Here is a 71,411-nt window from a genome sequence, read left to right on the forward strand (position 1 = left end):
TGATCAACCTTTTAAGAGGAGAAAGGAATGTTTTGTAAGACATAAATGGCAGACATGGATAGGGAGAAGCAGACAAAATATGCTGGAGGCCCCATGGCAACACATTGGAGACACAGCGTGTGTTCATTAGAAGAAAATGGCTCAAGATGTCTGTGTCCATGGGCCCTCAGTAAGCCAGGAAGCTGGGGAAGACTTTCAGACTTAGACCCAGGACGTAGAAATGAGAGGAACAAGTCTTTTCTTTCTTTTTTTTTTTTTTTTGATTTTCGAGACAGGGTTTCTCCGTAGCTTTTGGTTCCTGTCCTGGACTAGCTCTTGTAGACCAGGCTGCCTCGAACTCACAGAGATCCGCCTGCCTCTGCCTCCCGAGTACTGGGATTAAAGGCGTGCGCCACCACCGCCCGGCGAGAGGAACAAGTCTTTAACTGGTTTCTAGGGATAGCACTTAAAACACTAAGCACACCGTGACGTCGACAGCAGCTTTCACTGCCTCCCTGATTCATAGACCAGACTCCTGTGTTTGAAGCACTTCAGCTTGGATTTCTCAGAGTGGGCTCTTCAGAGTCACTGTCATGTGTGTATGAGTGTCCCTCAGTGGCGGAGTTTTCATAGGTCTATGTTCAATCCACAGAGCTACCAGAAAGAAAAAAAACCTGATATTTGCATATTCTGGGTTATTTGGGTATCACTGAGTAACTACCTCATGGGTTCAGTGTTGGCAATGTCTTTGTGTTTAGGTAATTTGGGGGTGAGTATTTGAATTGTCACAGGCTAAAGGAAGAGAAAATTGAGGTGATCTCCTTATAAACAAGTAGAGGCCAAATAAAGCAAGTATATAGAAAACTTCCCTTGTCACAAACACCAAAACATGGACCTGAAAAATTATCACATAGCCTGTGGAGTGTAAGTATGCTAAATTCAGATGGGCCATCTTAAGAAAAACAAAATATCTAAACATGGACTCAGAGACAACTCAGTCAGTGCAGTGCTTGGCGTGCAAGCGTGAGGACCTGTGTTCAAGCCACAGAACCCAGGTAAAAGCCACGCATGGTGGTGCACACTTGTAATCCCACTGTGGGAGAGCAGAGACAGGCAGATCCCTAAACCAGGCTGGCCAGTCATCCTACAGCAAGCACCAGGTCCTAGTGAGAGACCCTGTCTCAAAAACAAGGTGGATGGTGTCCGAGGAACAGCATCTAAGACTGATCTCTGACCACACATACAGGCACACACGTGTGCATATATGCAGTGTACCCACACACCTATGTACACCCTAATACACATACATACACACACATTCACAACTGCACGTGTACATACGTCAAAAAGAAAAAGAACATATAGGAGTCTGTTACTTTGCGGTCATTCAAAAATGAAAGCCTGGCCAGCAATGACTTTTTTGAGTCTTGGGAGTCACTTGCACTCTTAATAATTGAGGATTTCAAAGAACTTTGTGTATATGGCTTACACCTGTCAGTATTTGTAGTGGCATTTCAATTGTTTTTTGATTTTCGAGACAGGGTTTCTCCGTAGCTTTTGGTTCCTGTCCTGGAATTAGCTATTGTAGACCAGGCTGGCCTCGAACTCACAGAGATCCGCCTGCCTCTGCCTCCCGAGTGCTGGGATTAAAGGCGTGTGCCACCACCGCCCGGCTCAATTGTATTTTAATAAATACAGACTGCCTGAAGATCTGAGAGTAAAACAGTCCCACTGGTCAGCCTTACAGGCCAGATTATGGTAACACACACCTTTAATCCCAGTAACATGCACCCTTAGTCAAAGTAGCCACACTAGTTGCCATAGAAATCAGGCGGTGCATGCCTTTAATCCCAGTGGTGCACGCCTTTAATCCCAGCCCTAGAGAGGATTTAAAGTGGGCGGAAACAGCGCTCAAACACACAGTCCATTCTGAGATTCCTGGAGGCAGGATCGCCATTTCAGACTGAGATTGAGGTAAGAACCAGCGGCTAGTTGTTTTGCTTTTCAGATCTTCAGGTCAAACCCCAGTTTCTGACTCTGAGATTTTATTCATCATGCTTCAAGTATTTACATATTAGAAATTAAAACTAAGAGTCTAGAGATGTGGCTGAGCTGATAGATGCTCGCCTGGCATGCCTAATACCACGGGTTCTTCCAGTACCAAATGAACCAGGTGTAGTCGAACACCCTTGCAGTCCCAGCACTTGGGAGGAGGAAGGGGTGGTCATGAATACAAGGTCATCCTTGACTATATTTTAGGTTAAGGCCAGCCTGGGATATATGAGACCCTGTCTCAAAAACACATGTGAAAAAAATGAAAGCAAAAGAAATTGTAAAGAAATGGAAGGGAAAGAATTTAAAATGAGGCAAAGGCATTAACTAATTTGTTTTCAGATATTAATAATAAGTCATTGTTAACATAAATGATATTTGGAAGAAAATATTCTTTCCAAAAAGAAAATTTTAGTGAGAAGAGTAGAATTATTTTGTACTTTTTACAAAGCTCATATTCAGATGAACAGAAAGTATCTGCGTTTTTGTATCTGAATATATTTACATGTTACTTTTGTTGACGTATATGAAGAAAATATGACCTCACGCTTATATGGAACTAGAAAAGAGAAACATGTTTAGTAGACCTTTCAGGTCATTGTGGCTGTTCTTTGATGTCATACCATGATTCAGCAAATGGTACTTCCTTCAATGCAAGCAGCATCTGCAACCATTGAATGTCTCGTGTTCAGTTACACCTAAACCCACAAGTTCATCTCCCATTTTGACTGTACATGTTTACAACTATTAGCATGTGTGTGTTTGTGTGCGTGCACATACCACAGAACAAGAATAGAAGTCAGAAGACTTGCAGCTCAGAGCTTACCAGATGGCCCAGTGGATACAGCTGCTTGCTGTCAGAGATGACAACCCGATTTTGATCTACTGAACCCACATGGTGGAAGGGGAGAACGACCTCTGAGTGTGGTCCTGTAACCTCCACAATGCACTGCGGCATGGCTCTCCTTGCCACTCACAAAACAAATAAACAAATGAACAAATAAGATATGTCCAAAGTGTCCAATTCTGTTCATACGTCAGCTGTAGAGCTGCTGTTTTCAAGACATCTGTCACACTTGAGTCTGCTGTAGACGTGTTTAACATATACTTCTCATTTTTTTTTTTTTTTTGGTTTTTCAAGACAGGGTTTCTCTGTGGCTTTGGAGCCTGTCCTGGAACTAGCTCTTGTAGACCAGGCTGGTCTCGAACTCACAGAGATCTGCCTGCCTCTGCCTCCCGAGTGCTGGGATTAAAGGCATGCGCCACCACCGCCCGGCCTATACGTCTCATTTTATAGAAGTGAATATTTGGAAAGGACTTTCTTAAGTGAGACAGTCCCTTCTCACCCCCCACCTCCTAGTACTATCATGAAGAACACAGTTACTGCTTATTCCATTTGCTGGCACTGCTGTCTTGATTTGTGAAAAGTGACATCAATTTCAGTTTGTACTTCCTTTGAGTCACCAAGATAAATGTCAACATGTGAAAGGGCCAACGATTTATTATTATGATGACAATGATGATTATAGTTGCAAAAACACAGATTCCTTGAATGTTTTCTGTGACCCTCGAGGGTCTAGATCAAGTTCCATAAGATTGCACTGGGTCCTAAGTGTTCTGAAGTGACCTTACAATTTATTATATTTACCCCAGTGGTTGAGAGCACTTGGCTGCTCTGGCAGAGGACTGGGTCCCCAACATCCACAAGCTGGCTCACAAACACCTGTAACTCCAGTTTTAGGGGATCTGATGTCCTCTTCTGGCCTCTGCAGGCACTACATACACATGGTACACAGGCATACAGGCAGACACACACACAAATGCACAATAACAATAAATGAATCTTTTTAAAAAAATCAACTTTAGTAAAGTTACATTTTAATCTTATAGAGTTTAGTCTAGTAAAAGTGCAATTTGCTTTTGCCTAACAGAAAAGAAGAGTCCAAAGGTTATAATTTATTGCTCTGTAAGGAAGGTTAACAAGTTTCAAATCTAACCTAGCAACTGAACACGCACATGATGCACAGACATACATGCAGGCAAAGCACTAATATTATAAACGTATAAAATAAAAATAAATATTTAACCTAGAAACTACCTCTTAATGTTTCTTTTTGAAATTATTTATAAATGTTAGCTTCTCACTCTTTAAACCAGTCTCAACAGTTTCCTGTTTTAGACACAAATTAATGAATGAATGTAATAATATCATGGTTTATGTTCATTCTTTGTTACTGTGAGTCATGATTTTGCCTTATTTTGAAACTGTCCCTTAGCAACCTGAAGTTTTGCCATCAACATGGTTACCACAGTCAAGTGGCTAGCAACAACTCAGCTTCAGTGAAGCATCTTTAAACTAATGCCTTTAATTTAAACTGTTTTGGATTTGTGGCTCCATGTGCTTAAAGGAACATACCATATGAACTGCTAGGTTTACTAGATTAATTTTATTTGAATGCCAGTTAGGTATACATCAACATGGAACTCTGTATAAATGCCTATAATGACTGGATTTAATTGTCAGCTTGATGAGATTTAGGATCAAACTATAATGTGGGAGACCTTCTGTTTTGTGTTGATGTCATTGGTTAATAAAGAGACTGCCTTGGCCCTTTGGTAGGGCAAAAAATTAGGTAGGCGGAGTAAACAGAATGCTGGGAGAAAGAAAGCATAGTTGGTCAGTCGCCGTGATTCTCCGACCTGAGACAGACATGCTGAATCTTTCCCAGTAAGACACCACTTTGTGATACTATACAGATTATTAAAAATGGGTTAATCAAGATGTGAGAATTAGCCATTAAGAGGCTGGAACTATTGGGCCAGGCAGTGTTTAAAAGAATACAGTTTGTGTGTTGTTATTTCGGGGCATAAGCTAGCCAGGTGGCTGGGAGCTGGGTGGTAGGAACGCAGCCCGCTGCTCATTTCAACAAAACTAGGAGATGCGCCTCTGGGTTCTGTGAGGGTGTTTCCAGAGAAGGTTAACTGAAAGGAAGACTTATCCTCTGCGTTGGGAGACACCTTCCCAACAGCCTAGATTTAGGAAAGGTGTCCAAGGGGAAAGCCATGCCTCCTGCCCACCTTACCACTTCCTGGGAATGGAAGTCCATGCTGTGGCCGCTTCCATTCTCCATGGACCCAGACTCCAGTTCCTCTGGCCCTTCTGCCAGCAGCTTTCCAGGGAGAATCCAGGCCTTCAGTGCTGGACTGACCCTGTTGAGGCATCAGGTTCTCTGCTTTTCTAGAATGAAGATGGCCATTGTTCCATTACCTAGGCCCTAGCATGTCAGTCAACCCTAATAAATCTCCTTCTATATTCCATTGTGTGTGTGTACATTCTATTGGTTCTATTCCTCTAACGAACCTTGCCTAATTAACAATTAATAACATCTTGTTACAACATTTTAAAAACTGTTTAGTAGCACACAGAGAGCCACAAAAACAAAATAATACATCCCTGAGTCTCTGGTACTGTGGAAATTTCCAAATCCAAGAAGACAGTGTGAGCACTCTAGTGATAGCTGGCACTAGAGCAAATTCACGAGGCCACAGACTCCCATGATGCCTTTGTCGTTAGCAGACAACTCAGCAGAAGTACACGAACACTCATTGAGAAAGCCTTAGTGCCTCTAGACCAGAAATCCCACTTCTCGGAGCCGCTTGACAAGTAGTACGTCTGCCTACCTTGGAGGACCCTCCTGGAAAATGGGGTAAGACTGTGCAGCTGCTTTTGGGCATTTCGTGCCTCCATTCTTTCCCCTTTCAGGACTTGTCTTATCTCTCCAATCATGTTCTCTTGGCTCATGCTGAGACAAACTCCTACACTTTTCCTTAGTTTAAATTAATTATTAATCTCAAACTATTTAATCACGCTCTAAATCTGTTGCCTTAAATTGGGATAATGATAATCTCTACCTCATAAAAGCTGTTGAGTGATAACAATGCTTCCAAAGTGCCTGACAATAGAAGACCACAGCAAAGCATTGCTCTTAGCGCTAAATAAACGCCTGTTAACATTAGTCTAATTGATGTATTTATTTTCTTAGTGTTTCAATGTGTGTGTCCTTTGTGTGCAAGTGTGTGCATGTACATATGGAGACAGAGACCAACACTGAACACTGGGTATCTTCCCTGATCATCCACCTTCTGTTTTGAGGCAAGGTCTTCTTCTTTTTTTTTTTTTTTTTTTTTGCTTGTTTGTTTTTGTTTTTCAAGGCAGGGTTTCTCTGTACAGCTCTGGCTGTTCTAAACACACTCTGTAGACCAGGCTGGCCTGCAACTCTAAGAGATCTGCCTGCCTCTGACTCTGTCTGCCTCCTGAGTCCTGGGGATTGAAGCAAGGTCTTTGACTGGATTTCTAGCTCATGGATTAGACTAGATTGGCTGCCAATGAGCCCAGCCTCTTGTCTCCACCTCCCCAGTGCTGAGATGACCGGTGCATGTTGCTACACCCAGCTTTTAAAATATCTTTATTTTATTTTTTTTAAAAGATTGATTTTATGCTGGATAGTGGTGGTGCATGTCTTTGATCTCAGCATTTGAGAGGAAGAGCTAGGTGAGTTCTGTGAGTTCGAGGCCAGCCTGGTCTATAAAGTGAATTCCAGGACAGCTGGGACTGTTACGCAGAGAAACCCTGTCTTGAAAACAAAACAAAAATAGATTAATTTTTATTCATTTTAAATTATGCGTTTATGTGGGGGAGGGTGCAAAATTGTGTGCAGTGCCTTCACAGTCCAGAAGGGGGTGTTTGGAACTTGAGTTAAAGATGGTTGTGAGCTGCACCATGTGGGTGCTGGGAATTGAACTCTGACCCTCTGGAAGGGTAGTGTACTCTCTTAACTGCTGAGCCATCTCTCTAAATCTTTTTTTTTTAATTTATTTATTTATTATGTATACAATATTCTGTCCGTGTGTATGTCTACAGCCCAGAAGAGGGCACCAGACCTCATTCCAGATGGTTGTGAGCCACCATGTGGTTGCTGGGAATTGAACTCAGGACCTTTGGAAGAGCAGGCAATGCTCTTAACCACTGAGCCATCTCTCCAGCCCCTCTAAATCTTTTTTTAATGTGACTGTTCAAACTTAACACCCAGGTTTTCATGCTTGTATAGCAAGTGCCTCATCACCTAACCTATCTCCCCAGCCCTCGCTGTGACCTACATGATAACTAAGAGAAAGTCAAATCATACTTTACGAGGTTGCTAGGCAGGGCGGTGGTGACACACGCCTTTAATCCCAGCACTTGGGAGGCAGAGGCAGGCTAATCTCTGAGTTTGAGGCCAGCCTGGTCTACAGAGTGATACAGAGTGAGTTCCAGGACAACCATGGCTACATGGAGAAATCCTGTCTCAAAAAAAAAAAAAAGCAAAAAGAGGGTGCTATAGTGTATGTCTTCCACATCCTTTAAAGGCTCATATGGCGAAGGTGTGGTCTCTTTGGCAGTTTGGGTGGGATATCCCCTATAGGTCTGGCATTTATTCTTTGTCCCCAGTTATGGCACTCTCTTGGGGAGGTTTAGGAGGTGTGGCCTTGTTGGAGGAAGTAGTCACTGGAGGTGGGCTTTGAGAGTGTCCAGTCTCCTGCCATTTCACCTTGGCTCTCTCTTCTTCCTGCTATAGTATAGATCTTCAATGTCCCTCGAAGGCTCCAAGTGTAAGGTCTCCATGTCTGCTGCCTGCTGCCGGGAATCCCTGCCAATCAATCCAGGGCTGGACTGGGATAAGGACAGCAAAAAGCCTAGAATACAAAATTAAACCTGTGTCTCTCCCTGCACCCTCCCCTTTTCAGGAGTGTCTACTGTTGTAGCTGAGTCTTAAGCTTTCTGAAATTCTTGCCATAAGGGCCTCTTGACATCTGCATTTTAAAACTTAGTAAGAAAAAAAATACTTAGTAAGTGAAGCTGGAGGAGTTAAACCTTTGGCCATCCACTGGGAGAGGATGCTGTTTGGGAGGTATTGCTATCACTAGGCTGACTTCTGTAGGCTTGCAGTTGGGACCATTTCCCAACATCCTCTTCACCTAAGAGCCTGAAGTGATGCTAGGGATAAGCACTTTCCCTTTCCATGATGGAAAGAGCTGCTGAATGAATAGAGTTTAGACTGCAGAGTAGAAGTCAATGCCTGCTGAATGAATAGAGTTTAGACTGCAGAGTAGAAGTCAACGCCTGCTGAATGAATAGAGTTTAGACTGCAGAGTAGAAGTCAACGCCTGCTGAATGAATAGAGTTTAGACTGCAGAGTAGAAGTCAACGCCTGCTGAATGAATAGAGTTTAGACTGCAGAGTAGAAGTCAACGCCTTAGACGAGGTCAGATGTGTTCGCTGTAGTGTGATGGGAGACAGACCACCAAGCCCTTAGAATGGGAGACAGTAGGGGCATTTTCCTTGGGAATCCCTGTGGACAACTAACTTACAGGCTCAAAGTCCTTTCAAGGAAACAACTGATGTCTTTTGGGGTGATCTTTCTGAAGACTGGACATAAAATATAGAAAAGGGAGTGAGTGCCCCTACTACCCACCCCACTGCAGCCTTCTTCAGGATGGGAGGTTCAGCAGAGAAATTATTAGAATTTTCTAAAAATGTTACAGGCACTTGATAAAACCTATAAGAAGACGATAAAGATTAAATGGGCTCCTAAGCCATTCATTTCCCTCTCTCCCCTCCCTTTCCTGTAAGGCAGGGTTAGACTGCTTAAAACAGAGAGTTGAAACACATTGTGCCCTGTTCTATACCCCTGCCTCCCACCCCGCAAGTATACAGTGAGTTGGTGGCTACCCTACAAGTCCCTGGAATTTGGCTGTGCCTTGCACCTGACCTTGAATCTGGAGTCTGCGCAGCTGTGGGGAAGTATTGATGTATAAGCAATTCAGTCTGCGGTGCTTTGTTAGGGCAGCCCAAGATGATGAATACAAACACGCATGGCCACATCTAGCGCCTACAACTTAGACAACTTCCAGAGACCCAACTAGTCTGTTCTGAGCTCATTAATCTCACCTCTGTGTCTCTTTAATCTTCACTGTCAAGTAAGCAGGTGGTGATCACTTTTATTATTTTCAAAGATCGTCCAGACAAACCATTCTTGGGATTGCAGAGTGACGGAACACTGAATTCCAGAACTGGGCGAGGTAATAGGAGCCACCTAACCTTTCTAGGCATTTGGATCCCCACCCATCAAAGAAGGATTGTACACTGTCCTACTTCCCAGCCTGTCTCTCAGGGTCTAAAATCTGCACATAACTCCGGAGTGTGATCCTCAGAAGGTGGAAGGAAGAAAGGGCCAAACTTCCAAGGCTACATCTGTCACGCAGGTGACACCGCGAAGTGATGTAGGGAAAGAGGAAGAAAGGATGTTCTGGGCAAGGAAAACCAATGGCAGAATGGAACTAAAGGGACCCACAGTTTGCTTTCCAGGCTGTGAGATGAAATATGAATGGAGGAGAGTTGGGGTGACTCACATACATCATGGAGATGGATGGAGTCGTTACCGTCGGTATTCAGTGCCATTGTTTCTTGTAAAGATGCCGCCACCTCCACCTACTCGGTGAATTAAAGTATAGCCATTACTGAGAAGATGGGTTTTAATGAGGAGATGGGGGGAGTGGTGAGGCTCAGGTGTACATAGAACTCAGCTATGAGGTTCTGGGAAGTCCTTAGGACACGTGTTAGATACAACAGTCAAAGCACTGCCTTGCTTTCTTCACTCTTTCTCCTCTCCATACTGAGTCATTGAAGGAGAATAATGGGCAGAGTGTACTGGCCAATCTCTATCCAGGAGCCTTCACTTTCATTCCCAAGACACACTCCTGTCTTCCCAATAAGCCCTCTGTTGAGGTTGAGTGGGGGGTGGGGGAGAAGACAAGGAGAAGACCTTTGGGTAACAAAATCTGATTGGATAGTTTACAGGCCCCTCTGACTTTAACCAATGAGTTTAATGGGGCCATCCAAGCTTGTTATCAGCATGCTTTGGACCAGAGATTTAAATCTGAAAACTTGGGTATTCTCTCCCAGCACAGCATCTACATGCCATGTTAGGGAAAGGCATGTTGAAAGCGCTGGAGAGGGCTTAGGGAGTAAAGTGCTTGCTCTTCAAACCTAAGGACCCGAGTTCAGATCCCCAGCACCCACATAAAAAGCTGGGTGTGGTGGTGTGCCTGTGACGCCAGGACCAGAGAGGCAGAGACAGGGGGATTCCTAGGACTTGTTAGCTGGCCAGTCTAGTCAGTGAGCTCCAGGTTCAGTGAGAGACCCTGCCTCAAAAGATAAGGTAAAGAGTGATAGAGGAGGGAACCCACATGCCTCTGCATGCACTCACACATGTACACATGTGCACACAGCATACATATCACATGTACACGCACATGCACACACAAACAGGAAAGGAAGGGAAAAATAGTCCAGATAGATTCTTGGGTAAGAGAATCCGCTTTAACAGAAAGAGGAAAGGGATAGATATGCCCCTTGGAGGCACGAGGCCATGAAGCAGATTGTTCTGGACCCTGTTGACTCTTGTGCCGGGAGCTATTTGGTTTGACCGACTGCCAAATCCTAAAGTTCACAAGACAGTCACAGCGTGGAAAGAAGCCAGCATTCCTGGGGTAAGATTCCCAGAATTCCCAATTTATTGTAAGCTTCTCACCCCCAAGGTCAGCCCCTCTCCAGTGTGGTTTTAGAAACAGTGTATCCCCCACACAGAGACACCAAAGAATGTTATGGGTATTTGGATGGTAGAAGTAGCACCAATGTCGGCCACCCACAGACAAGACATGAATATGTAAACTTCCCCCAAAATGCCTCCCCAGCCATATCTGAGGCTCATGGGATGGAGTGGCTCACTCACAAGATAGCTGTACACTTAGGGCTGTCTGAAAATGCCCAAGAGCTGGCATTTCCCCCTTTAAAAATGTGTCATTCCCGTTGGTATAAACCTCACTTAATAACTCATAGTTTACCTCTTTGAAACTTTCTCCTCTTTGGTTTTTAAGAAACCCAATCCAGCTCCCTTTTTCTACTGCCATCACCCCAATCAAGTGACCTTCATGAATCCTCTGTGTACCCACTAAAGCATTGGTTCTCAGCTTTCCTAACGCTGTGACCCTTTAATACAGTTCCTCATGTTGTGGGGACCCCAACCATAGCATTATTTCATTGCTACTTCATAACTGTAATTTTACTACTGGTATAAATTGTAATGTAAATGTCTGATATACAGGGTATCTGATATGTGCCCCCTGTGAAAGGATCACTCAACCCCAAAGGGGTCACGACCCACAGGCTGAGAAGCACAGCACTGGAGCCTCCTACTGCCCTCCCCACAGCTTCCTCATGTGGTCACCAGAAAGATTGTCTAATGCACAAATCTGTGTGTGTGTCACCACGTTCTTGCTGAATATTTTCCACTCTGAGGCTGAAGCCCAAGCCTACCTCCCAGTGAGTCTGACTGTGATCCTTCCCCTCCTCTGCCCCTCTGGCAGTCACATTCACACACACCCAGCTCCCCCACCCGTTTTCTGATCCTTCTCATGATCACAGTTCACAGAGCGCCTCCTTGGGGAAAGTTCTCACCGGAACCCCCAATCTAGGGCAGGTCTCTTTGTTTAAAACTGTCACTAATGGTGTCTCCCACACCACCCTTCCAGTGAGCCTTTATCTTCACGTGTAATTAAACATGTGCGAGTGTGTTTATCTGATAAGTACCCACCCTTCTTACTGGTCACTAGGCTCCCTAAGAGCAGGGTGGTGGTGTCACAGATGAATCCTTCCGGTCTACCAGATGCCTGGCTCTCAAAAAGAAAAGAAAAAATGCCTGAGCATTTATTGAATGCCCTTCAGAGAGGTATAACTGGAGTGAGAAACGTAGAATGAGAATCCAAGCTTTGTTGTTGTTGTTGTTGTTGTTGTTTGGTTTTGTTTTTTGAGACAGGGTTTCTCTGTGAAGCTTTGGAACCTGGCCTGGAACTCGCATTGTAGATCAGGATGGCCTCAAACTCACAGAGATCCACCTGCCTCTGCATCCTGAGTGCTGGGAATAAATGCGTGTACCACCACTGCCCACCCAAGGGTAGGCCAGGCTGACCCTGAACTCATGATCCTCCTGCCTCTGCCTTCTTCAGCAAATCCTCTTGGTGTGTGCCACCACAACTGGCAAAGCTTTTGTTTTTTAACTGTCAACATAATTGAGAAACTAAGGTCAAGTGTTCCCGCTAATTCATGACAGAATTACTCATAAAACCCAACACATAGGTTGAGTAGAGGTGGCACATGCCTTTAATCCCAGCGTTCAGGAAGCAGAGGCAGGTGGATCTCTGTGAATTCAAGGCCAGCCTGATCTACAGAGCGAATTCAAGGACAGGCTCCAAAACTACAGAAAAATCCTGTCTTGAACAAACAAACAACAACAATAAAAACCTCAACACATAACTAGGCACAATGGCACACCCTGTAAGCCCAGCGCTCAGGAGCTTAACACAGAAAGATTTTGAATTTGAAGCTAGCCTGAGCTTCATTGGGAGATCCTGTCTCAAAAGTAATCCGAGCCAAATAAACAAAAACAAACAAACAAAATCTTAACATGTAACGCATGAGATGATGTGTACCAAAAAGTCCAGGTAATAGGGAAACATGAAAGAATCCAGAGGGGAAGTCCTAACAGATTATCAACATCACAGAGAAAGGGAGAGCATGTTTGGAACCTAGAGTGTGTGGCCAAAGGATGGAGAGGTGAGATAGAAGGGGGGGAAGGTTAGATTTGAACTGTCAACCTGCCTCAACCTAGACTCATCTGGGAAGAGAGCCTCAACTGAGGGATCGTCTAGAGCAGGGTGGCCTGTGGACTTGTCTGTGGGAGTTGTCTTGGATCCACTGGGTCCTTTCTTCTCTTGGCTGTAGATGTCACATGACTGTTTAAGCTCCTGCCCCAACTTTCCCCAGATGGCGAGCTATAACCTGGAACAGCGAGTCACATAAACCCTTCACCAGCTTTTTGTCAGGATGTTTTATCCCATCAACAGAAATAAAACTGGGGGACAGCAAGCAGTGATGTTCTTTGCAACACCAGGGCCACATGCTGCCCCAAGAACAGCTTTGTAGTATGGCCTGTCAGAGGGGCAAATGTGCATAATTAAAGGGGATCCAGGAGGCACCGTTCCTATAGATCAGTCACCCAGGACGGCACCATTTCTATGGATCAGTCACCCGGGATGGTACTGTTTCTATGGATCAGTCACCCAGGATGGCACCATTTCTATAGATCAGTCACCCAGGACGGCACCGTTTCTATGGATCAGTCACCCGGGATGGTACCATTTCTATGGATCAGTCACCCAGGATGGTACCATTTTTATGGACTAGTCACCCAGGATGGTACCATTTCTATGGAGCAGTAGCCCAGGATGGCACTGTTTCTACGGAGCAGTTACCCAGGTTGGCACCATTTCTATGCATCAATCATAACAGATGACTCGGGAGGGAGACTGGGAGTAAGGAGATTGACCAGAGTCTGTCAGACAAAAGTGTATGGCATCTCCCAAGAAGAGCAGAAAGTCGGAGTGCTGGAAGTTTCCAGACCCCATTGTTTGGAGGCAGGTTAGCAGCCACTCTCTGATGGTTGGTGGCTCACCATGTCCACCATGATCACAAAAATCATCTACACTCCTATGCTCCAGGTTCTGTTTCCTGGACAGCTCTAATCATAAGGGCTTATCTGTAGCCATTCATGCAGTGAGGGGGAGAGAGAGAGAGAGAGAGAGAGAGAGAGAGAGAGAGAGAGAGAGAGAGGAAATATGGATTACCATATCTGGTTGAAGAATGGCCTCAAAGTGTCCTCGTCTTAGTCCACCTGGGACATGTGAATATGTTATTAGTTTGAGGGACAAAACAAATTTTGCATGTGTGACCAAAATAAGAATCTTTTTTTATTATAAACTGATTGGTCCATTAGCTCAGACTTCTTATTAATTCTTACAGCTTATATTAGCCTATTATACTTGTCTATGTTAGCCACATGTCTCCATACCTTATTCAGCAAGGCAGTCACATCTTGCTTCTTCTGTGGCTGGGTCATGACTGTGGACTGCATCCTCTTCCCAGAATTCTCCTATTCTCATTGCCCCACCTCTACTTCCTGCCTGGCTACTAGCCAATCAGCATTTATTTAAAATATAATTGCCAGAATACAGACCATTGTCCCACAGTACTTCCCCTCTTTAAAAACAACAACAACAAAAAAAACAAGAACTCTGAATCTAATATCCTTTGTTTAGTTTTTCTCCTGATCATTATTCATAACAGCTTGTAATCAACATTCTAAACAAAGTCTTGGAATCTGGCAGGTGTAAAAGATCTCAGTAGCCTTGCTCTTTAGGCCGACAGCCCTGTACCCAGAGTTCCCTGAGGAAGTGAAGCTTCAGCCTGTGGAAACCTGGGTGGTCACAGTTCTTTCTTCAGGGTCTCCTTCTCCTCCCATCTCAAATTCCTACTGGAATTTCCTGGAATCAACTTCCAGATACGCAACCTCTGCTGGGATTCTTCCATCCCCAGCCAAAACACAAGGTGGCTGGAAGTATGGCTTGGTAAGACCAGATCAGGCCAGATTTCCCAGACCAGGAGACAACAGGGGAGCGGAGGCCAGCCAGCCTGGTCCTTCTAGCAAACCAGGAAACTTGATTTCTCACTCCCTGTGGTAGTGAGGGTCCAGGAGCACTAAATGTCACCCACTAAACTCTTTAGAGCAATGGTTCTCAACCTGTGGGTAGTGGGATCCATTTGAGGTCACATAGCAAATGTTTACATTATGATTCATAACAGTAGCAAAATTACAGTTATGGAGTTCCAACAAAAATAATTTTATGACTGGGGGTCAGCACAGCATGAGGACCTGTATTAAAGGGTCGCAGCATTAGGAAGGTTGAGAACAACTGTTCTAGAGACTGGCACTAATCTATACTCATGTTGATTAATCTATTAGTTTCTTATTGTCACTGTTACTGATTACCATAAACCTAATACCTCCAAAAATAACATTTATTCATTTTCACAGCGCCTGAGAAGTCAGAAGTCTGAAACTAGTCCTTCTGATCCAAGATCAAAATGTACAGTCCAAACTCAGGACTGCATTCCTCCTGAGAACTCTGAGGGAGAATGCGTGTCCTTGCTATTTCTGGATTCTAGAAGCTGCCCTCAACCCTGCCTCCTGTGGTGGTTTCCACTGTTAACGGGGTCTAAAATCACCTAGGATACAAACTTTGAGAAGACAAGTGTTTGAGAAGACAATTTCCCTAACCAATCAAAGGCTGCTTCTCTGGCCTGTGGTTTCCATTCTAACTGCCATATATTCCTCACCGTGCCTTCTTCCTTTGACAAGTTTTAAAGGCAATAAATTGGGCTGCGGAGATGACTCTGTCAATAAAGGCATTTGCCCACCAGCCTGACAGCCTGAATTTGAGCCCTAGGACCTAAATGGTGTAAGGAGAGAACTGATTCCTGGGTTGTATTCTTACTGCCACACGATGCCAAGGCATGCATGTCCCACACCCTCATAGTAAATCTATCAATAAATGTAATAAAGGCTATATTTGTGTATGCCAAAGGTTGTTTGGATCAAGAAAAACTTATCAGCTTCAAGATCCCTAATCCTTTCCCTAGTCACGTGTTACCGACCACTTCATAATCACCACTAAAGCCTGGTTATCACTGCCTGAGCATTCTGGAAAACATTCAAATCACTGAGAGTGCCAATTACAAAAGTCTAGAAAGCAAGATGCTATCAGTAGTCAGTGCTGGATTACAGGCTGGGTAACTCACTAGCAGAGGAGATTGAGAGATGTTTCCAGTCCCAAAGATCCAACTCAGACACCCTTAGAGGCTGTTCCCTAGCTAGGAATTCTGGAGATGTGGCTCACTCCCCAGCTGGTGGCAGGCTTGTCTAGCACGCACAAAGCCCCTGCACAACACAACACCAGTCACGGTGGTGCTAGCACTGGGAAGCCACAGGCAGAAGTACCAGAAGTTCAAGGTCATTTTTGGTTATGTGCTGAGTTTTGGTCAAGCTGGGAGGTACAAGACCACAGAGCAAAATAAAAAGGAAAGAAGAAAGGAAAGAAAAGAAAGAAGAGGGATGGGGAAAGAGAGGAAAGGAACAGAAGGGAAGGGAAGGTGTTGAGAGCCTGCTGAGTGAGAAGCACTGTGCTGAGTGATGTGAGGCACAGGAGAGGCCTGAGAAACTTATAGAAAAAACTTTCCTTCTCCCAACCAACCCAACAACTTCTTCTTCTTCTTCTTCTTCTTCTTCTTCTTCTTCTTCTTCTTCTTCTTCTTCTTCTTCTTCTTCTTCTTCTTCTTCTTCTTCTTCTTCTTCTTCTTCCTCTTCCTTCTCCTCCTCCTCCTCCTCCTCCTCCTCCTCCTCCTCCTCCTCCTCCTCCTCCTCCTCCTCCCCCTCCTCCCCCTCCTCCTCCTTCTTCTTTTTTAGAGACAGGGTTTCTCTTAGTAACCTCTCTGGCTGTCCTGGAACTCACTCATAGACTAGGCTGGCCTCGACCTCACAGAGATCCCCCTGCCTCTGCCTCCAGGAGTGCTGGGATTAAAGGCACATGCCACCACTATCCCAACTTCTATCCCAGGAGACTATCCCAACTTCTAAAATTAGTGCTTTTGTTTATTTGTTTTATTGCAGGCAACAGGGGGTGGGGATGGGGACCATTCTCTGTCAATGTTCTGAGTTACGCAGGACAAAGAAAGAGGATCACTCCAGGATGAAATATGACCTTGCAGGCAGCAAGGAGGCTCAGCTTCAATGCACTGAACCCCAAGCAGCTGTGCAAAGGTGCATTTATTGATTGTTACACAAAAGTGGGTTTGGGGGTAAAATCAGTTCCTCATACCAAGTCCCTGATCAAACCTCTGTTTCGTGAAGGAAAACATCACATCCCTGCAATCTTTGTCCTTCTTGTGCACTGTTTGCAGCACCCAAAAATGCAAGACATTCCAGGTGTACCCGGACTGTTAGGCTGTGCAGCTCCTTCAGGAAAACTGCTCTGTAGAGAAGAGAAAACAATCACTGTTTTCTACAATGGGTTCTTTAAGGTCTAAGTCCCTCCAGCAAACAACTATTGCAATCTACGTTTACTCTAGATACAGTGCAAAACAACTAACTCATTCTGCTGTGTATCCTAGACACAATGCTTCTACTAGATTTCCACTACACTTTAGTGTTATCTTCATAACGACCTTGAGCCCTTTGCTGGGACAGTTAGAATATTGTGTCATATGACTGAAAGTGGCTTCAGAGTGTGTGTTAGCTTTCAAGCATAGTCTACGATTCAGAAGGGACATGATTAGCCTGGAGTGACCCACCTTGGTGGGGGAGCTGAGCCTGAAACCCTTGCCCCTGGCTCCTACCATCTGCTTTCTTTACACTTTACACTGTTAATAGAAAGATTTACTTAGAGTGGGTTAATTAGGGGCTGGGTTCTAAGGTTACTTACCAGGCACTTGTAAATTGAATTCTACCAGCTGCCTCTCACCCTCTCCCTTGCAGCTGGTGACCTTTGCTCCCTGAGCCCCCAGATGCTCTACTGACCACTGAATCGAAGCCCTATGGGAAAATCCATGAGAATGCTTATTCCTGGTCTGTCTCCAGACCTACTGACTCAGAACCCATGGCTGGGGCTTGAGCTAAGGAAACTGCATTAAGCACAAGCCCTCTGTGTATTTCAGCTCACACCAAAGTTGGAGAGTCAGCTACTAAAGCAGAGAGTCCGCAACAGGTCTGGTACTGTTCACAACATCTGCTGCCTCTAGCTTCCTGCCTCACGGCCAGCAGCCAGGGCCACTCCCTGCCAAGAAAACCCTTGTTGACAGATGCTCTGCACTTCCAGGCCTCCAGGCTCTCACCTGGTTTGTCTTTCTTGGACTAGCTTTGTAGGGTGGATTTCTGTAACCCTTCTAACTCCCTTCTGAAATGCCCCTTCTCTCTGTCACTCCTTAAGTCCGCCTCCAGACAGACTCAGCTGCCGGCTCCTCCGCACAGGTCATTGCTAATAGTCTCCATTACAGTGCTAAGCATATTAAGGAAGTCCTAAGTCTGGACATTTGTCCCGGCCTGCTAGGAGTGCACGTTGCTCAGTTCATGCTAGAAAAGCATGCCCTTCCTTCCCCTGGAGTCAGTCCATGGCTTGGCAAATAGGACCTTGGCAAGATTGCAACCACTTGAGCAAGGTATACAGCCTGCTCAGCCATGCTCAGAGCCTCTCCCCCTGCAGACTAGGAGCCTCCTGCTGGCTTTGCGAATGAATGATAGGCAGAGTGGCTCCCCCCAGGGGTAGCATATCAAATGCTACTATAAAGAAGGTCCTTGGAGCAGTAGAGACAACATTAAGGTTCATTCACTCTCCATGGACTTTGGCTTTTCAGCATCTACATGTTGAAATTTACAATTGTAATGGATTAAATAAATATGGGCTACTTCATACTTTGGTGTGTGTGTGTGTGTGTGCGTGTGTGTGTATGTTGTATGTATGTATGTGCTCATATGCCACCATACCATACCGTAATACCTGGCTTTCTCCGTTTTGAGACAGGATCTCTACTGAACCTGGAGCTCACAGTTTGGGCTAAGCTGGCTGGCCATTGAACTCCCCAGATGTATCTGTTTTCACCTCCCCAGCATTGGAGCTGCAGGTGCATCCTGCCATGCCCAGCTTTTTATGTGAGTGATGGGGATCTGAACTCAGGTCCTCACGCTTGTCTGGCAAACACTTTGTGGACTGAGCCATAGCTCCAGCTCCACTCTTTGTTTTTGACTCCAAACAGAACTCATTTCCATTCTCGCAGGAAGTAAATATGTCTGAGCCTATAAGAGAAATGGCCTGACTGAAAGACCGTCCATTACCCTGCTCACACATCAGCGAAATCATGACATCCTTCAGGGCTCAGCAGAGATACAGCAGCTACAGAGACATTGCAGAATCTCTTGTTCTACAGGGAGAGGATCTAGAGCTTCGAGAGGTCACCAGGGTTCAGCTCAGTTTAAAGAGTTTCAAGGCTCCCACGGCGGCAGAGGGGCTGCATTCACGGTACTTGATTAAATTCTTTTGAAAGGTCATTATGACACTTCAAGAAAAGATTACATACTAACTTTCTGCCTGTTTCCACCCCAGAGCAGAATAGGCTGGCTCCTCAGGTGACTGGAGCTCAATTCCTAGTTGGCTACACAGGGACGAAACAAATAACGGAGAGGTTGACAGAGAGAAATGTGCGGAGGAAAACAACCTGTTTGAGCTTGTTTAACTGGAGGACTGGTTCCTGTGTGGCAGCAAAGGAACCAAAGAATGCCAGTGCTTGGCAAACTTTTTTCTTTTCTTTTGTCTTGCTTTTTATTTTGTTTTGTCTTGAAACAGAATCTTGCTATGTAGCTGTGCTGGTACTTTTTTTTTCCTACTAGCACAAGCATGGACATGTGGGAAGAGGGAACCTCAGTTGAAGGATTAGATCCAAGTCTGTGGGAGGCATTTTCTTGATTGATGGTTTATGTGGGAGGACTCAGCCCACTGTGAATGGTGCCACCCCTGGGCAGGTAGTTCTGGATGGTACAAGAAAGCAAGTCATAGGGAGAAAGTCAGTAAGTCGTATTTCTCTATGGTCTGTACTTTAGTGCCTGCCTCCAGATCAGTGCCTTGAGTTTCTGCCTTGCCTTCCCTCAGTGATGCACTTTGACCTGTGAGCCAAATAAACCCTTTCCTCCCCGAGTTGCTTTCAGCCAATGCTTTTATCATACAGCAACAGAAACTAGGACAGTAACCCAGGCTGGCATTGAATTTGGAATATTCCTGCCTTAGCCTCCCAAGTGCTAGGATTATACAATATGCCACTTAGCATCTCGTTGTTGCTGTTGTTTATTTAAATCTTTTATTTTTTTTACTGTTTATATATGTGTGCTGATTGTGGGTTTATGCATGTAAGTGTAATTTCCATGGAGACCAGAAGGGGCGCCAGATTCCTGGAAGTGGAGTTACAGGAAGTTGTCCAGTGTCTGGTATGGGTACTGGGAACTGACCTTGGAGTCTCTTTGAGAGCAGTTATACAGTGTTGTGGGAGAATGCTCTTGTACACTGTAAAGATTTATCACTCATATTGATTTAATAAAATGCTGATTGGCCAATAGCCAGGCAGGAAGTATAGGCAGGGCTACCAGACTAAGAGAATCCTGGGAACAGGAAGGACTGAGATGCAGTCACCAGCCAGATGCAGAGGAAACAAGATGAGAACGCCTTATTGATAAAAGGTACCAAGCCAAGTGACAAAGCATAGACAAGGATTAATTTAAGTTGTAAGAGCTAGTTAACAATAATCCTGAGCTAATAGGCCAAACAGTTTATAATTTATATAAGCCTCTATATGTTTCTTTGGGACTGAATGGCTGTAGGACAGAGTGGGACAGACACTTCCATCTACAAACAGCACTCAACCTGAGGCACAAATTCACACAAAAAAGAACCATTTACCTGAGTTTTTTAGTTACCAGCACAGGCCAGAGCTGGACTCTAACCTAGCCACCTGGGTTCAGGAGAAAAACTAGCATTCCCAGCTCCCATCCATCCCAGTTTAACTTCCATGTAAAGATGGAAAATACACAGAGAATCTAGATGCTGTATGTAATTGTGTTGTCTTTGAATTTTTTGACTGTTGAGGAATGAGCAACAGCTGCTAAAAGACATTTGATTATAAATGCTGCTGGATTAATCCAACCTATATATTTTGAAAATGCCTTGACTTCAAAATTTAAGTCAAAAGATATGTAACCTTGGAGAAGAAGTTTTGCTTTTGTTTCTACAGGATGTGAGAGGCTGTGAATTCATTCTGGGTTAAGAAAAGTAAGATTTGATTAAGGAAGATCCCCTGAAAAATCTCCAATATGAATGGATGGTTCAGATGATCCAATATTTTTAGAGCACCTCTGGTTGCAGTTTCCCCTGAGTTCTACATCCAGAACAGATTCAAGACTGCTGACTGAGATAATCCAGCCTCACAGAATACTCCAGGCAGGACTTGACCATAATCCTAAATTTTCTTTGGGTCTCCATAAGATTATCAACATCCCCAATCAGCAGTAAATAACTAGAAAACTATAACCACATTCCCAAAAAATGAATTATGGATATCTGTCTTTGTTTAGTGTGTTGGTTACAAGTTGTTATGGATGGGGCTGGAGAGATGGCTCAGTGATTAAGAGCATTGCCTGCTCTTCCAAAGGTCCTGAGTTCAGTTTCCAGCAACCACATGGTGGCTCACAACCATCTGTAATGAGGTCTGGTGCCCTCTTATGGCTTGCAGGCATACATGTAAACAGAATATTGTATACAGAATAAATAAATAAATAAATATTTTTAAAAGTTTTTTAAAAACAAGTTGTTATGGATAATGGTCAGAAAAAAGTTAAGCAAAGGAAATTAAACTCAATGTTCTTGTTTTTTTTTTTAAATATTTATTTACTTATTATGTATACAATATTCTGTCTGTATGTCTGCAGACCAGAAGAGGGCACCAGACCTCATTCCAGATGGTTGTGAGCCACCATGTGGTTGCTGGGAATTGAACTCAGGACCTTTGGAAGAGCAGGCAATGCTCTTAACCACTGAGCCATCTCTCCAGCCCAATGTTCTTGTTTTGAAAAGAAAAAAGGGGGGATATAGATATGATATAATAAAAAGGTTGATTATTGGATCTACTCTGAAAAGAAAAAGAGGGAGAATATAGATATAATTTTGTTTAGAAAACAAGAAAGGGAGGATATAGATATGACAAGATAAAATGGTAGGTTATTGACTCTACTTTTAAAAACCAACTACTAGTTTTAAATGTTTTAGACTGGATTGGTCTTTTGTATATTGTATTCAAATTTTGAATAATGATACAACTTTGAGATTAATTTTGTTAGAACATACTGTACATATATTTCTACTCTTGTTCAAGGTATTGTACCTATATAACTCATTTTAACAATATAATACAAATTTCTAGTCTTTGAAAGTTATTATTACCAACTGTTTAGGATAATAAGGAAATGCAGGTTAGTAATTAGTCACCTATTATAATGGAACTCATAGTCACATTAAGTATGTTTTCAAGGTGAAACAAAGATATATTTTAGACAGCCAGTTCATCTCCAAACACTTTCAGAGATCTATGTAATATAATATAGTATTTAACATGTTTTAATAACATAGGCTCATTTTTATGACAATGAGACATGTCTGGCAGCACTAATATATCTCAGAGAAGATAACTGGTATTGAAGAAACTATACATGGAATTTTTGTGTGGCAAAAGTAAGCTGCTGAGCTAGAAAACACCCTTTCCTTGACTGCTGGCAGTATAATGTCCTAATTGGACAAGCAGGGCACAAAAGAAAATAACTGATGGGGCTGGGGAGATGGCTCAGAGGCTAAGAGCCCCTCCTGCTCTTCCAGAGGTCCTGAGTTCAATTCCCAGCAACCACATGGTGGCTCACAACTATCTGTTATGGGGTCTGGTGCCTTCTTCTGGCCTGCAGGCATACACATAGACAGAATATTGTATACATAATAAATAAATATTTTAAAAAAAGAAAATAACTGACAACATTGTCAAGACAGGGAGGGAAGCCCTTCATAATATCCGGCTTCACAGAAAGATCTGTGGGATATGCTACGCCTGTAGGCTGAAGATTGATGCCCCAACATTGCAGAGGAACTTTGGGTGACTGTCCAGGAGGCCAGCTGTTTCTGTCATTATTCACATTTTTGTAAGTTGCCTGCTTGCACTTCCTGCTTGCTCAGTTAACATTTCCTTCTTGTGTTTCTGAAGCAGTTGACGATGAGATAGCCATAGTTATAGTTTACCAGACACAAAAAGCAAGGTATGATAGAAAGCAAATAAATTAGGTGCAAGCGGACTCACCAAGATAGGATAGATATGGAGTATTTTTTCTAAATTTATCAAGTGCAAATGATCTAGACATTATTGAACTATTTATTGCCTGTCTATATTGAATATAGCCATTGTACCTACTGTATGTGTTCTTATACTAGTTATAGCCTTTCCTTTTTTTATTTTAGACAAAAAGGGGAAACGTACTGATTCTTTCTTTCTTTTTTTTTTTTTTTTTTTGAGACAGGATTTCTTTGTGTAGCCTTAGCTGTCCTGGAACTAGTTCTGTAGATCAGGCTTGCCTCAAATTTACAGAGATTCACTTGCCTCTGTCTCCTGAGTGCTGGATTTTAAAATGTGCACCATAGCCAAGCTGAACAGGCCTATCACCACCAGAATAACTCAGATCAGTCTTTTAAACTATACTTTGCACCCTTCTGTTGTGGGATATTTTGGTCACACTCTGACACTCCCAAGACTGACAATAAAGTTTACTGTAAATCAGAGGGTGGAGCTAGCTATTAGCTGACCAAAATTAGCCAAAGAGGTTTTGGAAGACCAAGAAAATACAGAGAGACACAGGATGTAATAGAAAGGAATTTAGAAAGATTCTTAGCCCTTTCGGGTGGAGGAAGGGGAGAACTGTTTCTCTGATCAGGTTCTTACCCCATATCTGACTCCTGAGTTTTTATTGATAAATAATAACTGTACAATTGCTTCACCTGGTGCCCAATGTGGGGCAAGGGATCATGAGGCAGCTGTTCATCTCTGGCTTTGCAGCTGTTGGAGTCACTGCCACGGCTGGCTTTCCCTCCCTTCCTCCGGGTCCTCTGTGAGAGTCTGGGTTTTTCTCATTGCAGTATCTCAGTAGTAGCCACCAACTGCTGTCCGTCCACAGGCCCCAGTGCCACAGGTGGCTGGGCCCCAAATGCTGCCAGAATTAGCCACCCACCCCAGCTGGCTCTGCCCTTCAGGCAGCTCTGAGCCCTTGCTTCCCACCACGTGGGCTTCTTCTGCATGTCCCCATGTCTCTAAGCTGCCGACTGCTTGCTCCCTCTCCCCATAGGTTGCAGGCTTCCCCTGGACCCTTTCCGCAGGTCATTGCCATGCCAGGTTGGCTGCCTCAACACTGCTTCCACTGCTGCTGCCTCTGCCGCACACTCTCAGATCCCAGCTACATGTGAGCAGTGGCAGTATTCCCCGCCAGGCCATGCACTGCCCACATTCTCTGCCCAGCCATGCAGCACAGTTACATCTAGCCTCACACTCCACTGTTATCATCAGCAGATCTGGTGAGATGTCTGGGAATTCTGAAAAGAAGACTTGGTTTTTTAAAAAAAAGAGTTTTTACCCACGTTAAAAATGAGGAACAATATTAGGATGCAGGGAGTTAGGTCTCTGTATGGTTCCACAATGGATGGTTTGAAAATGGAAAAATTAAATGAAGGGATAATAGACTTAGCTGGGATTGACATAGTGTCCATTATAACCACTATTGGTTTGGTAATTCGTGTGTTATCCTTTAAAAGTGGTTTGACATCTGTGCCAAATATGAAAAATTGACTGAGAAGATATAAGCCTTAGAAATACCTAATAATGAAACTAAGATAAATACTCACACAGAGACAGAGGAGTTTAGCGCAGAACCTACCTTACTATTGCATTATGAAACTGAAGAGGAGTGGCCCAACCTTAATTTATTCAGTTACCATTCAGAAATGACCACTAGATGATATACGCCCCCAAGGTTATACAGGAATTGACTGGGACCCTGTAGAAATAATAGATTTGAAGAAATTTGAAGAAGCAGTGGTTTCATATGGCATTCATTCACCTTTTGTGAAGCAGATGTTAAATTCATGGGCAATTCAGAACAGCTTTATTCCATAAGACTGGAAAGATTTAGTTATAGCAATATTAGAAGCTGGTCCTCAGTTACAATGGAAAACATGGTGGAGGGAGGAAGGTAAGGTCATAGAACAATGAGGTGGGGCTAGAGGTGTGTAAATTTCCCAGGATTAGCTTCTTGGTGAAGGTCAGAATGCTGACTTACAAAGACAGCTTAGATTTGATGGTCACACCTTGTCCCTATGCCGTATAACAGCTTTGAATGCTTGGGACAGGGTTGTAAAACCAGGAAGGAGGACTAAATCATTAATAAAATTATACAAGGCTCAAAAAAAGTCTTCACTGGTTTGTTTTTTTTTTTTTACAAAGATTAACTTCAACTGTAAATAGAATGATATCAGATCCCGAAATTAGTTCCAGGGAATCTGGCCCCCTTTCTTCTAACTAGGCACACACATGATACACATAAATACATATAGATAAAGTACTCGTACATATGAGGTAAAATAAAATTAGTATTTAAAGTATAAAAGAAGCTGGGTAGCTCACACCTTAATCCCAGCACTTGGGAGGCAGAGGCAGGTAGATCTCTGTGAGTTTGAGACCAACCTGATCTACAGAGCTAGTTCCAAGACAGATTCCAAAGCTACAGAGAAACCCTGTTTCAATAAAGAAAAAAATTTAAATATAAAAGAAATAGGCAGAGGACCCAGCTGTGATGGTGCACACCTGTAGTCTCAGCACTTGTGATGCCAATGCAAGAGGATCAGGAGTTTGAGGATGAACTGGGGTACTTAGCAAATTCCAGGCCAGCCTGAGCTGTATAACATGACCCCATCTCAATAAACAAACAAATAAATAAAGCTACAAACAAACAAAACAAAACAAAGCCAAGGGGGCTGGAGAGATGACTCAGTGACTAAAACTACTTGCTGTCCTTTCCAGAAGATCCAGGTTTCGTTCCCACATCAAGAAGAGCACAATTACCTGTAACTCCAGTTTTGGGGATTTGAGGCCCCCTTCTGGCCCCCATGGCACTGCATGAATACACCTATATACACTTAGGTACAGACATGCACATAGAATAAAATAGTTTTTAACAAAATAAGAGAAGATTTGAGTGGGCGTTACTCCAAAAAAGATGTATGTGCTACTTCAATATCCAGAAAGTTGAATCCATAATGGTTCTCATTTTCTTTTCTTTTCTTTTTTTCTTTTTTCTTTCTTTCTTTCTTTCTTTCTTTCTTTCTTTCTTTCTTTCTTTCTTTCTTTTTTTTTTTTGAGACAGGGTGTTTCTCTGTGTACCCTGACTGTCCTGGAACATGCTCTGTAGACCAGGCTAGTCTTGAACTCAGAGTTCCACCTGCCTCTGCCTCTCAAGTGCTGGGATTAAAGGCATGCACCACTGCCATGCATTCTTTTGTAATTCTATTGACCACCAGTGCAATAAGAATTAGACATGAGTAACCACTAAATATATTTTTGCATTGACCCACTTAGAAAAAGTAACCTTTGTTTTACTATATAGTTTTATTTACTGTGTAAACTGTATTGCTATACATAAAGTATGGCTTCATTTTAAAAAAAAAAAGAGCACTCATAGTTAAGGAAAAGATGTATAAATAGCATAACAGCATCAGATCCCAGAGGAAGTGCAAAGCAGAACCTCAGTGAAATCCAGTTCCTACCTCCTGGGGTGGCTGTCAAGAGAAGGCCAATGATGGCAGCTACACGGAGGAATTGAAACTGTTACACAATGCTGGTGGGCAGGAGAAATGCTGCCCTTTGGAGCACAATTAAATACAAGGAAATAACTCTGCAATTCCACTTCCAAGAGAAATTATAGACATTTAGACAAGAAATGTAGCCGTTTCGTGTGTAGTGGTTGAAACCAGAAGAATCCAGTCCGCTGGTAAGTGCATAAGTGAACTGTGTTACAGCTGTACCTGCAGTACTACTGCCTGGTGAAAAGCAGCAAGCTGTGCTCACGTTGGCAGCACACTAAAATTGGAACAATGCAAAGATTAGCTTGGCTCCTGTGCAAGGATGACACTCAAATCTGTGAAGTAGTCCATATTTTTTTAAATTGTACTGATATATTTAACATACACACAGAGAGATACCTAAAATGTAGACATTCATGTAAATGTAACTACAGTTGCAGAATGCAAACATTTTGGAAAGAGCATTGATTGTGTCATAGCTCATTCATTTGCAGTGGATCTTTGTTCCTTTTCCCTCAAGTTTGGAAATGGATATGCTAAGTTGGGGCTTTGCTTGAATTCTGTACTGGGTCCTCAAACGAACTGATGTGAATGTAGCTTTTGACCCTGTGTGAAGGAGCAGTCACACCCCCAAAACAGAATAGAAAAAAATATCTAGAACAATTTCAAGTTTTATCTTTTTGTATATGAACAGAAATACATAAAGATAAGGAAGAGTAAGCTGCAGCCCGTGTGCTGCATGCACTGACTCCAGAATACTTGCACTGGATGAAAGAAAGGGCGCTTTAAAAAGGATATGATCCATGACTTCATAGGTGGAAAGTCTAGAAAATGTGACCTTCTGCTCCTCCAGCCTCCACCTCCCAAGTGCTGGAATTCAAGGCATGTGCTACCACACCTGGTTTTTGCAGGGCTTGGGCTGGAACCCAGAACACTAGGCAAAAACTCTACCAACTGATCTCCCCAGCCCACAGACAGAGTCTTTTTAAAAGAAAAGTCTGGAATATTAGCACCTCTAATAGCACCAACTTTCTGTTCCTTTGTGCTTCCAGTCTTTATGTGTGTTTCTGTGTTTGTCACTGCACGCCAGGGTATTCAGCCTTTTCTGCTTGTAGCTTTGAAATTATGCTCCATCAGGATTTTCCAGGGCTTATTCTGGGATCAGCTTTTACATTAAAGATTAAAATGCAGACAGGAAAACTGTGCAAACCTTAAATGTACAGCTCCGTGAACTGCAAAATGAATGCAAACCAGAAGTCTTTGCTTTGAAAACAAGGAACTCAAGGGCCACAGGACTGACTGGATTGACGTGTGTGACAAAGGCAGACACAGCTGGACACCAGTTAAGGCACCAAGATAGACTGTATTCTATGGCTGCCAAGGGCAGAGAAAGAGCTGAGTTCCATAGGATGTGGGCAGAGGTGATGGGGTGGGAGAAGAGAGAGTGGGAGGGCTGAGTCAGGAGCATGGAAAATCATTAGAAGCAAAAGGTCTTTGCTCCACGTGAATTCCATCCAGTTTGCTAACTGGCACTTATGCCTTATCAAGTGAGCCTCCTACTCTCCCCATACCCCCGCCCCACCAAGACTGGGAAACAGGGGGCAGGGACTCTATCTTCAGGTGGTAGCTGGAACAAACAGTGACCCTTTTTGGAAACTGAGTTTTCTTAGCCAGGTATTTTGAAGAAAAGTAGAGTCATTCCAGCAATTAAACCTTGAACTGTGAGAAAATGTGTGTTTGTTCAAGTGTCTGAGGGCGAAGGCTGAGGCCCAGGAAAGCAGAAGTCTGAGAGGAGCCTGCCTAGAGTTTGGTCAATGAGTGAACCTTTGTGCACAAGTAACCCACAGATTGTAGGACTTTCAGAATTGTTCCTGAAACAGGAAGAGGTCAAAGGACAACTTGTAGGAGTAAGTTCTCTCCTTTGACCATGTCAACAAGTCCAGGTTGTGGTTGCAAGATTTTTTTAGGCTTGGGTGCAGGGATCTCCATGCTCTGTGTCATCTCAGCCACCCTCCAACATAAATCTTAGCACACAACATAGACTCATTTGCTTCATCATTTGGCAGGTTCTCAGAGGAGCTGGACAAGGACACTGTGTAATGGTCTGCTCTGTCCCTTTAAGAGACAAACCAGGCCCACTCCCTTCTCTGTCCACCTCTTCTCCCCTTTTCCCCTTTCCTCCCCATAACCCACTAAATAAATATCCATCCTCACTCTGCATGGTGTGCTTATCAGTCTGTCTCTCGCCCATCCTGTGGCTTCCTGTCCAGAACCAGCTGCCTTTGGAAACCTGTGGTGTGGTCTCATGGTGTGCCCATCCATCTGTCTCTCTCTCCTGGTGGGACTGGCTGCCCCATGGAGGTCTCTTACCCACCACACAGCTCCCTGCCTGGGACTCTGTGGCCCACTGGAGCCACTCTGGGGAACTGCGCAGTCCTTGCCTGGGATTGGCTGCTCTTGGGACTCGCTGCCCGCTGCCTGCTGCCACTTCGGAGACCTGCAGCGTGATCTTGGGACCTGCTGCCTACTGCCGCCACTTGGGACCTGCAGCATGGCCTGCTGTGGTCTCGTGGCCTGCTGCCCATTGCTGCCACTCAGGGACCTGTAGTGTTTCTGCCATTGCATTCCTCGGGGGAACCTGCAGCATTTTACTTAAACCATTACAGACTGGCTGGACCCTGATTCTTCCATTTGATGTCTGGCTTTGGTTTCCTGACTTACAGAGGAGATGATGCCTGCTGTTAAATCAGTAATGAGTAGAAGTCACCCAGTGCACGGTAGCACTCTATTTACAGCAAGGTCTTCTCACCAAAGGTATGAATGGCCTAGTCCTCTCCTGGCTTGAATTCCATTATCCAGACCCATAAAAAGATTCTTTCAAGTTAAAAGTCAAGATCTGAAAATGAAAATCTTCAGAGAATTATACTTCTGCAGCAATTCTATAAAAAGTAGGGTTTTTTTTTTTTGGACAGGGTCGCATGCATTCCAGGCTAGCCTTAGATTCACTATGTATCTAAGAATAGCCTTGCGTAGCCTCTCTGATCTAGCCATCTCCGCTTCCCAAGGGCTAGCATTGCAGATTTGTGCCACCACACCCGGTTTCTGTGGTGCTGGGTAGCAAGCTGTGTCTTCACCAACGCTAGGCCTGCAGACTACCATCTGAACTACACCCCAGGCCTTAAAAGTGCATTCTAGAACTCATTCATATAGAGTTTTCTTTGTACGTGTGCATAGATGTGTTTGTGTGTACATGCATGCTTGCATATGTACATGGGGAGGCTGGAGAACAACCTCTGGTAGCATCCTCAGGAACACCACCCACCTCCTTTGAGACAGCATCTCTCATTGGCCGAGAGCAGCTCACCCAAGACAGGCCGTCCAATGAGTCCCAGGGATCCTCTTGTCTTTACCTTTCTAGCACTGGAATAGAATTGTGAGAAACAGAGGATATAACACTGGTGTTGAGGCTAGAGAGATAAGTCAGCAGCTAAGATCACTACTTATTCCTCCATAGTACCAGGGTTCAAGTCCTCCTACCCATATGATGGCTCACAATTGTCCGCAACTCTAGTTCCAGGGGATCTGATACCCTTGTCTGGCCTTTGAAGGCACTGCACACAGGTGATGAAGAGAAATACATGCAGGGGAACCACTCATCCATACAAAATAAGTAAATCTTAAAAAATTAATAATCTCAGTGTCACACAAAGACACACAAACAAAGCAAAGAGTAGCTCGGCTAGGCAATTCACTTTGCAAAAAGGGTATGCCTGAACCCAAACTGGCTAGTCATACATACCAAGACCAACATGGCTCCTGTCTTTTATACCTGATGTAGATGTTGACTGCATGTAATCCATACAAAGCCGGAAGGGAGGGTTCAGGAAATGAGTCCTTGTTTGACTGATTACATTTGACAAACCAAAAACTCTTTTCTCAGAGGAGCACACGCTATCTAGCTGAGGTGAGGGCTAGGAATTGAACTTAGGTCTTCAAGCTGTGCCAAGCCATTCCCCAAAACCCTCACACAGACTTTTCCATAATATTGTTGAAGTTTACCATGTGCCAGTCACTGAAACTAAGCCTCAGCTGGGAAGGAACTCACAAATCACTAGCAGGTAGATCTCAAAGTCAAAGCCAAAAAGTTAAGAGAAACTGTAACCCAGGTCTGAGGGCTGCAATACAGTGTGATATCTGGAAGAAAGCAACATTGAGGGGGAAAAAAATGAACATTCCAGAAAGAAGGACAACGCTGTGCTCAGGATTGCAGGCATTGTCTTCTATTTTCAGAGAACTGAGGTAAAATTGCAGACAAGAGGTAGGAGGCACAAGGTGGGAAGGAAGGGGCCTGAACTCTTCATACCAGGCACATCCTTAGCTGCAAATTCAAATACAGTTTTATAATAGAAAATAAATTATTAACACATAACGAGTGGAGCTGTTTGTTTATCCCTCACATGAGAGGGAAAGGGGAGTGTTTTTAGCTACATAGATACAATGGAGACATGCATTAGGATTTTTACTCTTTAGGCACCCCCAGAAGCTGGCAAACACTGCAGGGAACAGGCCTGGGCATAGAAGGGCAGCCATGCCATCCCAGTGGACCCAGGCCATGTTATACTTGCTGCGTCTGCCTCCACTGGCACTGCTGGGAAGCCACGGGTCTTAGCAATACACCCCCAGCTTCCCAAAGCCCACGCCTCTGCTAAGAAAAGCCTACTTTAAACTTTCTGACAAGAGAGGAAGGCCGAGGATGTAAATTTCTGGGTCACCACCTACCCACTCTGTAGATTTGGGCAAATCCCTTAAATCTCCTTTTACTCCAGTGTCCTCCTGCGTCTTATGGCAACGACAACACAAGCAACCTCCAGGGTGGTGATGCTGCATGACGGGGTGACGTGTCGTGTGCTCAAAGTTGTGTGTGGTACAGAATGAGCACTGTGTGGTTGCTAGCATGATTGTCACCGAGCAGGATGTTAAGTCAAGATACGAAATTCTCCTAGAAGAGAAACAGGAGAGACGGCTCAGAGGTTAAGAGTGCAGGCTGCTCTCCCAGAGGTCTTTAGTTCAATTCCCAGCAACCACATGATGGCGCAAACCATTTATAAAGAGATCGGGCATTCTCTTCTGGCCTGCAGGCATATATGCAGGCAGAACACTGTATACATAATAAGTAAATATATCTTTAAAAAGTGATGAAAACCCATTACACTTTTTTTTTCTATTTTCATGTGGTATATGCATGTGTGTGTGCAAAGTTGCATTACTGTGTGGGGAGCATGTCAAAGTCCCAGATTTTGATGGGAATTATCTTTAATTGCTCATCTAACTTATTGGTGTAGGCTGGGTTTCTTAAACTTAGACCTTGCCAATTCCAGGTAGACATCATGCCCACTGGGTATTTTTACCTGGATTCTGGGGATTTGAATTCCAGTTCTCAAGTTTGTGTGTCAAGTGTTTTAACCACTGGGCATCTCGGTGATACCCAGGAGTTAGTATTATTAAGGTGTGCATAAGGCGGCGGAAAGAGGATGTTGAAGGGGACCTGGACAGGAAACTTGTCTAAGGATTCATGTGTTTGAGGAGGGAAGAATCAAGGAAAAAACAAAGTGGGGAGGAGGAGAAAATAAGGAAAAGAAACAGAGTTTAGAGGGAGAGAGAGAAAACTAAAGTGGGAAGAAAGAAGAGAGGAAAAGAAATAGAACTAAGGTAAGTGAAGGCAAGAAAGAAAAGAAAGAGTATAGGGAGGAATGAAGGAAGCAAGAGCGAAAGACGACAAGAAAAAAGAAGGGGGGAGGGAAGAAATAAGGGAAGGAAAGAAATAGGGAGGAAAGAGAGTAGATAAAAGAAGGAACAAGACGTGAAAGACAGGACGATGGGAGAAGAAAGAGATAAAGGGAGAGGAGGAACCAGTGAAGATAAGCAGCCAGAAGGCAGAAAGGAGGCCAGGATCAGACGCTCGATGTGCTCGTCGCTCGCTCACACTCAGGAACTCAACTGGGCGGGACTGTAAGGCCCCGCCCCTCGTCCCGCCCGCCGCGGGCCGGGCCTGCGCGAGCAGGGAAGCAGCTGCCTCAACAGAGGCTCAACAGAGGCGACATGTACCGGCTCCTGTCAAGTGTGACAGCTCGGGCTGCGGCCGCCACGGGCCCGGCCTGGAGTGGAGGACGGCGCGGGGCGCACGGGAGACCCGGCCTGCCAGTGCTGGGCCTTGGCTGGGCCGGGGGTCTAGGGCTCGGGCTAGGGTTGGCGCTCGGGGCGAAGCTGGCGGTGGGGTTGCGGAGCGCCGGCCCCACTCAGTCCCCCGCGGACCCCGAGGCTGCTGGCGCCGAGCTGCCGCACGAGCAGGCCCTGAGCCCCGGGAGCCCGCACACGCCTGCGTCGCCTGCAGCCAAGGGCTTCTCCAGAGCCATCGAGAGCAGCCGCGATCTGCTGCATAGGATCAAGGTGCGGGCCCAGCGGACGCCAGGGCTACGGCTTCCGAGAAAGACTTCTCGTTTCCCGACCGCCGGGCCGCGGGTTGACGCTCTCGGGGTTGCTCAAGTCGCATCTGAGGTCACCGGCCGCGGAGGGGACCGCCCCTTCCCCTTTGGAGAGAATGCCCTGAGTACCCAGCTCGGGCCACGGCAAACTGAGCAGAATCTTTGCCTGCGGTGGGCGGGGCCGGAGAGTGGGCGGGGCCTGGGTGGGCGGGGTCAGGAGGCCCAGACTGAGAGCGCCTCCCTGTGTACAGAGTTTATACTTTTGAACCACCTAGATCTTTCTTCTTTTATCTTAGGATGAGGTTGGCGCACCCGGCATAGTTGTTGGAGTTTCTGTAGATGGAAAAGAAGTCTGGTCAGAAGGTGAGCAAGTATTACTTAGTGGCTCATTTTGTCACTTGGTGAAATAAAATACTGATACCTTACTGGTTGGAGTTGCAAAAAGTGGCACATATTGTAGAGACAATGTATCAGTAGAATAACCAGGCCGTTTTAGCCATCACTGCAAAGTTTGAAATGTAACTAACTGGGCTAGGCTTGTAGCTCAGTGGAAATCGCTTGCGTAACCTTAATGTGTCTGGCTTCAAATCCAAAAGTAAGTAAATAATTAAAATATGAGTCAAAGTAAAATATGAGTCAAGTGTTCAAAACGGCTTGTTTCTGCTCCCAGTTTACTCTTAAGAGTGGATTTATTGATCTGAAAATGTAATGTAGAGCAATCCATTAAATATCCACTATCACACACAGCCCTTGTAGATAGCCCTAATGAGTCAATAAAATGTCAACTTCCGTATAATTTTATTCTTTAATTCGGTAAATTTATTTTAATCCTCATTTCTTTAAAAGGCACTATACTAAATACTAGGGACACACAATACCCCTTGTTCTTAATGAGTTACAATCTATTATTATTTTTATTAGGCAGAAGTGTTAACTATTTTGTTTCGATTTTTTTTAACCAATAAAAAACCTTGACATGGTTTGGGATGTAGCTCAGCTGGTAGAGTGCTTGCTATTGGGCTCAGGCTCTCATTATGACCCCCTGTACCACACACATAAAGTGATACGGACCTGTGATCCCATTGCTTAGGGGGAGGAAACTGGAGAAGTTCACGGTCCAGTAGTGTGCTCCAGGTCAACCTGAGTCAAGGGAGATCCTGGTCCTCACTCATCCCCCACCAAAGTTAGAAGCTTTGAGAGGGACATTTCTATTCACTTTATGATACATTTATCAAAGCACTGTTTCATGATATAACTTCAGTGCTGCAGACAAATTGCACCAATTCATCACCTAGGTTTTTAGTAAATGATATTTCAGGCATTGTTTAAGGAAAGCAGTAGTTTTAGAAGACATTGCTGGCAGCGGTGGGGTTTTGAAAAAGTCTACTTCCCCTGAGTATATGTGTATTCTAATCAATATAACCAATTGGTGAAACTATCTTGTGGTTAAATTTTTTTTAATAAACAGGTATGATAACACATACCTATAATCCTAGCACTGAAGAGCTGAGGCAGGAAGATCACCTTGAGTTTGAGGCCAGCCTGGGGTATATACAGCAAGATCTTAACTCAAAAAATGTAACAGGGGCAGGGCTAGAGAGAGGACTCAGTGGTTAAAGACACTTAGTGTTCTTGCAGAGAATCCAGATTAGGTTCCCACATGGGGGCTCTTAACTGTCTGTAACTCCAGTTCCAGAGGATCTGACACTCACTTCTAGCCTCTGTGTGCACACATCTCATATGTATGAGTGTTTTGCCTGCATGTATATCTGTGTATCATGTACATGCTTGGTACCCAAAGAGTCTAAACTTGACACTCTGAGTTCAATCTCAGGGGCCCATATGGTAGAAGGAGAGAACCAACACTTGCAAGTTGTCCTCTGGCATAAATTATATATAATTTTCCCACTGGTGTGTTACACAGTTTATACTGGAATTATACTTTAAATATTTAATAGAGTTCTTTGGTTTCTGCTTTTGTTTCATAGATTTCTTTTTCATCTAGATGATATATATAGAGAGAGAGGGAGGGAGGGAGAAAGGGATGTATATATATGGTTTTATTAGAATGACTTACAGATTATGGTACATCTACTCCAACAAGGACTGGGTATGAATGGAAAGTCCAAGAATCCAGCAGTTGTTCAGTCCATGAGGCTGGATGTCTCAGCTGGACTCCAATATATGCTGGAATCCCAAAGGAGTAGGCTCTAATGCCAGTGAAGGAGTGGACTTGCTAGCAAGGTGAGGGCAAGCAGGCAGAGGGAGAAAGCTTCCTTCTTCCATGTCCTTATATAGGCTTCCCACAGAAGGCTTGGCTCAGATCAGATCCAGATTAAACGTGTGTCTTCCTGCCCCAAAGCTCTGGATTAGAAAGTAGATCTTTCCATTTCAAATTAACCAGAAACCTTTAACAAGTGTGCCCTCTATTTGGGGGGTTTTAGTTAATTCCAGATATAGTTAGTTGACAACCAAGAATAGCCATCACAATACTTGTAATCCCATGGAGATAGGAGAATCTTGAGTTCAAGGCTAACCTGAGCTATGTAACAAGACCCTGTCTGAAAAACACAAAAAGAAGTGTAATCATAATGTTAAGGTAAGAAAAGTTATCTGAAAATATCAAATGGGAAATTGTTGGGTACCAGGTAAAATTCCAGTTCAGCTTTAAACTTAAATCATTAGGCTTCCAATTGTCAGTATCGGCAAGACTCTCATTCCTCTGAGTCTGACAGCTTAAATATCTCATGAAAAGTATACACAGTGTGTTTTAATTGATATGATTTCAGTGTCAGACTTTTCGCTTTATTTCCCTTGAAGGTTTAGGTTATGCAGATGTGGAGAACAGGGTACCCTGCAAACCAGAAACAGTCATGAGAATCGCAAGTATCAGCAAAAGCCTTACCATGGTGGCTCTGGCTAAACTCTGGGAAGATGGAAAACTGGATCTGGACCTCCCAGTGCAACACTATGTTCCTGAGTTCCCAGAAAAAGAATACGAGGGTGAAAAGGTAGTGACACCCCCAGTACCTTCTCCCACTGGTATGTCACACGGTTTACACTGGAATTATAGTTTAAATAGCTAATAGATTTTTTTAGTTTCTGCTTTTGTTTCATAGACTTTTATTTTCAATCTAGATGATAATCTGTCGACTACATTTCTGTAATTTAGAGCAAAGGTCTGTACATGACATTGTCTAAGCAGCAGTTCTGAGTGGAGATTGTTAGTCTTCCATTCCAAAGTTGTTGGCTTGTGATTTGCAGGTCAACACTATAATTGAATTTTTTTTTTATTTTGAATTTTCAAGACAGGATTTCTCTGTGTAACAGCCATGGCTATCCTGGAATGCACTCTGTAGACCAGGCTGGTCTCGAACTCACAGAGATCCACCAGCATCTGCCTCCTGAGTGCTGGGATTAAAGGTGTACACCACCATGCCCAACTGTAATTGAATTTTTATGTTGTTGTTGTTGTTGTTTTTTAGGTTTCTGTCACAACAAGATTGTTGATTTCCCACTTAAGTGGAATTCGTCATTATGAAAAGGACATGAAAAAAGTGAAAGAAGAGAAAGCTTATAAAGCCTTGAAGATGACAAAAGGGTTAATGCCATCTGACCAAGAGAAAGAACCAAAGGAAAAGGGAGGCAAAAATCACGAGAAGAGCGATTCCCCTAAAGCAAAGGGCGAGCAGGAGAATGAAGCCAGATGCCGGCACTCAAAGCACGGCAAGAAAAAGAATGATTTTGAACAAGGCGAATTATATTTGAAAGAAAAATTTGAAAATTCAATTGAATCCCTAAGATTATTTAAAAACGATCCTCTATTTTTTAAACCTGGTGAGTGCTAACTCCCTCTCCTAGCAAAGTTGTTGTTGAAGTATTCTTTCTTCAGAAAACCCAAGAGGGCACCATCCTGACTGCTGTCAGTAAGGTTAACGATTGTAACCAGCCAGTATAGGGCGTGCATTGTGTGTGTGTGTGTGTGTGTGTGTGTGTGTGTGTGTGTGTGTGTGTGTGGTGCGCGCACCTGTAGAGGCCAGGGAACAACCTTGGATGTCATTCCTGGGGAAGAGTTCACCTTTGGCTTTGTTTTTACTATTTGTTTGTTTGTTTATTGTGACGCGTGTGGAGGTCGGAGGACAACTGCCAGGAATCCGTTCTCCTTCCACCACAGGGTCCCAGGGATTAACTCAGGGCATCAGTCTTGGCAGCAGATCCCTTTACCTGTCCAGCCATCTTGCCAGCCCCACCTTATTTTTGAGACAGAGTCTCATTGGCTGGAGCACACCAATCAGTCTAGGCTGCCTGGCAGACCCCAGCCTGTCTCTGCCTCCCTAGAGCTAGAATTGCAAGTGCATCACGACTTTATCTGTGGGTTCTGGGGATTGAACTGAGGTCCTCCTGCTTGCCTTACAAGCTCTTTCCCAACTGAGCCATCTTCCCTAACAGTCGAGAAGGTTGCTGTTTATCTTTAGTGCTTATCATTGGAAGGCTGCCGGGTCATAGAAGATGCCCAGTATCAAGACAGTCATGGAAACTGTGGTGAGTGTTGGAAGGATAGTTAACCAAACAAAACCTGGCTGCGGGTGGAGAGGCAGAGGTGCTGCTGCTGCGCCTGTACGTGGCTAGCAAGTAAAGAGTTCAGCAGCCTGTTTTATACTTTTGTTCCTTAAGAAGTTAGGGTTTGTCAACAGACCTTTATTCACCCTAAAAGCTAAACTATAAAAATAACTTTTTCTTTGAGACAGTGACTCACTGTGTAGCTCAGTATGGTCTCAAATGTGGTTCCCCTGCCTCAGTCTCCCAAGTGCTGAGATTACAGGTGTGTAGTACCATACTTGGTTTTACCTTTTTCATCTTTTTTTCTTAAACTTACCATCGGTTGATGTGCTATTTTCATTTGGAAAGTAATTTTTTGGGACTGTGGTTAAGAGCAAGCTTGTATTGCTCTCACAGAGAACCTGAGCTCAGTTCTCAGCACCCACATCGCCACCCATAACTCCAGCTCCGTCCTGGGACTCTCGTGCCCTCTTCAGGCCTGAGGTCAGCTACCCTCAATAGGCACTCAATTCCCCCATGCACAGAATTTTTAAAAATATATAAATAAAAGATTTTACTATGAATTAATATTTTTATATAAATATAACTGAGAAAGCCAGTGAAAATATAATTATGAATTTTGTATTTAAAAATAAAGTTTCTACCGATTTTTAGTATGGATCATAAAATCTTGAGAAATCAATCCAAAAATGAACCATAGGTATATATTAAGTCTATATTTAAAACAAAGTTTTTATGTTTACATACATTTTATTAAAATAACTCATAGCTGGGCAATGATGGTGCACACACTTAATCCCAGTACTAAAGAGGCAGAGGCAGGCAATCTAAACAAACACACAAATTAACACATGTGCCTAGTTATACCTTACACAGCGGGATGTATTGAGGAGAACACAACATTTATTTGATCATGGACAAGCTAGCGGGGAGAGTCAGTTCCTGAGCACCAGCCGACCACGCACAGTGAGGTTTGTGTTGCTGTGCAGAGGGCCTGCAAAGCTTTTGCAAGGACAAACCTAAATTCAAGGGCGACCTGTGACTCAGTTTATCCTCCCCTTGGCACTCAAAATTTCAGGGCAGTCTGATAGCCAGGAGGAAGACGCCTTTAGATGCACTTTTTGGAGAAGTAGCTCCGAGCCCTAATAACCTCTAAAGCGCTAGTTAAGGACTGACACCCCCAGAGATCCCGCAACTCCACTCTGCCCTCTAAATATACCAAACTGTGAAATAAAGTTGTTCTGCCTTTTAGCTGTAAAAAGAAAGCCCGAGAGTCTATGGGTCTCCTGCGCATGTCATTGCTCTTCTTTCCAGGAACTCCAGCTTTTCCTGTGCTGGCCACGGATATGGGGTTCAATGCTAGCACTTTCCATTCGTCCCCAAAAAGACAATTGATAGAAAAACCAAATTTGCTTTTCTTCCACCTTTCTGTTTGATTGCCAGTTTGAAGGATTTTGTTTTGTTTTTTTAGGTGGGATATATTTGTGTATAAATATTGTGTATTTATTTTCAGATAAAAGAGCAGATCCATACACCTTCCAGCCCCTGTGTTGAACATTATGCTGTTCTTGTGTCCTGGAACAGACCCAATGAGGCATGGGCATTACAAAGTTAACTCAGTGTTGGCACATCATCCCTAACCTAGCTTTAGATGTTAACGTAAAATATTACAACTTTGTGAGTCTGACTGTTTTCAGGGGGAACATATTTCACATGTGTTTAAATAATAATCAAGCCTTTTCTCCCCTCCCCCCATGCAATGACGTCTCAAGGTAGTCAGTTTTTGTATTCGACATTTGGCTATACCCTGTTGGCAGCCATCGTAGAAAGAGCTTCAGGATATAAATATTTGGACTATATGCAGAAAATTTTCCATGACTTGGACATGCTGACAACCGTCCAGGAAGAGAACGAGCCAGTGATTTACAACAGAGCAAGGTAAACGGACACCTGCCGTGTCCAGCTGTGTCGCATCTTCATGTTGTGCTGTGGACTTAAGACCCCGCTCGTCCTTGTTTCCATCCCAGCGTCGGCTTGCCACGTGCTGGGAGCTTTTCTCCTTGCCTGTTTCTTATGAGTAAAACGAGGGAACTAAGTATGTTCGCGATACCCCAAGATGCTTAGTAAGTCAAGCATGATATCTCATGCCAGCACTAGGAGGATGAGGCACAGGGATTGCTGTGAGTTCAAGACCAACCTAGGCTGCAGAGTGAGTGCCAAGCTAGAATGAGACTATCACAAAGAGAAGGAGGGCACGGAAACAATCATGAGCTAAGCACCTGAGTAATTGGGCCAAAATTCTCCCTATCATGTACCAAAACAATTTGGTCTTTAAACATCTTTTCTTATTTTTCATGTTACATTTACCTCTGGTTTTTCATTACTTAAAATATATTTTTAACTAATTCATCCTTAGAAAAAGTTAACAATAGAATAAGAAACTCACATAAACCCATCACTCAGATTCCCCAAATGTAGTTATGCCATATTTATATTATCTGATTGCATGTTGGTGTTCCCTGGGCCATTTGGAAACAAGCTGCAGACATGGCATTCATTATTCACAAATGCTTAAATGTGCATCTTCTAAAAATGACATTTGTGCAGTGGTTTAACCAAATCTGCAGACTTTATTACAGTTTTGTCCATTGTTCCAGTAAAGTCCTTTGTGACATGCACTCACATACGCACATAGTGTCTGGTCCACGGACTGATCCAGCATCCCACATTTCTCTTCTTGTCCTGTGTCTCTGCAGTTGCATGCTGTAAACTTGTCCCATTGTTGGTAATGGGGTTTTAGTAACTTTAGTAAAGTGGTACCAGGTTTCTCCTCCTCCTCCTCCTCCTCCTCCTCCTCCTCCTCCTCCTCCTCCTCCTCCTCCTTCTTTTTTTCTCTAGACAGTGTTTCTCTGTGTAATAGCCCTAGATGTCCTAGCTCTTATAAACCAGGCTGGCCTTGAACTCACAGAGATCTGCCTACCTCTGCCTCCCAAGTGCTGGGATTAAAGGCATGCACCACTACCTAACCTAGGCTTCTCTTCTATTTTGTAAAGATTCATTTTTATTTTATTTTATTATTTTATTTTAGTGTGTGTGTGTGCGTGCGCGCATACATGTGCGTGTATGAGTGTGAAGTTGACCTAAGATTCCAGAAAAGGACATTGTTGAATCCCTGGAATTAGAGTTGTGAGCTGCAAATGGGTGCTAGGAACTAAACCCAGGTCCTCTGGAAGAGCAGCCAGTGCTCTTAAACACTGAGCCATCTCTCCAGCCCTTCTCTGCTTTCTGTATTTGTTGGTTGGAATTCTATTAGAAGAAAACTACTTTCCTCCCTTATTAGCTATGTTTTTTTCATATTACTATACATTTGTAGGTAACTTTGATCAATGAGTCCTAATCTGTCATTGCCATTATATGGATAAATGGTTATTAGGTTGTATATATTTTTTGTTTGTTTTTCAAGACAGTTTCTCTGTGTAGCCTTGACTGTCTTGGAACTTGCTCTGTAGAGCAAGCTGGCCTTAAACTCATAGAGCCCCAACTGTCACTGCCTCACAAGTGCTAGGATTAAAGGCGTTCACCATCTCCCAGCATACAAATGTGTGTATGCACATATGTGTGTGTTTATATGTATGTATATGATTATTAGTTGTGTGTGTATGTGTGATTGCATGAATTTATGTGAAATGCATGTGCAGGTGTTCATAGAGGCTAGAAGAGGCCATCAGATTCCATGAAACTAGAGTTTCAAGCAATTGTGAGCCTCCTAGTTTGGATGCTGGGACCTGAACGCGTGTTTTCTGCAAGTGCAGTAAGTGCTTTTAACTGCTGAGCCTTCTCTTTGGTCTCCTATATGTGTATATTTTTGTTTTGGGAAATTTGAGATAGCTTTCATTATTTAGCCGAGACTGGCCATGAACTCAAAATCCCCCTACTTCAAACTTCTGAGAGCTGGGATCAGAAGCATGTAATGCCATGCCCAATGCATTTTTTAAATCAGGGTTTTATAGTCGATATTCTGTATGCTAATAGTGAACATTAAGATGTTCATGTTTGTGTGTTCACTGAGTTAGAATGAAGAAAGCTCTACTTACCATGGGTTCAGTTTTTGAAGATTGAAAGATATTTAGTGAAGTATAACCAACTACAATTTTTAATCATAATTTTTGCTAGAAACTAGCTGGGTGGTGGTGGTGCACGCCTTTAATCCCAGCACTTGGGAAGCAGATGCGGGTGGATCTCTGTGAGTTTGAGGCCAGCCTGGTCTACAGAGGGAGTTTCAGGACAGCCAGGTTATTGCACAGAGAAACCCTGTCTTGAAAAATAAAACCAAAACCATTTTTTCCCCCTAGAAACTTGGAAAGGGGGTTTTGGCAGAGAATTTTGAGGCCAGCAACTAATATGGGTTTTCCAATTGTGGTTTCCATTTTATTACTATTTGGTATAATAGAAGGGTAGTGCATTGAACAATTCAACTGTGAATTTTCCTTGAATATTTTGAATAACATGCTTCAAAGGGCCTTATTGGCACTTTCAAAAGAAACAGAGAAAATGGTGGTACTTTGGGAGTTTTCAAACTTTATTTTTCTATTTCCACATTAGTTTTATTTAACCTTACATTATTTTGGCTCAATTTTCATTTTAAATTGCTACCTTATCTTAAAGGATTAAATATGCATTGCAAATCAGTTTGTGGCCTAAGAGACACAGAAGAAATTAGATTAGCAGCAAGCAATGAATTTTAATTTTTTAAAAAAGCCCTGTGGCTCTTGAGCGCTTGAGACTGTCCGTGTTCGGGATCACATTGCCCGAGTGTTATCTGCAGGTCCTAGCATCAGACTCTACTGCGAACAAAAAAGAGGACTAACACACATACCAGGGTTTGTCGGTGGAAGCTAAAGAAAGACTCTCTAGTGCCAAGAGCATACTTATATGAGCTTATTGTGAATGTGATCTAATATTTGAAAATGAGTATCTAAGTCTGTATGTGAGGGGGGAAGGACATCTTGTGCACCAATTGAGCTTTGCGTTTAAAATTAACTCCCCTGGCCCCCATGTGTCTGTGTATGTAAGCTCATGAATGTGTATTTAGAAGCCAGAGAGTCAGCTATCTTCCTCTCTCTCTCTCTGTTTCTGTCTCTCTTTCTCTCTTTCTGTCTTACTCCCGTGAGGTAGGTTCTCCTCCTGATCCTTGTCTAGACCTGTCCACCTGCCTCAGGCCTCAGCTCTGGAATTCCAGGCGTGCGTGGGTGGATTCTAACTCAGGTTCTTACGCTTGTACATCATGCACTCTTACCCACTGAGCCACCTCCCTAGCCCAAGCCTGTTTCTAGTCTGGAAACTGAGACTTTGTAATTGTACAGACTGGACATCAGCTATCATTTGCTGTTTTTGTAACTTGCAAAAAATTCAAATGCCCTCTTCTGGCACACAGGCAGACATGCAGGTAGAACACTGTTTACATAATAACTATATTCTTTTTTAAAAAGAATAGGAACAGCCAGGCGGTGGTAGCACATGTCTTTAATCCCAACACTCAGAAAGGAGAGGCAGGCGGATCTCTGTGAGTCCAAGGCCAGCCTGGTCTACAAGAGCTATTTCTAGGATAAGCGCCAAAGCTACAGAAAAAAAAAAAGAATTTGGTTTGTTGGTGTGGAAATCCTTAGTCATAATCTACTGCTTTATTAGGTCTCGTTAGTATTTTCTGTTGGCACAGTACTTTCAATAAAAATCTTTAGTTTTGGGGGTGAGTAGGCTCGGCGGTAGAGTGCAGACCATATGAAACAAAGGGGAACCCTCTGGTGTCCTAAGTTGATGGACTCAAACAACGGAGTCCTCGAGACTGTTATATTTGATATTCTAGGTATGGCTTCACCTTCTGTTTGGTTCCTGGTGTCTTTTAGAACTAAGCATTGTTCTTGTTTGAAGCACCTTCATGACTTTAGCTGACAGACTAGCAGGCTCGGTTTCAATGTAGGATTTTTGGGTTTACTTTTGTTTTTCAGTGAGTTTTTATTAGTAGTCTCACCATGATTCAGGACGCCTCACTACTCAAATATAGTGATAGGGGACAGAAGAGAGGCAAGGTAGAGCCAGGCCAGATCTTCCCACGCTGAGACCCGGGATGTGGCGTACACATGCTCCTCTTGTAGAGAGCTAATGCCACCCCTTTTGTGGCTTTCTTAACAGCAGGGGACATCCCGGCAGTTCTGCCAGTGGTTCCTCATCTGGTTCTGGCTTGGGAAGGGGCTGTCTTGTAGTTCTTCCTTCTCCTCCTCCTCTTTTTTTTTTGTCCTTTTTTTGTCCCGGAACTCACTCTATAGACCAGGCTAGCCTCAAACTCAGAGATCACCTGCTTCTGTTTCCCAAGTGCTAGGATCAAAGGCGTGTGCCACCATCGTCCGGCAAGTCTTGTAGGTCTTGATCTCAGTTTTCTGTCCTCAGTCATGCTGCTGACTGCTAAAGCCGCCCCGGGAGAGCTCAGTGCAACCATAGCAAAGATGGCCGTGCCAGGCAGGATGCATCACTTGAAATGTGAAGGCCAAGAGTTAAGTGAGGCTGCTGTTTGGAGCTGCATTCTGTGCTGCACAATGCTGTGTCTGCTGTGCTGGGGATGGAACCCAGGGCCTTGCCCATGCTAGGCAAGAGCTTTGCCACAGAGCTACACCCCCAGATGCTTATAATATGCATTTTTAAATTTAGCTGATTTCTAAGCCTCTCATACCAGTAAAAAATAAGTAATACATAAGTGCTTTGAAAACATTCAGAAGTGTTTTAAAAATGAAAATATTTTGAATTTCTAAGTTTGCAGTTATATAACGCTTCTCTTTTGCAAAATGTGGAGAATTCCAAGTAAGTGGAGGCTGTTTCTCATCTGGCTTCACTCCAATTACTCAGTTACAACTACCAGTAACTTTTGAGAATCTGTGTGTTCCATTTTAAAAGAAGAAAGTCCCTAAGAATTTAAAATAGTTCCATTTACCATTCTACTGAACAAAATTGTTCTCACAAAAAGCTAATTTATTTTCTGTCCAAAGGAATTGAGAGATTCAAGTCTAGAATCTGCCTATATGAAGTTTAGATTTCTAAATTAAAGACTGTAACTCTCTGAAAATTTGCACTTGAAGGAAGCACGGATGGGGGTCCCTAATGTCCAACCTTCATAAGTGTTTTCAAATGCTTTGCTGTGAAAAGGAAGTTACACAGAACTAATTGTTAGCATGGGATATTAGTGATTCAGGTTTAGAAGCTTAAGAGTTTTCTCTTAGGAGATAAATACTTTAATGAGAAAACACACTTCCTTTTAATGGTTTCCAATTATGTGATTCCCTTTAGATGCATTGATAATTTTAGTTGCTGAGCTGGCACCCTGAGAATGATTGGTTTTGAGGAAGAAGCTAACATAGGAGTGGGAGGAAAGAAGGCTAAGAAAAGGCAGAAACTGGCCAAGTAAGGTTCCTGAAGTTAGTGTTAGACACAGGAAGACCTCATGGTGTGGGAAGTCCTTCTGTGTATGTGTTGTTTTTATTGGTTAATGAATAAAGAAACTGCCTTGGCCTGTAATTGGGCAGAGTAGAGCTAGGCAGGGAAAACTAAACTGAATGCTGGGAGAAAGAAGGCAGAGTCACGAGACACCATGTAGCCACCAGAGGGGAAAGATGTGAGCTGCCAGCTGGAACCTTGCTGGTAGGCCACGAGCCTCATGGTAAAATATAAAAGAATGGAAATGGGTTAATTCTAGATGTAAGAGCTAGCTAGCAATGCGCTTAAGTGATTGGCCAATCAGTGTTTTAAATAATATAGGTTCTATGTGATTATTTCTGGCAGCCGGGAATGAGCGAGCAGCCTCTCCCAACAACCACATAGTAACATCTTCTATTGCTGGGCATGGTCATGCATGCCTGTGACCCCAGTACTCAGGAGGTAATGTCAGGAGAATTGTCCTGTAGCCAGAGTATACAGTGTGCACTCAGATTTGTTCTATGGATTTCTGCTTTACTTGGTCAGTAGAGACCAAAGGACAGGAGGGTTGTCAAGATGAGTGTATTTGATGTGGTTATAATGACTGAGACACTGTTCTGGTGAGCCCATCGCCAGGGTGGATGAAATAATCAATGCCATAGTTAGAGCAGAAAAGCAGGTGAAATCAGGAAGAATTCAATAACTGAGAGCACAGGAGGGGGCCAGCGAGGCAGTGACGGACAGAAGAAGGGCAGAGATGTTCCATGTTGAAGAGTTAGGGAGCTAGTGGTGGTGCCTGGAAGACGTTTTCGAGTTTCTGATGCTAGGATTCAGGCTGATGACTGCTTGTGACTAGTGGAGCTGCGATGCCCTTCCAGGCAGGTCATTGAAGGGAGACAGTTAGCAGACTCAGCACCACAGGGATCATGAAAAGCTCTCCACGAGGGAAGTTTCATCTTTTCTTTACTTGTGGTTTCATTGCCTTGACCTCTGGAGCCTCCTCATAGAGAGTAGATCCTCTTTGTCTTCCTTAACACTTTCCCAGCCTCAGAACATACCTGGCTGTAAGAGCTTCCTCAGTGTTGTTAAATACATAACTACAGCTAGCACTTATGCCTTAGCACCCATCAGAAATATGCAATGTGCTCCTTACACATGATCTGGACTCGGCATGGAAGGAGTAGTAACCACCCCTAGATCACAAAGTAAGATTCTAGAGTGGAGAGACAGCGTAGCATGGCAGAATGCCTGGCTTTAAATCCAGCTCTGTCACTCCCAAACCAAGCACGTATTTATAATAACACCTCTGAAGAGTCTGTTAGGACAAATAACTTTCTATGTTAATGCTTATGAAAATGACCAGACATCTAGTAATAACTATATAAGTATTTGATTAATCAAAGTGATTATAGCAGTAAAGGTGAGAATTGGGATTCAAACTGAACTTTGCTGAACCTAGCCTCTCCCACAACCCCTAGGAATTACCATGTTACATCATCATACATGGCATTTATTGCATCATCATACATGGCATTGGTATGCTATTTTTGTCCTAGAAATCTAGTCTTTTTGCACATCAGCCTTATTTCTAAACATCCTAACGTACACACTTCTTGTTACAACATTCATTTGTGGCACATGATTCAACACTAAGCCCAAGGACTAGGAATATCTACCCAATATAAAAATTACCTAATGCATGGGAAAATACATGGTATTGATCAGCACATCATTGTAAGTACTAAAAGTTAGATATGCTCAGTATGGGAAAACCATACAATAGGAAGATTTTTTTCTATGCCTTAGTCATTAAGTAGAATGAACTACTCAGTTATCATTGTCATTTGGATCATACTGAAAATGTATGGTTAGTTTCTAGTTGTATGTGTAATTGCTATACTGAAGTACAAACTGCCTCATTTGTACATATTCCTATTTATTACGTAAAGTCAATAATAGACTACTAAAATTTTAATGACCATTCTTATTTTATCGTAGATTTTATGTTTACAATAAAAAGAAACGTCTTGTCAACACACCTTACGTGGATAACTCCTATAAATGGGCTGGTGGCGGATTTCTGTCTACCGTGGGTGACCTTCTGAAGTTTGGGAATGCAATGCTGTATGGTTACCAAGTCGGGCTGTTTAAGAAGTCAAATGAAAATCTCTTACCTGGATATCTCAAGCCAGAAACAATGGTGATGATGTGGACCCCAGTCCCTAACACAGAGATGTCCTGGGATAAAGAGGGCAAATATGCAATGGCGTGGGGTGTTGTAGAAAAGAAGCAAACGTATGGTTCCTGCCGGAAGCAGAGGCACTACGCCTCACATACTGGAGGTGCAGTGGGTGCCAGTAGTGTCCTGTTGGTCCTTCCTGAAGAACTGGACCCAGAGGCCTTAAATAACAAGGTGCCCCCACGAGGAATAATCGTCTCTATCATATGTAACATGCAGTCCGTTGGCCTCAATAGCACTGCTTTGAAGATTGCCTTGGAATTTGATAAAGACAGAGCCGACTAGTCCCAAATGGCAGGGGTCCACAGGGAGCCTTTCATTCTTTGAAATGTTGATGTTCCAAAATACGCAAAAATGTAAGAATACATTTGTACTAGAGAACAGTTAAATGTGGAGAATTATGTTCCTCTAATTGCTTAATTTTGTAACTGCCTTTTTCTTGTACAACTAGTTCTTTACACTCAGGGAAATAACAGTTGTTTCTACTTTTTGAAAAAAAAGTGTTAAATCTTGAAATAAAATATTCTGATAAAAGACAGTACTTTTTAGTTTTTAGGTTTTTTATTTTTACTTTCTTTAAGTCTTGCCATGTAGTATTGACTGGTTTTGAACTTGAATCTTTCTGCTATACCTCCCAAGTCCCTGGCTTATAGGCATGAGCCACTACACTTAGCTAAAGTATATACTGTTTGAATGTATAATAGAGGAGGTCTCATGTAACAGAAGACCTTTAATGTAACAGTGAAAACACATTCATGAGAAACACATATGTATTGTTTATACACACACACACACACACACACATCAGTTTAAAAGAAACACTTGTCCTCCCACCCTTCCTGAGGCCCTGGAATTGAAAAGTAGTGCAGTTGGGTGGGTCTGGGCAACCTGAAAAGAGGTTTCCGATAAGGTGTGGTAGTTGTCCTAAGTGTCTATGGGACTAAAGGAAAGTTGCCAAGATGGTCTTCAGTCAGTCCTGTGTCTGATTTGGCAAAAGGCCTCAGTTTGTCACACATGGGCCTCCCAATAGGGCTGCTTATGTCACAGTTGGACTTAAGAGCAAGTTAAGGAGAGAGGAAGAGAGGCTGAGAGAGTGAATGGGAATACAGCATAGCAAACATAATTGTTCGTTACAATCCAATCAGAATCCACCATATCCGTGAGTTTACACTGCTGTGACCAATCACCTGTCAAAAACAACAGAGGAAAATGAAGGTTTTCATTTCCAGAGTTGCCATCCATCATGGCAAGGAAGGAATGGTGAAAGGAGCAGGCAGTACAGCAGAGACAGTCCTGTACCATCACGCATGACAAACTCTGTTGGTCTAAGAATCATAGGTCGACCCCCATGTGTTGTAGGAGCCAGCTTTGACAAAACTCATACCTTCCAGGGTAGAGGAGTGAGGATTAGAATTATTAGGCAAAAGGAATAGAGATGTGAGAGAAATAAGAGACAGAAACACAGAGCAGCATTGGGAGAGACATTCAGTGAATACTGAATTCGCCTTGTTTATTATTATATACTTCACTCCAAAAAGGGGGGGGGGGGGGACAACAGACTTCATTAGCATGACACAAGGAATAGACTTGAATTCTCCAACCTTTGGCCCAGGTGGAACACTCAACACTCAAAATACTAATTAACCACACCCTAGGTCAGAATCTCTCATTTGTAACCACACCTGTTAACAACTCTGAGCAAGCAAAAATAAGCTCAAACTCCCAGACACGGTGGAATAGGCTCACATTTTTGGGTCTCTACAGTGGACTGAACACAGGGATGAATACTGAGAATCACTAGGAGCCATCTTGAAGGTAGGCTCCGCAGATAGTTTACCACAGTGTTGACTTTGGGATATCTTGCTGGAATAGTCCCAGATGGAACATGCTGGAGATTACCCGTGTGCCAATGCACACAGGAAGACACAAGAAAGAAGTCAGCTTTTATGTACTTTATGAAAGAACTTTTCTGTGTTTCTCAGTCCTCCGCCTATGTCTTCACCTTTTTCTTTCTAACAGTAAATCAGTATCTGGGTTGTGTGAATTGTAGACAGCAGTTCTTTCACACATGTCCACTTCTTCCGGACATGTAAAAGGCGGAACCCTGTGCTGAGGGTCCCCGAAGACTGCTGGCCCGCTAAACTCGTGGGTGCATCATGTAGCACTGTGCTCCGTGGGAGATCTTGTCTCAGAGGTGGAGAATGAACATAGAGGAAGGACATTGGACTGACTTCCGGCCTCCACAAGCACACTCACTTTTCTTACCCAATGCAGTCAGAAACAGTATTGATAAATCTTTATATCTTACAGGGTTCTGTCTCCAGAGACTGACCCTTATTCAGAAAAAAAAAGACACAATCCTGTCTTGTTTTTGTTCTTTATACTGAAACTTGTCAAGGGAGATCATTGACTACAAATGATTTATTGGTCTTGTATTAAATTGAAATTTTGTGAACGTAAAAAAAAGTACAAAAGATTTATAACAAATATGCATATTCCCAATTCCCAAAATTTAAAGTGTGAACGTGTCAAATTTTCTTCACTTAAAATCATACAGGAGAGCCAGGAGGTGGTGGTGCACCCAAGGCAGGCCAATCTCTATGAGTTCAAGGCCAGCCTGGTCTACAAGAGCTAGTTCCAGGACAGGCCCCAAAGCCACAGAAAAACCCTGTCTCAAAAAACAAAAAAAAATCTAAACCGAAACCAAATCATACAGGAGAAAAACTAACACCCAAAGTCCCACTCCTTTAGACTAGCAGGGAACCATCAGGATTGGTTCGTTTACTCTCATTTCCTTGTTTGACACTTTATATATGTAGTACATAATTTCCTTTTGTGATACATACTAATGCTTTCTATTGCATTATACAAATATACTACATGTTTTTCTACCTTCCCCAAAACTCAGGACTATTACTGTAATCTGGTCAAGTTTATAAAATCCAGTTTGTTGTAACTGCTGTGAACTATCCAATTGTGAAGTTATACTGCACTAGCCACCGTTTCTCTTTCTTCTAGACAGTTTCTGGGACTTGCTCTTTAGATCAGACTGGCCTTGAACTCACAGAGATCCGCTGGCCTCTGCCAATATCTTGGTAGGTGCTTTTCCACGAGCAACATTGTGGGTTGAATCATATGACATTATCAAAAGAGAAACCACTTGAATAGTTTTACACAAACCTTGTTTATATGGCAACTTAATTTTTTTAGCATCTGACGGCACAATTGTTTTTATTTGCTTTTACCTAAAACTTAAGAAGTTAGATATTATTTTCACATGTCCTTTAATCTTTTGAAATTTCTCCAAATTTTTCACATAGTCTACTTACTCAGACCAGGAAAAACTAAAGTATTTAAGAACTGACCAGGTATGAAGTTACATGCCTTTAATCCTAGCACTCAGGTAGGTGGAGACAGGCAAATCTTTTTGAATTTGAGGCCTGCCTGGTCTACTTAGTGAGTTCCAAGACAGGACTACATAGGGAAACTCTGTCACAACAACAAAAAAATTATGAATATGCGCACAGGATAGGGAGTAAGTAGGTAATGGAGTCTAAAATTCTAATTGGCAAAGCTATTTAGAAGCCTACCTTTCATATGAAAAAAGAGAAACGGTGGCTAGTGCAATATAACATCACAACTTGGTAGTTGACAGCAGTTACAACAAACTGGATTTTATAAACTTGACCAGATTACAGTAACTGTCCTGAGTTTTGAGGAAGGTAGAAAACATGTACTATATTTGTATAATGCAATAGAAAGCAATAGTACGTATCACATAAGGAAATTATGTACTACATACGTAAAGTGTCAAGGAAATGAGAGGATAACATAACAAACCATAGCAAACCCTTTACTAGCCAGTTTCTTCCCATTCTGTTGGGCTGTAACCTGTGTGATTTTGCCACTCACAGGCCAAGTTGTTCCTTTACTCTTTAAGCTAGGCTGACTTTCCTGCTCCTGACCTGTCAAATGTGGTAGAAGGGACGGTCCAGCTTGCCTTCACTGCCTGAGACCCACTGCTGGCTTACTGAAGAACCACGTTGTCTTAGACACCAGCTAGCACTAGTTGAGAGGCATGACTAAAGCCATGCTGGACCCAACTCAGCTTCACTGCCAGTTAAAGCTGTGTAAGTGAAACTAGATGAGACCAGCAAAGGAAGCAGCCAGCTTACATAACCATGAGAAAAACAGATCATCACTTAAGCCATTAAACTTGGGGGTGGCTTGTTTTACAGCAAGTAGTCAACACAACCGTGCTTTGATTGGCCAAGAAATGGGGATATTTGGAGGAAAGTACAACTTTATAATACTCATGCTAAAAAAATATTCTAAAAACTGGCCAGTCCTCCAAAATCACATTTTGTGGGATACAACTTTAACAGTTTAGTAAACCAAGTCACACCAAAATATAAACTGGGCCTGGAAATACAGCCCAGTGATAGACGTAACATGCCTAACATGTGCAAGGGCCTGAAATAATACAGATACAAAATAATTACAGATTTTCATTAGAAAATTTGACTGCAAACCAAGAACAATGTATTGCTCAAAATACAAAATGAGCCGGGCGGTGGTGGCACACGCCTTTAATCCCAGCACTCGGGAGGCAGAGGCAGGCAGATCTCCGAGTTCGAGGCCAGCCTGGTCTTTAAGACCTAGTTCCAGGACAGGCTCCAAAACTACAGAGAAACTACAGCCATCCTCCTACACACTGATTGTTCTAAGCATACAACATGAGGTGAGAGCCATGAAAACAGAACATGGATGGACAGGGCTGAGGGTCTGCTGAGCGCTGGGTCTGGGCAGTAGTGGCAGCTCCAATTTCTGTTGCTACAGACCAATTAGCACACAAGAACTACATTCCTAAGCAATTATTTAAAAGGTAGGTTTCTAAACTAAATCTACAGGGCTATTTTTCCCCTTTCTAGAAGTACTGGGGATTCAACGAGGGCCTCGTGTGTCCTGGGCAAGTGCTCTACCACTGAGCTACAGCCCCAGCCCCAATTCTTTGCTTTCTAAGGTGAGGTTTTGGTACAGAGCCAAATGGAAAAGAAATTGGGAGAATTTCCTATTCTGACAATACCTTTGAAATAAATGTCAAAGCCTGGAATAACAGCAATACCATGGCTTGACAGAACGCTTTGCCTACACGTGTGAAAATGGAGCTATTAATATCCTAAAAAGATATATTTAACAGCACTCGATGCAATTTAGAATGGTCTGAAAGTCAAATATTTAGGTTCGAAACGGGACACAAACTAGTCAAAATACTATTTAAAATGTTTAAACCAAGATCAACACACACAGTACAACTGAAATGTATAGCATACTCGCATGTACAATAAAAGAAAAAAGCAGGGGGTGAACTTGTCTATAATTAAAACTTTATTGAAAAACTGACACCAAAATAGGAGATCACTGCTGTATACTTTATAAAATCAAACACAGTTACATTGTCTTGGTAGAGTCACTAAACTTGATAAGGCTTTCTGTGAAAAACGCAAACTCAGGAACTTGTATAGATGTTTAGTGTTGCTTTCTTCTAAATGAACAGCCTGCAAAGGAATCAAGAAAGTGTATTAAACATCTTACTCTATCTTTGGTGTGATTTTAGTAGTAAAAAGTGCTTTTTAAGTTAAAAAAAAAAAGCTTTAGGAATCAGATTAAAGAAAGGAACATTAGATTTTAGGCAGAAAACTGAAGTTTCTGAGTATTATTAATATAAATCAATATATAATTTTGCTATAATAAATGTTGTACAAGTTATTCAAATTATGTCATGGACTCTATCTGAGACCATAAACCCCACCCCAACAGTTCACACTGTTTTGAAGATCTCTTATCTTTCTCCTCAGTCCTTTCCTCTACTCAAACACTCTCCCACAAAGTTAGCTCTGGTTAGAGTTCTTCTCCCAGGTCACAAATTTGCCAGATGCACTTTGACTTCATCTGTTAGCATACGCATACAAACTCCCATGATCATGGCATGAAATAAGTTTCAGCAACCTGAAAGTGCTTATAATAACAGTAGGCAATGTGTTTGTTTGTTTCGATTTTTTGAGGCAGGATTATCTCTACTTAGTCCCGGTTGCCCTGGAACTGCCCTGGATCAGGCTGAACTCATGAAGGCCGCCTGCCTCTGCCTCTTAATTGCTAGGATTAAAGGCGTGCGCCACCTCATCCCATTCTTACACACCTTACTTTGGACTCTGAACTCACACAGTCACACCAAATAGATCTTGGATTTACTGCTAGGGCATTTGTAACTCTTCCAGTGAAAATATGGAATTCACAGTTTCCCAAAATATCACAAGCAAAATTCAAGGAATTATAAACCTGAATATATTATTATGAAAAAATATATACACAATTATTTTTATTTATTGTATTAAAGTGAAGTTAAAAAGTAAATTAGATTTTTAAATTTAGTATTAAATAGATGTCCATAAAAATAAAAAAGGGACAGTTTAATTGATACATCTGAGATATTTGTTCCTTACTTGGCAATGGCAAAAACAAAAAAAAAACTCTTTTATGCACCAACTGTATGAGAAATAAAATGTTTTAAAATCTCATTCTGACTTTTTAATTTATTAATTTTTTTAATTTATTCCAAGTTAATTACACAAGGAGAATAAGAATGTAAGACTAAATATTCTAAAGTTAGAAAAACAACTGTAGTATCAAAGGCACAAGCAGCTTACCTATCTGAACTGAGGACTCTTTAAAGAGCCCACAATAAACCTTCTAAATTTTATTACTAGGTTAGAAAATGCCAAAGGCTATACCTTCTGTGAGCCTGGCTTTTCCTCCTGTGGGCTGGCACAGCACTGTTGAACAACCTACACAAAGAACCACTGTCTGAGCATGGCTGAAAACTGTAGTAATCTTGTAGCAGCCTAAAAACAAACAAAAGGGAACAATACATTAAAAGTTTGCAAAGCAGATGAAAACAGAGTTCTGTCTCATCACGTAAATACATGCTGCTTATACAATGAGATGCTTTTACACATTTCCTGTGAACCCTGGTCCCTGCTATGACAGCAGGTCACACATGGAACAAAGTATTTTTGAAGTCACTTAAGTTTTTTTTAAGGTGAACTTTTATTAAACTTAGTATTTCTGAAACATTAACATTTCAGAATGCAACAGACTTTGCGTCATCTTTTTCAGGTTGGTGTTTTACACATAGAGACTGTCTCCAGTTTCATTGTCACGTTCTAAGTACTAAACAGCCACATATGGATGGATAATGGAAACCTCAGACAGCACAATTCGAGACTGGAGAATCAACATACTTTCACTGTACAGTGAAAAAAGAAAATCCATCACCTTAATGAACAGCTGGAAGACTTGAATCTAACCTGGCTTCACCGGGCTCCCATATGTTCCTACTAAACCTTGATTATGTTTATTTAAAATGTCCCTGTGACAATTCCGTGATCTCGATTCTATTCAACTGTAGATCCTCAGAAGCTTCCTTCCAGACAAGAAAATTTGAAAATTTACCTGGGCATTTCACATCCATGAAGTAAGAATTTGGGCTCTGAACCAGCCGTTTCTTCTTATGTTTCTTCTTTTCGTCTTCCAAGGAAGGGTGTAAAAGGTCTCTAGCCAGCTGAGTAAAGAAGCATATTGTTATTGCTGGAGTCAAAGCACACTGGGGGAGGATTTAACCACAGGACGAACGCAAAGCAAGAGCAACAGGCATCCTCCGCAGAGGGACCACTTCCACCCATACTTTGCGTTCGCTGAGTCCTTGTCTTAGGACTTTACGGCGGTGGAGGCGCTTATGATAGAGAACCCCTTCTTCGTTCGGTTGGAAAGCCAGCAAAGCTAAGTAAGAACAAGACTCTGGCTCAGGCCCCGGGGAGGAAGCAGCGCAGCCGATCAGAGCAAGGCCAGGATGACCTCAGCCCCGGGGCTCTACACCCGATCGCCAGCACCGGGCTGCCTCGTGGCCGCCCGGGGTGGAACGACCGTTGTCAGAGCTTCGAGGGCCGTTAGCGAGCAGAAGAGATGCCCCCCCACCCCCCGCCTTTGGCTGGAAGCGACTCCCCATCCGCGGCCCGCTCGCTCGCGCTCCGGCTAAGCAGGGCCAGCCACGCCACGCCACGCCACGCCGCCCGGGCAAGTCGGGACAAGCCCGCCGCGCCCCAGCCCGCACCGCCAGCCGCGTGGATGGCCAGGAGACGCCGCGGGCTGAGCCGCCTGCTAAGGCGCCAGATGGACAGAAAGCCCGAAAGAAAGTAAGCCCGAACCCAAAGTCAAACACTTACAGGCATGGTGACGGCTCGGCCAGCACCGACGCTCCAGATCTCCGAGGTAATGTGCTTGCTGGCGAGTGCTCAGCTACAACTTCCGGGGATAGAGGCGGCGGGGCGGAGTGGAGGGGAATGCGGGCGGGGCGGCCTCTCTAGGCTCCCGTCTCGGTGGTGCGGCTCCGGCCCCGAATGGGGGTCCAGGTCTATTGAGGGTCTAAAGGGCTCCTGCGTTAAGCACCGCCCTGGACGCGGGCCAGGCTGGGGAGGCCACGAGGCCACAAGGCTATTGGGTCGTGGACGTTAGTCATTAGAGGGAACCCAGACCTGAGGCGGCTCCCAGCCTGGCCTCCCTCTGTTCATTATGCGGGGCAGGAGGTGTACATGGGGTCAGGCACAGGAAACAACAATATTCTCTGTTCTTTTTTTTTTTTTTTGATTCGACTCGCAACTGCCTCAAATTCCAATTCCAGGGGAATACGCGGTTCTTTTCTGGTCTCTGATGGCACTGCATGTATATGTGTGTGTGTACGCGCGCATGTATGCGCACGTACACACACAGAGTCACACAAAATTAAATTTAAAAATATGATACTGAGGTTGGGGATGTAGCTCAGTTAATAGAATGCTTGTCTTGCATGCATGAGCACCTACACCACGAAACAGATGAATTATTATTAACTGTTAAGATTCCACTGACGGATTACGCAACAGGCTCATAGCCTTGTGCATGCTCCTTCTAAGGAATGAACCTTGAAGTTTTGCACAGGGTAGGCTTGATCTCAGCTTTGCTCTGCTCTGAAATAGTTTTTAAAGGAAACCCATTTGCTGCTGTGTTTGGTGCACTAAGAGACTGTGCCCTCTGGAGATTATGCTTATTTCCTAGAGTCCATGGTTGTTATAATTCTCCTGGCCTGGGCTATCATCTGGTTAGCTGCCCCTTTAAGAGACAAGCCCCATCCACTCCCAGTCTCCCACTTCCCAACTAAGCAAGCTGATCTCATGTCTCCTCTCCTTCTCTTTCCCTTTCCATCCTTCTTCTGAAGAAGCAGCCTCTTCTCTCTTTCCCCCTCCTCTTTCCTCTCTTTCTCTGTCCATTTCTCTTTCCCTTTCTCTTTTCCCTCCATGACCCCCTTACCCTTATACCCTTCCCAATACCCACTAAATAAACTCTATACCCAAACTTTCTCTACATGGTGTATCTGTCTGTCTCCCACACGCTGTGGTCCCGCACATCAGCAGGGGAAACAGCCAGGGTCATGCTGCCATAAATCATAACAATGGTGAGGAAGACAAATTTGATATCGTGAACCTGTGTGATGCAAAACAAAGAAACCCGCCAGAGAGCTGAGGAGATGACAGTCTGTAAAGGACTTGCCTCATAAGAAGAGGGCCTGGATCCTGGCACAGAGGTGGCGGGTCCATGGGGCTCAATGACCAGTCAGTCTAGCCTTAGGAGTTCCAACCCACTAAGAGGACTTGTCTCCACAAAACACAATAGATGGCACCTGAGAAAGAAACTTGAGAGAAAGAAACTTGAGGTTGATATCTGGCTTACACACACACACACACACACACACACACACACACACACACACAGATTATAAGCTTCATCCTAAGACTGCCCTACCAATATCTCTCTTTTTTAAATGATTTTCTATTTCTTTTTTTTTCGTTTTTAAAGATTTTATTTATTTATTATGTATACAGTATGTATTCTGTCTGCATGTATGCCTGCAGGCCAGAAGAGGGCACCAGATCCCATTACAGATGGTTGTGAGCCACCATGTGGTTGCTGGGAATTGAACTCAGGACCTTTGGAAGAGCAGGCAGTGCTCTTAACAACTGAGCCATCTCTCCAGCCCCCCTACCGATATCTTATCACCTTTTATATTTTTTGAAAAAGAAGATACACGTATAAAACTCAATTTGCATAAAACAGAAGAAAATTAGAATAGCCTCATGAGGGGCTACCTTAGGAGAGTGCTTGCCTAGTCTATAAGAATCCCTGGGTTTTATTTCCAACACTGGAAAAAACTAGGAGTGATGGGGCATGCTTATAATCTAGCATTTAGTGAGGATCAGAAGTTCATCATCCTCAGCTACATGAGGCCCTCTCTAGAACACCAAAAATAATAATGACAAATAAAATACAAATCAATATTAAATATTGTCACACAGATAATATGTACATTATTATAGGTGTACAGGAAAAATAATGGCCCTAAAAGTTTCAGTGTCATAATCCCCATGACCTGTAATTGCCAGACAAGTGTAGTTAAGGTTGGTGGCTGTGGTTTAAATGAGATGTCCTTTACAGTGTCTGGCATTTGAGCACTTGATCCCAAGTTGGTGGTATTATTTGAGTAGGTTAGGAAGTGTGACCTCACTGCAGAAAGTATGCCGTTGAAAACCAGCTTTGAGGTGTTAAAAGACTTGCACCATTTCTAGTTTGCTCTCTGTCTCCTGCTTGCCCTTAAAGATGTGACTCTTAGCTTCCTGCTCCAGTTGCTTGCCTGCCTGGTGCCACACATCAATACCATGATGGTGATGGTCTCTAATTGTTCTGGAACCATACCCAAATAAACCTTTCCTTCTTGTCTTAGTTAGGATTGCTATTGCTGTGAAGAGTCACCATGACCACAGCAACTCTTATGAAGGAAAAACATTTAACTGGGGTGCTTTACATTTTCAGGAGGTTTAGTCCATTATCATCATGGTGTGACTTGGTGGTGTTCAGGCAGACATGGTGCTAGAGAAGGTGCTGAGATTCCTACAACTTGACCAGCAGGCAACAGGAAGTGGTCTGAAACACTGGGTGTGCTTGAGCATATATGAGGCCTCAAAGCCCACCCCCACAGTGACACACTTCCTCCAACAAGGCCATACCTACTCCAACAAAGCCACACTTCCAAATAGTGCCACTCCTTATGAGATAATGGGGGCTGGTTACATTCAAACTAACACACTCCTATAAGTTGCCTTGGTCGTGATGTTTTATTACAACAATAGAAAAGTAATTAATACAATGGATTTGTGGCGGTAGTGATTGGCACTGGTTGTTTTGATTTTTGGAGATAGGGTCTTGCTCCATAGCCTCAAATAGCCTCAAACTCCTGATCCTATTGCCTTAGCTTCCAGAATATGGGATGACAGGTGTGTGCCAACACCACACAAGATATTGCTACTGACTTTGAAGATGGAAGGTGCTGTGGAACAATCTCTACTGTAACTATGTATTACTCTCATTGGTTAGTAAAGAGCTGACTGGCCAGGAGAGCCAGACTAGGAGAATGCTGGGAAAAAGAAGGGCAGAGTTAGAAGAATTGCCAGGAGATGCAGAGGGAGCAAGACGTGCTGGAGGACAGGTAAAACCCCCTGGCAATACATAGATCAACAGAAATGGATTAATTTAAGTTGTAAGAGCTAGTTAGTAATAAGCCTGAGCTATTTGCCGAGCATTTATAATTAATATTAAGTGTCTCTGTTGGCTATTTGGTGGGTGGGAAAGAAAAGTTCACCTACAGGAGGCCTTCCCATACAGCAAACCAAGGAAGCAAAACAGCTTTCCCAACTTCTCAGTTTTAGCCTGGTGTGATCTGGGTTAAACTTTTAAAATACAGAATTTTATGCTCATACATTCATATTGTTTTAAACCACTGTATTTATGGTTGATATCTTACAGAAATAATACAGCAATGAAGACCTGGGAACCAATCTTGACTTTTCCCACCCCTAATTTTCACAATTTTACAGGGAACATTCTAATAAATAAAGTTTGCTGTGGAATAATCATTTTGTACTCTGTAAAGATTTGTCACTCGAATTGGTTTAATAAAAAGCTTACAGGCTGGTAGCCAGGCAGGAAGTATAGGCAGGACAACCAAACTAGGATGCTGGGATGAAGAAGGGTACAGTCAGAGGAGATGCCAGCAGACACAGAAGAAGCTAGGCATGTAGAAAATGAGGTAACAAGCCATGAGCCAGAGGGTAGATAAGAAATATAGGATAATTTAAATATTAAGAGTTAGATTAGATAGTAACAAGCCTGAGGTATCGGTTAAACATTTGTAATTCATATTAAGTCTCCGTGTTGGTTATTTGGAAACTGGTGGGTGGGAAGAAAAGATCTGTCTACAAAAGTTTTGGTTATATCAGGATTTAAACTGTGGACCTCTGAATGGCTTAGTGGGTATAGGTGCTTGTCACCAAGCTGAGCTCGATCTAGTGAACTCATGCAGTGGATTGAGAGACCTGCCTCCCACAAGCTGTCCTCTGACCTCAATGAATGTGCGAGCAGTGTTGGCACACAGGATAAATAATTAAAGTAAAAAAGTGTTTTTGATTTCAGATTGTGAAGTGAGAGAAAGAATTTGAGTTCTCTGCCAGGAAGTGGTGACACACACCTTTAATTCTAGCAGTCAGGAGGCAGAGACAGGTGCGTATTTTTAAGTTCAAGACCAGCCTGGCCTACAGGGAGAGTTCCAGGGCAGCAGGGCTACACAGAGAAACCCTGTTTTGACCCCCCCCCCAAAAGAATTAGGGTTATCTAAGAGGATAGAGCTGAGAGAGAGGTATGGGAAGGAGGAGGAGAAGAAAAGAGGAAAAGGAAAAGGAAGGGAAGGGACAGGAGGGGAGAGAGGCGGGAGATGATGTAGTTGGTGCAGTTCAGCAATGACCAACTGCATGCTAGGGAAGCAGAGAACCCAGTGGCTTCCCAGTTCAGGAAGCTGGATGCCTCAGCAGCCCCAATCTGGAAACTGAAAGTCTGGAAGTTCCCTGGAGAGTACCAGGTATTAAGTCTAACTTTAAAGGCTGAAGAATTTCGAGTCTGTCAGATGATGACGGCAGCATGGACGTGCTACTCAGAAGGAAAGTGGCTTATAGCCACAGTCTTCATCTGGCTTCTCTATTTTATACAAGCTGGGCCCTGTTGGAAGGTACCATTAAGGGCAGAACCCACACCCCACACCCAGTCAGTCTCCCACATGGCAGTTCTCTGTGGAAATGCCCCCACAGACCGAAAGCTGCATTTCCTCAGCCCTTGCCCAGCCTTAATCTAGTCAGCTAACAATGTCACCCCTGCCCCTGGAACCCCAGGGTTTGACAGGCTTGAGGCTCCTCTTCTTCCATTTTTGAGATGTATATGGAGGATGTGAACACAGTGATACATCTTAGCCATGTAGGCCTTACTCTGTAGACCGGCAGCATCCCAACACTTAGTAAGCTTTTGGGAATAGTCTATGGCAGTTTCTGAGATCTTCAGAGTCAGAATCTGAATTTTATCATTTTCCATGAAGTGTGTAAACACCTCCTTCTAAGAAGCACTGATCTAGACTTGCTGCATTCTTTGCTCCCTGTGTGGTGCCAGGGTGTAACGCGGACCCTAAACATGCTAAGTACATGCTCTATGATTTACACCACCAGCCCCACACTGACACCTTCTGGAGTCTTTGTACTTCTCTAGTGTGAATGTCTGATTCTTGTTATTCCAGGGTCAAGAAAATTTCTCCTGATTGAAGCAAGGCACCATCCATCTTCCCCTGCAAGGGGCATCTGTTTCTCATGCCAGTGAGTCATGCCCTCCTTTACCATGGGATACTCATTAACTGAACATTAGAAACATCAAAGCAGCGTCATGGGCCAATTAGTTTAGAGGGCTCTGGGGACGACCCACGTGACTGCTTTTAAACACCTATCTGAGGACTTCCATAAAGCAAAGTCCAGAAAGAACTACAGTCTACCACTGTGCACACATGCATGCATACACGCATATGCACACGCACACACACACTGGGCAGTGGTGGTGGGGCACGACAATAACACAGCAAGCAGGCCCTCATGGGAGATTAGTGCTTTGATGTTGGACTTGCCAAACAGCGAGCAGTCCTTTTTATTTCCTTTATATAAAAGTAAATCAGCCAGGTTTGGTGGGGTATGACTGTGATTCCAGCACTTGGGAAGCAGTAGCAGAATTACTGAGAGGGTTCCAGGTTAGCCCAGGCTACAAAGTGAGACCCAGTCTTATTAAACAAACAACTCTAACCTTGGTAGCCAGATGAGGTCTCCCAGAATCTATCCTGCCAGCCTTTGGGGTCAGGTCTCTGGTCTTTTCCTCATCTCTCCCGCTATTGCTGCCTGCAAACCGTTTCACTATCACCCCAAGCCACCAGAGAAGAAATTGAATTACTTCTTTTGAGTTATACCGAGGTACTCTTTCAAAGCTTATGGTGATACTGCAGCCCAAGAAAAGATGATGCAGACCTTGAGGTCAGCATATGTGAGTGTGAATGGAACCTCTCCCTTCTGTGAACTCTTTTTTTTTTTTAAAAAAAAAAATAAATAAATTTTCTTCTTTTTTTTTTTGGTGGCCCTGAAAAGGGCCTTTATTGGAAGCGAACCTACAACAGTTCCGCCGCCGAAGCCGTAGAGGGTGCAGCCCTGGCGCTTGAGCGCGTAGACCACGTCCATGGCGGTGACGGTCTTGCGCTTGGCGTGCTCTGTGTAGGTGACCGCGTCGCGGATCACGTTCTCCAGGAACACCTTCAGCACCCCGCGGGTCTCCTTGTAGATGGAGGCCAGAGATGCGCTTGACTCCTCCATGCCGGGCCAGGCGGCGGATGGCGGGCTTGGTGATGCCCTGGATGTTGTCGCGCAGGACCTTGCGGTGGCGCTTGGCCCCGCCTTTGCCCAGGCCTTTCCAGCCCTTGCCGCGACCAGACATTGTGATGAGGCTGTGAGGATGAAACTCAAGCTTTCTGAGAACTCTTATTGACTACATTATTCACTTCTTAGCAACTACTGCCGTCCCGTGCACGCTTTCGTTTCTGTGCATCTGTACTGAGTAGCAAAATGTTCCCCACATCTGGATTTTCTCTCTTAAAAGTCCACTTGCAGCTGGGTGGTGTCACAGATTTTTAATCCCAGAACTCTCTTAATCTCAGCACTCCAGAGATAGAGGCAGGCAAATCTCTAAGTTTGAGGCCAGCCTGGTCTACAGAGTGAGTTCCAAGATAGCCAGGGCTACACAGAGAATCCCTGTCTTGAAAGCAAACAAAAACAAACAAACAAACAAAACCCTTTAACACCCCCCCCCCACAAAAACCCAAACCAACCAACCAACCAACCAAAAAAAAAAAAATCCACATGCTTCTCAGAGGCCAGGATTTTCCTCTTCTCAGACACCTAGGACTAAACTCCCCAGCGGTGAGGTGTGCAAGTCTGTTCTTTGTGGATTGGCCAGGTGATTCATCTAGAGACCTTGTAGCTACAACTTTTCTGGATCTTTCCTTGTGATTGCCTGTCATTACTCCTCCCTGAAGGAAAACAAGCCCCCTCCCCCCCAAAAAAAACAAAGGCTACTGAATTCCAGGTAGGCTTCAATTAATCTCATTTCTAGAACCAAGAGAGTAATCCATACTCATTTTGGAATGAATGAGATATTACAGTAAACGTGGTCTCTTCTCTTGGGAAGGTACACAAGCAAAATAAATGGAATTCTTTCACTCTTTCCCTTAGCTAAAAGCTGATAAAAGACTGTGGTTAAGGGGCTCAAAGTAGTAAGAAGAATGGTATGTCCATTATTTACAGTGAAAAACCACTCAATTAATTTTTTATTAATTAAATTTATTCATTTATTTTATATCCTGACCCCAGTTTTCCCTACATCCTCTCCTCCAATCTTACTCAACTATTATTGGAATGCCTGCAATATACAGAGCAGCAGACAATATAAAACCTCTCTCCCAGGAGCACAGAAACTTAATTGAAAGACCCTTATTCCTCAAGCTGCTTTCTTAACTATGAAATGAAAATAGCTTTGTGTGTGTGTACAGGTATACATATGTGTGTGGGTGCACATATGTGTGCATGTATGTACAAGCCAGAGGTCAACCTATGTATGAGTTCCTCAGGAACCGTCCACCCACTTTTTTGAGACAGTGGATTAGTCGGGCCGCCTGGCTCCAGGACTCCAGGGAGCCTCCTGTCTCCCCTGTGCTTGGGTTGTAAGCCTGCACACCATGCCTGGCTTTTTATGTTGTTGCTGGGGATCAAATCTGCTGAGGTTGGACCATAAATTATTTCTCTGACCAGCGGGGAGATGTGGGAATAAAGACACAACTCATATCATTTTATTGGGAGGGCGTTTTTAGTGATCCCTCATGAAATCCCGAATTTCCATGCTGAAAATTTACCCACGTTTATTCTCCAAACAGCTTTTATGCCAAACCATAAACTGAGGGGGAAATTCATTAGCATTTTATTTCCTAGGTAGCCAGGAGAATGACTTTGGTCACATCCACACCTTTCTATGCCCGTTCTGTCACGTCTTCCTGTCTATGCCTGCGCTGTCACATAGACTGGATTAACATCTCTCTTCAGGAAATCTCCCAGAATTACAAAGAAGGAGCAGAGCGACATTAGCAGACCCTGACCCTTGGTTTAAGATGGTGTCAGTTTGTCTCAAAAGGCCAGGCGACCACCTCCTATGTGGCAGGTGCAAACTGGCCGGAAATTCTGGCCGCCACACAAAGTAGAAATGTGGATCTGTATAATATGGCCCTACAATTCACTCTTTCTTATTAGTTTTAATAAAACCTGTGCTTTTGCAGCAGGACAGATGATTACGTCTGTCTTAGGCAAAGACTTTTTCCTTTACCCAAATTTACTCATCTTCAGAAACACAAGCGTCTTTTAAGCAAGCTCCTGTCTTAGGCACCTGGGGAGGAGGTCACTGATGTTGACCTCTGTGAAGAAAAGCGATTAAGGGAGAGATATACCTTTGGGCTTTGCATCTTGGAGTCAAAATTTTCTGTCAGGAGAAATTATAATGTTTTATGAATAATTATGCTCCCAAAGACTATAGTCTCCTATTTAAATGAGAGGAGGATTACCTATGGGCCTGTATAATATGGCCCTACACAAATCCAGGTCCTTGTGCTTCAGTGACAAGAACTTTACCCACTATCATCTCAGTCCCCTAAGATGGAAATAATTTCATAAAGTGTTTCATAAAATGGAACAGCGCATAGTCTAAGTGCTCCGTGTGGTAGTTTGAATGTAACTGGCCTCCGCAATCTCAAAGGGAGTGACACTATTAGGAAGTATGAGTTTGTTAGAGTGGGTGTGGCCTTGCTGGATGAAATGCATCACTGTGGGGGTGGGCTTTGAGGTTTCCTATGCTTAGGGTACCACCCAGTGTCTCAGTCAACGTCCCATTGCCTGCAAGCTGTAGGACTCTCAGCTACTCCTCCAGCACCATGTCTGCCTGCATGCTGCCATGCTCCCTGTTGTGATGACAATGGACTGAACTTCTGAAACTGCAAGTTGCCACCTCAGTCAAATGTTTTCCTTTATAAGAGGTGCTGTGGTTATGGCGTGCCTTCACAGCAATAGAGATCCTAACTAAGACACTGAGTAAATGCCAACTACAATCTACTGTGCTTGTTAGCATTGGGGGGGGGGGGGATCTCTCTGCATAACCCTGGCCATCCTAGAACTCACTATGGAGACTAAGCTGACTTCTTATTCACAGAGATCCGATTGTCTATGCCTCCTGAGTGCTGGGATGAAAGGCATGGGCCACCACCATCCAGCATGCTTGTTGACAATTGATTTTAAAGATTTATTTATTATGTATACAATATTCCTCCTGCATGTACACCTCCATGGCAGAAGAGGGCACCAGATCTCATTGCAAATGGTTATGAGATGTTATGTGGTTGCTGGGAATTGAACTCAGGACCTCTGGAAGAGCAGGCAGTGCTCTTAACCTCTGAGCCACCTCTCCAGCCCTTGTTGACAGTTTTAAGAAATCATTTGGGGAACTGGTAAGGTGGCTCAGCAGGTGAAAGTACTTGTGACAAAAGCTTAACAAACTGAGTTTAATGTCTGGAATGTACATAAAGGTGGAAGGAGAGAAAAACTCCACAAAGTTGTCCTCCGATCTCCACCTACATGCCATGGTATATGAGTGTGTGTGTGTGCGCGCGCATGTGTGTATGAGTGTGCACACTAATATTACTAATAATAAATAAGAATAAGTTTAAAAATAAGTTTGAACTGGACCTCCCAGTGACATAGGCTCTTAGTATATACTCTCAGCTATTTGGAAGACTAAGACCTAACTTGGCTACAGAGTGAATTCAAAGCCAGCCTGAGTGACCAAAGATCCTATTGTATAACAAGATTTTCTTTCTTTTTCAGGACTAAGTATATACTTTGTGACATAGTCCTTCTCTGGTGTGCAAGAAGTTCAATGCCAATACCGAAGAAGAAGAAGAAGAAGAAGAAGAAGAAGAAGAAGAAGAAGAAGAAGAAGAAGAAGAAGAAGAAGAAGAAGAAGAAGAAGAAGAAGAAGAAGAAGAAATGATTTAAGTCTCTATATCTTATACTGTTGATGAGCTACCTCATAAGGATGAAAAGTGCAACTTCTTTTCTTTAGCTTGACCTTAAGGAGTGTCATAAATATTTTCCACATGTACAGAGAACACACAGAAATCCAGTACCTTTAATCAAAAGAAAAGAGATTGTTCTTTTAAATTCCAGTAGGTGGCGCAAGGAGCTTCTTGTCCTACATTTGCTGGCCAGGAGGGAGGTCGGTCATCTTTGTTTTCAGGAGCCTTCCTGGCCCAGCTGGTCTTCTGGCTCAGGCATTCTTCCTGGTCTGTGACAATGACTCTTCACATAGCTATATAAATGATTTTCTTAAGAAACAGCCAATGGCTACCATGAGTTTTCCTAAAGAAAGTTTTATGGTGTAGAAGAGATTGACCGTGAGTCTAATTTGCTCCCAATATTTTTCCTAAACATTCCATTCACCTGAAACTAGTTAACTAAATTAAAAGTACTTAAATTCCAAATTTATCATACACAAAAATGTCTCTACATGAAGCATGGGGCATAAATGTGTCAAATTATGGAGATATCTGGTTCAAAACATCTAGTAGAGGCCTCTTGTTATGAATGAGGTGAGCTACGCTGTCTTTGCATGGTTTCAAGCAATAGCATTTAGTAAATAAGTTTGTGGCATGCAAGGTATATGTGTGCTGATCCAAAGTTTTGCTAATTTCTCTTGTATAAATATTCCCACTCTGCTGATATTGAAATACCGAAGTCTAGAAGAGGGCGCCAGATCCCCTGGAACGGGAATTACTGTGATTACAAGCCACCTGACATAGGTGCTGGGAAGCCAAACTCTGGTCTTCTGCAAGAGCAGCAAGTGCTCTTAACCAATAAGGCATCCCACCAGCCCTGAGTACTGATTCTGAAGGGTGCAGGACCCTGGTTGGGTTGTACAGACAGGGGATGAAGGCCTAGTCATCAAAGACACAGGCTCTATGACAGGGAATTGGAACCGAGACTCACTCTCATCATGAAAGCAGAAGCCCAGAAGTCAAAACCCACATTTTTATCAGAGCAGGACAATATACGGGGTAGCCCATGTCCCCTGAACTCCTGTAATAAGGTCCCCAGCGCCTTTAGCTAGACACAGGATTTGCCTTGGAATCTGAGACAGGGCCATACCTACAAACCAGAGTCCCTTTCCTTGGTCCTGATCAATTTTTGGAGAAGCTGAAGAGGATTTGAATTATCCTGTTGGTTGATTTTTGTTTCTGAAACATATATGACTAGTGTCAGCTGGAGGTACAAATCACCATGTAGGAAGATTCCAGACTAGACGAAACTCTGGATGTAGCTTCGTAAGACCACCCACTTCCCTACTTCACAAGAGAATGTACCAGGAAATGGCTAGATGGAGAGAGATAACCAGGATAGCCATGAATTTGTTACCTCTAATTCTACCAGTAGGAATCACCTGTGTGACTGTCACTGAGAGGCCAGCATGATGAAAACACCAGGGTAGGTATCAAGCAGCAGATCCCTGACTTGGCCCCTCTCCTTGCCTGCCCACTGGCTTAACCCTGCTTGTTGAGTTTCAAGTCAAAGAGAGCTCTCACACTGATCTGAGCTGAAAGAACCGAGACTGGTCATGTGCCAGGGCTAAGCCCCATGGGAGGAGGAACAAAGTCCTGAGGGGCCCCTGGGAATGGAGACGCTGTGCTCTTGCCACCTCCTTTCCCTCTCAGGGCAACCTAGTTTCTCATCTCCTCTTTCTGATACTTCTTTGGTCTCTTCTCTTCGTAGCCCACTTTCCTCTGCTTCCCTGTATACGTGCTGAATAAGGCCTCACCTGCTCCCTTTCATATGCTGTCCTACTTCTGAGGCCAGCTGTGACTGACCAGAATTCTCTGTCCCAGTTCCAAATGTGCCAGAGAGAGAATCATTGTCTCAGTGTGGGTCTAGAGTGTCTGCCCCAACCATCCCGGTGGAGGGGCTTGGGGAAAGGAGACAGACCAAATGGAACCCCACAAGGTACCCCTCCTTCCTAACCATCTTTGCCATTGTCTGGGGACAGAAGCTGGTGCTCCAAGTCCTCTTCAGGCTGTCTCCTTGCTGCTCTGCCTTCTTCATGAAACACATAACATTAATCGACTGTAGTTTATTTTGTGCATTTATTTATTTATTTATTTTGAGACAGTGCTTCACTTTGCAGCTCTGGCTGGCTTAGAACTCTTTATGTAGACTAGGCTGGCCTTAATCTCATATGGATCTATCTACCTCTGCCTGTGCCACCAATTCTCGGTTGTTATAGTTTCTTATAGAAAACATTTCCTCTATAACCTCAGTTAACCAGTGATAAATGTCTACAAAAAATGTTGCATTCATGTAGAATAATCAATGTGGAGATCAAACATAGAGGGAAGAAACTTTTTAAATGACAGATACAGCAAGAACTCAGTTGACATGATCTATGTGTGCCCAACAATATGACTTACAACCAAGAAAATGACTATACATGATACACAAGTAATTAATTTGCAAAGAGCATTTTAACACAGGGCTATTATGTGTAAATGAGAATTGATTTAATCATACTTAGAGGAGCCAAATAATAAAGTCTGAAATTAGGGGCAAGAAGCAGAAAACTCGGAGGTCCTGATCCAAATGGATTCCTGCTCCAGGTTTGTAAGATAGCATTAAAGGAACTAAGGGGTGGGTAGGTTGTTGAGTCTGCTTCTAGGCTCTGAGAGAAACTTTGACTCTTTTCCTATGATCTGTAATTAATGATGATGATGAAGGGGTAAAGAGGAAGAGGAGGAAGAGATATTTCCTTTGCAACTGTTTTATGCTAGATACTATGCTAAGTATTTCACATGGACTGTCTCATTATATATATTATATACATACAAATATATATTTCCTTTCTTTCTTTCTTTCTTTCTTTCTTTCTTTCTTTCTTTCTTTCTTTCTTTCAAGATGAGGTCTTATGCAGCCCAAGCTAACCTTAAACTTGCTATATGGTTGAGATGACTTTGAATTCCTGATCCTCCTGTTTTCATCTCCCAAGTGCTTGGATTACAGGTGTACACCCCAACACCTGATTTATCTAATGCTGAGGATCAAACCCAGGGTTTCATGCATTTGGCACAGGCAGGCACTCAACCAACTGGGCTCATTAAATCTTTACAACAACCCAAAGATGTAGACAATATTATTCCTTTCCATTTTAAAGCTGAGGAAACTGAGGCACAAAGATAGGTAAATGCCATTTCCAAAGTCTCATGAATGGCAACTTGCAGAGCCAATAAACCCAAGTCTGGCTGAACTTGAAGACTCTTGATCTCAACCAATGTAATATCTATCATATTTAAATCCTCCAACAGAATGTAGCTTTTTAGTTGACATCAGGCTTTTCTCTCATTTTCTTCTTCTTCTCTGGGTAAGTCCTCTCTCTCTCTCTCTCTCTCTCTCTCTCTCTCTCTCTCTCTCTCTAAATATATATCTATATCTATATATATGTGTGTGTGTCCTTTGAATAATGTATGGCACTAGTGTTGGAGATTGTATAAAAATGATTAAGATCCTCTTGAGGTTTCGAAGGAGCTCCAGGTCATCCTCTAAGAAGGAAGAGGCTGTGTCAACATATTTAGAACACAGCACTGAATATGCCTTGCCATCCTAAAAATACTAGAGGTTAAGGGAAGGAGCAACCATGCCCACTGTATTAATGCAGATTCTTGCCACTGGCAAAATACTTAGGAGAAACATCTTTGGAGGAGGAAAGATTAATTTTGGCCCCTAATTTCATAGGTATAGGTCCGCGGCCAGTTGGCTCATTGTTTTTGTTGATGTGGAGACAGAACATCAGGATGGTGGGAGAGTCTGACAGAGAAGGCTGCTCACCTCACAGCAGCCAAGAAGCAGAGGAGGCACGAAAGGGCTGGGGACAAGCTATAGCCTTTGAAGTGTGCCCAGCGTATCATTTCCTCTTCTGCTGCTGAGCTAAAACACAGTGACCAAAAAGCAACTTATGGAAGAAAGGGCTTATTTGGCTTGTGGTTCCAGAGGAATAAGAGTCCATCTTGGCAGTCAGGCAGGGCAGCAGGAGCAGGGAGCCGAGAGTTCACCTCTGCACACAAGCAGGAAGCGCAGAGAGTGCACTGGAAGAAGAGGGAGGGGTTTATTTTATTTTATTTTTTTATTGAGAAAAGAAAAAAAAAGAGTTTCCACCTCCTCCCAGCCTCCCATTTCCCTCCTCCTCCTCCCATCCTTCTTCCCCTCCCCCGACTCCTCTCCCCCTCCGTCTCTAGTCCAAAGAGCAGTCAGGGTTCCCTGCCCTGTGGAAAGTCCAAGGTCCTCCCCCCTCCGTCCATATCTAGGAAGGTGAACATCCAAACTGGCTAGGCTCCCACAAAGCCAGAACATTAAGTAGGATCAAAACCCCGTGCCATTGTCCTTGGCTTCTCATCAGCCCTCATTGTTCGCCATGTTCAGAGAGTTCGGTTTTATCCCATGATCCTATAGCAATACTGACGAATATCTTGTATATCACCATAGAACCTTCATCTGGTGATGGATGGAGAAAGAGACAGAGACCCACACTGGAGCACTGGACTGAGTTCCCAAGGCCCCAGTGAGGAGCAGAAGGAGGGAGAACATGAGCAAGGAAGTCAGGACCACGAGGGGTGCACCCACCCACTGAGACAGTGGGGCTGATCTATTGGGAGCTCACCAAGGCCAGCTGGACTGTGACTGAAGAGGGAGGTTTTGAACTCTCTAAGCTCACCTCCAGTGATGTACCTCCTCAACCTCCCCACAGACCAAATGTTCAAGTGCTCGATCCTATGGGGACATTTCTTGATTAAACTGCCACCCTCAGTGACCCACTTACTCCAGCAAGGCCTCACCTCCTATCAGCCCATTTAGCTATGAACTCATCAGTGGGTGACTCCATTGATGAAGTTAGTGCTCTCAGGATCCATTCACCTCTCAGTTGCATCTCCAGCTGGGGTCCAACCCACAGCACGTGGGCCTCTGAAGATATTTAATATCCCAACCAGAAAATCCAAAAAACACGTGGAAGTTACAATTTATTGCAAATGCATATTGTTAGATGAATTTATGTGAGAGAGGTAGAGTTCCCATTGTGTTCAAAGGAAGGAGCAATTCCCAGTGTGACTCACCTGGAACAGCATGACTTCTTGTAAACCAGATAGCTCTGTCCTTATGTGTTTCTTATGTGAATGAGATCCCTGAAAGTAAGACACAGGCTGTAAAGGACGGGGTCCCAGAAGGCCCGATCCTTGATACATGTTCTCAATACACAATTGTCCCTGACAAAAAATACTGTCAGTGTGAGCTGTCAGCCAGAAAAACAAGCCAGGGAGGTAGGGACTACTGCACGAGAGATCTTTGGGGGATCACTTTCTCCACCAAATCTGATGCTTTAGATCTCCAGGATCTTTCTAGAATAGCCTGGGGTATAAAGGGATGCACACTGTTCTTTTTGGTTGTGGAAAACAGCCTATCACCTGCCACTAGCTGGTGCTGCCTGCCAAGCAGACA

At 43.5% G+C, this 71,411-nt stretch overlaps 2 protein-coding genes and 2 pseudogenes across 3 annotated transcripts; 2 read left to right on the forward strand and 2 right to left on the reverse strand.

Annotated features, from left to right (window-relative positions):
- The first annotated feature begins 26,753 nt into the window (after positions 1-26,753).
- Positions 26,754-26,853, forward strand: LOC142847395 (U6 spliceosomal RNA; annotated as a pseudogene).
- A 5,688-nt stretch (positions 26,854-32,541) lies between these two features.
- On the forward strand, positions 32,542-47,714 carry Lactb (lactamase beta). 2 transcript variants are annotated; one of them, XM_075965375.1, is made up of 6 exons: positions 32,542-32,943; positions 33,275-33,341; positions 35,799-35,989; positions 36,464-36,815; positions 39,311-39,476; positions 46,998-47,714. In XM_075965375.1, the coding sequence occupies exons 1-6, from the start codon at positions 32,596-32,598 to the stop codon at positions 47,521-47,523; spliced, it is 1,650 nt and encodes a 549-aa protein (XP_075821490.1). In that variant the 5' UTR covers positions 32,542-32,595; the 3' UTR covers positions 47,524-47,714. The 2 variants fall into 2 exon arrangements, with proteins under 2 accessions (XP_075821490.1, XP_075821491.1); XM_075965376.1 differs by lacking the exon at positions 39,311-39,476 and having other exon boundaries at positions 46,998-47,225.
- A 4,889-nt stretch (positions 47,715-52,603) lies between these two features.
- Rps27l (ribosomal protein S27 like) lies at positions 52,604-55,626 on the reverse strand. Its single transcript, XM_075965400.1, has 4 exons — positions 55,521-55,626; positions 54,751-54,859; positions 54,030-54,140; positions 52,604-52,796 (listed from the first exon to the last, which is right to left on the reverse strand). The coding sequence occupies exons 1-4, from the start codon at positions 55,524-55,526 to the stop codon at positions 52,768-52,770; spliced, it is 255 nt and encodes an 84-aa protein (XP_075821515.1). The 5' UTR covers positions 55,527-55,626; the 3' UTR covers positions 52,604-52,767.
- A 5,464-nt stretch (positions 55,627-61,090) lies between these two features.
- On the reverse strand, positions 61,091-62,355 carry LOC142846672 (histone H4-like; annotated as a pseudogene).
- Positions 62,356-71,411: the final 9,056 nt, after the last annotated feature.

This window comes from Microtus pennsylvanicus, chromosome 3 (assembly GCF_037038515.1).
Source record: "Microtus pennsylvanicus isolate mMicPen1 chromosome 3, mMicPen1.hap1, whole genome shotgun sequence".
Taxonomy (NCBI): Eukaryota; Metazoa; Chordata; class Mammalia; order Rodentia; family Cricetidae; genus Microtus; species Microtus pennsylvanicus.

What these genes read in the sequence shown, in the direction of transcription:
- Lactb (XM_075965375.1), top strand. Translation starts at nt 32,596, where the DNA reads ATGTACCGGCTCCTGTCAAGTGTGACAGCTCGGGCTGCGGCCGCCACG. An exon ending in ATCTGCTGCATAGGATCAAG is followed by an intron (nt 32,944 to 33,274) that starts GTGCGGGCCCAG and finishes CTTTTATCTTAG; the next exon opens with GATGAGGTTGGCGCACCCGG. An exon ending in AAGAATACGAGGGTGAAAAG is followed by an intron (nt 35,990 to 36,463) that starts GTAGTGACACCC and finishes GTTGTTTTTTAG; the next exon opens with GTTTCTGTCACAACAAGATT.
- Rps27l (XM_075965400.1), bottom strand. An exon ending in CATGGATGTGAAATGCCCAG is followed by an intron (nt 54,141 to 54,750) that starts GTAAATTTTCAA and finishes GTTTGTTTTTAG; the next exon opens with GCTGCTACAAGATTACTACA. An exon ending in AAAAGCCAGGCTCACAGAAG is followed by an intron (nt 52,797 to 54,029) that starts GTATAGCCTTTG and finishes ATTCCTTTGCAG; the next exon opens with GCTGTTCATTTAGAAGAAAG.